The sequence below is a fragment of the Coenobita brevimanus genome, chromosome 55, assembly GCF_032717465.1.
Source record: "Coenobita brevimanus isolate Jiangsu-jjx chromosome 55, ASM3271746v2, whole genome shotgun sequence".
NCBI lineage: Eukaryota > Metazoa > Arthropoda > Malacostraca > Decapoda > Coenobitidae > Coenobita > Coenobita brevimanus.
The window spans coordinates 9,266,498-9,338,586 of record NC_137008.1 but is presented as its reverse complement, the minus strand read 5'-3'; positions in this window follow the sequence as shown (position 1 = coordinate 9,338,586).

Genomic DNA, 72,089 nt, shown 5'->3' with positions numbered 1-72,089 from the left:
AGGGTAGTGGCTCGGTAGAGCTGATATGGTATAGGTGGAATATTTACGCTGTGGAGGGAAATCATGAGAAAAATCTAGGACTGTGCAAGTAGGACTAGAAAGGTGTAGTACATAGATGGGCAAGCAAATGATGTTGTGTATCCCCGGACGAGCAGACTCATCAACAACAGGTAAACAACGGCCTATATGTGGCCCTACTATAAGTTCTTTACAACTTTCATGTTGTGTCAATATCTTAATGTGGCATGTGCTGAGCAATGATGTAATGTGTATATATTACCGCCTATTTTACAAGCGGTGCATTTGTCATCTATGACTCCAACCAACTCGATTCGAAGCTGGTAACTGAGGAGGAGTCGGTGTCCTAATCACTGGATATTCATTCTATTATTGTTATTACTAGACGGCTTTGTTCAGCTTTGGAGAGACGTTTCAAACAATTTAAATCAGATATACCTCACACTTATTCCTTCATCAGTACAGGTCTGTTCTAAGTTTAATATTGGTTGCAGCAAGAGGAAAATAAATGTGCCACCTGACTGAAGCGGCACTGACACTAGATTAGAGGCCGAGTATTTGCTTCATCAAAGCACTGGCACGTAACACACACACACACACACACACACACACACACACACACACACACACACACACACACACACAGTACACGGTACATACATTGTTACTTTGCCGGAATCGAAAGATTCGACAAGCCTGTCGGTCAGTTAGGTATGTTTGTCTCTGTCTGTCTGTCTGTTTATTTGTTTGCTATCTATAGGTCACAATTTTGCGTCAGTCGTTCGGAAAAAAAATCAGAAGGTAGATATCCATAGACCGTTGAAACCTATTGTTTTTCATCAAAATCGGTCGAAGGCCCTGGGCCGGTTGGGGGGTTGAAACAGCTCAATGACCGTAGGTCCAGAAATCGTCGGGACCCAGAGGCCGGCCCGGCACCATTTTTTCATATTTCGAAAGTCAATATTTTTTCTTAACAAATTGAACAGATACGTCTGGCGTACCTGGCAATGCAATTTTTAGCATCCGAAACCCATTCCGTGCTTCGCAATGAAGCGCAAAACATTTTGCCAAATGGCTGCCTACACGCCGGTGAAAACTAAGCAAACGCAGACAGATCCATCCGGCAAACGCTTTAGTGCCCACATGCCGGTGAAAACTAAGCAGACACAGTCGGACCCACCTGGCAAGTGCTCTGCCTATGACATTTTCCTTCCATTAAGCCCTGAGGCAAGAACTCATGTTACGGTAATATCGATGGTGTTAACTCCATTCCGAGAAGTTATATTTTTGGACACTTCAAACGACTGTATTCTGCTTGGGGGAGACTTTCGAAATTGTGAACCAGGTATAGTCTTCAGTAATTCTCTGATGGCGATAGTTGCCCCTTATGCATGACATAACTGTTAAAAAACTATGAAGAATAAACCAATAAATGACGACCCAAAATCCTGCGTCATTGGATATCACTGGGAGGATATGATTGCCATCCGAAATGTTAATTATCAACTAAGCCCAGCACCAGCATCGATTCCGTTTCAAGTCTTTGAAATAATCAGCCCAAAGCAGTAAAACACTACCTACTGATATGTGGACTATAATCTGGGTTCCATATATTCTCAGATCAAACAAAGCCAGACTGAGGGTAACAATCTAACAACTTATTTGTGTGACTGTTTGTTCAGAGGAGGCATCATTTGGGGGCCCTGTTGACTTGGGAGGAGAGAAGCAAATCACACTTGTGTGGGAACAAAACTCATCCTGACTTGCGCCCCGTGAGGAGGATTCAGGAGCCTTGCGAGGCGCCATCTCCCACCTGGGGGCGGCCGCTTCCAACATCGTTATTTTTTTTTTTACAGAAAAGATTCTCTAGAGGTCATTCCCTGTTTCTTGCACTAGCTGGAGATACTGTAAACAATCCCGGTCTCAAAACATGATACATTTTCCGGTTTGCTCCCTAAGCAATAGAAGCTTCAGTTGAACGTGTGGATCTGTTTGATCAAACTTTTGCAGATAATGGATCCACACCACATGCACTTCCTTACAAATGCCAGACAAAGCCATAGCATATGGATATGTGACAGGTACAACACCTTCACAAACACTCCTCCTATAGCACCAAACATAATTACTCCACCCACTTCAACAATCACCCTATATACACAATTGTCAGCACAACTCAGTCCCAGCACACAAACACTACACCAAGAACACAGACCCACATTAGATCAGACATGGGGTAATTTTAATCCGTAATCGTAATCAATTACAGACCATTACAGATTTTCATGTTGCCTAATCATAATCGTAATCGACCACATTCATATTATGCGCTAAGTAACTGGAGTCGAATGCATTCTAAAAGTAATCGTAATCATGACTGATGTTGCGATTATAATGAAACTTCGTAAGGTAAATACATGACAAAACACAGTTGAATTATTTCAACATACTTTTCATACTCATAAAACTACATCTGAAAAATGAGTGTTCTTATTAGCATAAAGTTAACCACTAAATCTACTGATCTTTTCTTTCGTGTACCCTGCCCTCTTAAACAGCATGATACCAGGCTTACCTATTCCGCCGTTGCAGAACGCCAGGCTAAAGAGCGAACACGAGCTTAGTTCGTTTTTGTTCTTGAGATTACTAGAGAAGAAATAAAATGAAATAAACCGTCACCGCATTCAAAGCATTATTACTACAGAAACCGATATACAGTTTATATCGTCATCGCCTTTGTACACCCTCCACCTCGGTTCTGTTTCATCCTACACATAGCTTCGTTTCCTGTGTCTATTCCTTTACTCCTCTGCACTTTTAATTTTCGGAGGATAATTGAATCATTCCTTCACTGAACTTAAACCACTTAACCTACAACACCTATTTCCACACGATAAACATAACATAAGACTTAAATTGTACGTTAATGTGAATTAATGGGCGTCCAAGACCACACATAACCTGTGTTAACGATGAATAACCTTATGTCCTTTTAACACAAGGTCAAAGTTTTAGTGCGTATGTCACGTAACAGCTTAATACAGAATAAAATAATTGGCAAGTATACCGAAGTATTGTATGTAATTGATTTGGTGGTGCTTCATACAGAGGTGTATGTTAATATAAACATGATTAATACCTGACGGATTAATACTATAAACATGATTAATACCTGACGGATTAATACCTGACGGATCATTTCATCATTATCTCGGATTATGTTGGTAAACAAAGGGTGGGTGTGGGAGACGAGAGGGTAAGAGAGGCTTGTGGTGGACAAACCCAGACAGAAGGGTGGTAGAGGTGAGAGGGAGAATGGATGTGAAAAGACATCATATCTTTAAACAGATGTTGTTTACTATACTATACTTATTTGTGACATTATAATATAGGATGTAAGTATTTAAACATTAACACATAATACACTGTAGGTCTTCTTTCACTTTCGTGTCTTTCTCATAGCCATACAATGATACTGTGGGTAACAGTGCACTATTACACAATAAATACCTTCATATAATTACCCGTACTGGTTCTGATTTTCAATAAAAACAACACTGATACCTTGTAACATCACCAGCTTTGGCCGTTCCACGTCTATTCAACGTTTACACTGGGGTTGGGGTAGAGGCGGTGGGTGTGGGGTGTTCGATCGCCCGGTCGTCACTGGCCACGACTGCTGCTACTAGGGGAAGGAGAAATGAGTACTTCTGGGAGTCTATCTATAGCCCGACGCCCTAATCCCGCAAAGGGTGGCCGCAGACAAAACGCCTCCAAGTCACTCTGTCACCCACCATTTGACTCCCCTCCCCCCAACTCACCCCCCCCTCCCTCATATACCTCTCAACTCCATCCCTCCACCTCATCCTCGGTCTACCCCTCCCTCTCCCTCCCTCCACCTCACCTACATACACCCTCTTAGTCAGTCTTTCATTCTCCATTCTCTCCACATGTCCAAACCACCTCAGTGTATTTCTCCTAATCTTTTGAATGGATGAATAAATGGGAGTACAAGGACGAAATTCCAGGGACAGGAGGAGATGGCATAGAACTAGTGCCATTTTTACATCAGGATCTGAACTCTATTTTCTTCCAAGAGAATGTTTCAGTGGGAAAAAAAGGCAGTAATGAGCTGGTGTGTGTGTGTGTGTGTGTGTGTGTGTGTGTGTGTGTGTGTGTGTGTGTGTGTGTGTGTGTGTGTGTGTGTGTGTGTGTGTGTGTGTGTGTGTGTGTGTGTGTGTGTGTGTGTGTGTGTGTGTGTGTGTGTGTGTGTGTGTGTGTGTGTGTGTGTGTGTGTGTGTATAAGGAAGCAACGAGAGAAGTTTGGCTGGAAATTAAAAGCCAAAAGAATGAGCGAACTGTGGAGCGTATGTGGATCTTGGGTAGGTGTAACAGCTGGCTGCGGAATAAAGGGAAGGGAAGGAGGAGGCACCACAGATTCTTTCCGTCCCTGGAAGTTTTATATTAGAGTTTTCCGTTTACATTAAAACTTTAAAAAGAAGTTAATGGAGCGTCTCAGTCAGGATACGAGCTGGAGGAAAAACACTGACATTTTGAGCAGAGTGGAAGCAGTCTGCTCTATGACAGAAATTTTTATTTCAAAGTTGGTGTAGTGATGTCAGGAGCACTTCTCATGACACTGTCTAGGTTAAATTAACAAATTTGTTAAGTGTTGATATATATATATATATATATATATATATATATATATATATATATATATATATATATATATATATATATATATATATAGTTGAAACTCTCTATCTATGTATGTATTTATCTATATATCTATATCTATTTATCTATCTATCCATCCCTATATATATATATATATCTATATATATATATATATATATATATATATATATAGACCTAGGCTGCTTCCCCCAAGGAAAGGGAGGTAGCCGAGACAGGACGACATACTCCCCATTTATTCATCCATTCAAACACATTCATTTGCATCTTAGCCCCAAAGGGGAGATGGGGCAGATCCTCACTGTACCACACCGCACACGGGTCAACTGCGCAGTGCAATCAGTGACATCCACAGCAGGGCCCGACAGCAGAGCTGGTTTACCCCTGCCACGTCATAATAGACCCATCCCCTTACCCGCACCTGACCTGATTAGCTGATCAGACCAAATCCGGGACAATATCCCCTCAGAGCTGCGTCATCATTTATTCATTCACAGTTTCTCTCCATTTATTTCTGTCATGCATAGCCATTCTTCCTTGCCCAACAGGCATCCCTCTTACATCCAGCGCTCTCTTCACACTGTCCATCCATCCTATTCGTGGTCTCCCTCTCAGCATTACACCTCTCACATCAGATCTACTTATCTTTTTCTCCACTCGCTTATTATCCATTCTCTCCATATGCCCAAACCATCGCAACATCCTCTTCTCAACTCTATCAGCCATCTCCTGAAACACTCCAGTTCTCCTTCGCACTTCACCATTTCTTACTCGATCCATACGCGTCACTCCACACATACTCCTCAGATACCTCATCTCCATTACATTCAAACTTTTCCTCTCTGCTACACCCATATTCCATGTTTCAGCCCCATATAATGCAGTCGGTACCACAACACCCTCATACAGCATTCTCTTTACATCCATTCCAAGCGAACAACATCTAAACACCTTTTTCATTCCTCCCAGCACCTTTCCTACTTCATTCATTCTGAACTTCACTTCTGCATCTATTCTTCCATCCACAGCAACATGTGACCCTAAATATTTAACCCGTCACGTTCCGACCACTTTCGCACCTCCGACACCGCCCAGTCCCGACCATTTTTGGAAAAAATTTTTTTGGGCTAAAACCTCCGCTTTTGGTGAGAAACATCGAAAATTCATAGAGAAATCGCACACCTGAGGTTTAAAATACTCGATACAGGTAGGAGTACCTCCTTACCTTACAGGGTTTTCTATCAGGCTGGGTGCAAAGAAAACGAGTTCTATGGGAGGATAACTATTCCACACCACTCCTAAATGGAATTTATTCACTTATTTGGTACGAATTTATATATATATCATATGAGAGTATATTGGTTATCAAACAGTAATATAGGCATTATAAGCATTGTTTCACTCACTAACTCATCACCATTCCTAACCTTCTTTTGCCACATTACCTGATCATCATTTCTGACTGTTTCTTCCTCTAATGCTATGTAAACTTTGTCCTCCACATTGTCATCGATTGGGGAATCACTCTGGCCCTGAATGTCTTTATTGCCCAGGTCACTGGTAACAAGTGAATTGCCAAGAGAATGGCATGCGGGAGGGGGGGAGGTTATGTGGTGTAAGGCACTGTCCCTGCTTGACATCTTGTAGAGGAATAGAGGAAGGTGTCCCATGTATATGTACGAATAATCATGCGAAAATTGAAAATTGTGCAAATTAGCGACCTTGCAATTGCAAAACGTACCAGTACGTTGACGGGACTGGCAAATGCAAAATGTTGCAACGTACCCATACATCGACGGGACGTCTCGGGTTAAAACACTCTACCTCCTCAAGCAACTCACCTTTCAAAACTATATTCATCCCCCTACCATCTACCAACCTTGTACACATCATCACTTTACTCTTATTCTCATTTTCTTTCAATTTCCTCCTTTCACACACCCTTCCAAACTCCTCTACCAACTATCTCAATTTCTCCTCTGAATCAGCCACCAGTGCAATATCATCTGCAAACAGTAGCTGCTTCAGATTCCACTCTCCACCATCAACATTCACCAGACTCAGACCTCCACCTAAAACTCTTGCATTCACCTCCCTTACAACACCATCCAAATAAATATTAAACAACCAAGGCTACATCACACATCCCTGTCGCAGTCCCACTCTAACAGGAAACCAATCACTCACAGCATTTCCCACTCTTACACACACTCTACTATTTACATAAAATCTCTTCACCCCTTTTAGTAACCTACCATCAAGTCCAAACAATCTTAAAACAGTCCACAAAGCCTCCCTATCAATTCTATCATATACTTTCACTAAATCCATGAATGCCCAAAGCACATCTTTGCCTTTCACTATATACTTTTCACACACTTGTCTCACAGCAAACACCTGATCCACGCATCCTCTCCCTCTCCTAAGCCACACTGCTCATCACCAATCACTCCCTCTGTACCCTCGCTAACTCTCATAATTAACACTCTACCATACACCTTACCTACAACACTCAAGAGACTTATACCCCTAAAGCTAGTACATTCATACTTATCGCCCATGCCTTTATACAACGGGACCACACAAGCACTTGCCCAGTCAATTGGCACCATACCTCTCACAAAGCACACAGTCAACAATCTTACTAACCAGTCAACAATAGTCACTCCACCACCCTTCAGGCATTCCACAGCACACCCATCCATACCTGCAGCTTGCCCTGTTTTCATCTCCTTTACTGCCTTCTCCACTTCCTCCTTCGTGATCAAAGAATCATTCAACTCTCCCAACACATTTATTCCTTGCACCCTTCCATCTGCCACAATCTCAACTACTCTTTCCTCCTCTACATTTAACAATCTTTCAAAATACTCTACCCATCTCTTCCTTACTGCATCCATCTCAATTAACATCCTTCCATCCTCTGCTTTTACTCGCTCTTCCTTCCCAGACTCTCCCTTTCGCACCCTTTTCACCTCCTTCCAGAACATTTTCTTATTCTGTTGAATATTCTCAGTCAGCGCCTACCCCACCTTTCATCTGCTGCCACTTTAGCATCACACACAGCCCTTCTTGCCCTATTCCTCTTTCCCTTATACCTCTCATATGAAACCTCATCCTTCCTCTGCAGCCACACTTCTTATGCTTTTCTCTTCTCAGCCACAGCCATACTTACTTCCTTGCACCACCATTCACTTCCTTTTCTTACACCACCACTCACACGTCTCACACCACACACCTCTTCTTCATGCCCCGCCACAGCACTCTTAAACAACTGCCATTCTTCCTCCACACTGCCATTTTCCTCATCTTTCACTGCGTTCCACTCATTTTTCAATTTCTCCTGATGCTCTATCATTTTCTCTCTTTTATCCAACTCACTTTCAAAACTTTCCTGCCACACCTAACCCTCCTAGCTCTCACCCATCTCTTACCTACTCTTAACTTTCCCTCCACCTGGTAGTGGTCAGACATACCTCCACCCTCCCTTCTCAGAACTCTCACATCCAACAATCTTCCTATTACATTCATGGACACAACCACATACTCCATCAAAGCTCTATCAACAACACTTCCACCCTCCTGTCTCACCCATGTATACTTATAAATATCTTTCTTCTCAAACAGCGTATTTCCACCATCTCTCGTTCAACGCACATCCCTATCATTCGTTCCCCATTTTCATTTCTTCCAGGCACACCATACATACCAACTACACCTTCAAGTGCTACATTTCCCACTCTAGCATTCAGATCTCCCATCATTACCACATTCGCATTCGCGCCAAAACTCTGCAGACACTCATCAACATCATTCCAGAAAGATTCCCTCTCTTCCTCATCCCTTTCACTACCTGGCCCATATGCACTCACAAACATCCACAACTCATGTTCAAATTTGGCTTTCACCAACATCAGTCTCGAAGACACCTCCTTCCATTAAGTCACACACTGCTGCACTTCCGGACTCACTAACAAGGCCACACCTTCTCTTGCCCTTCCTCTATCAACACCTGACAATCTTCCATTCACATTTCCAAACATAGACTCACCCTTCCCTTTCATCTTTGTTTCACTGAAAGCTAACACATCCAACTTTCTTCTCACAAACATACTCCCAATCTCCTCACTTTTAGCCTCAATCGTACTACATCCACGCACATTCATAGACCCAATCTTCAGGGTACGGGGATAACTCAATCCCCCATCCCTTTCTCTGGCCTGTCTCTTTTTAGGAACTAAAAAACAGAGGAGGGGGTCCCTAGTCCCCTCACCCCGCCCCTTTTAGTCGCCTTTTACAAAACGCAGGGAATACGGTGGCAGTATTCTTCGTAACACAACCTGGCCGCAGAGTAGTAGTACCACTCCATAGTGCGGCCAGATCTCTCTCTCTCTCTCTCTCTCTCTCTCTCTCTCTCTTTCTATAAATATATAAAAAAATATATATATATATATATATATATATATATATATATATAGATATAGATATATATATATATATATATATAAATAAAACCTCATCATCATTCGGACATCCTTTCCCTTCCTAAGGCAGGGTGAGGAGTAGCAACGTCCAGACAGCCCAAATTTGCCCAATCCAATGGGCCACACTTCACTTCACTTCACTCATTGTTCAAGCCTCGGAATCCTGGCCCTATCTGATACGCCAAAGACATTCACCACGTTCTGTAGCCTCACATAAACGTATCCAAGAGATTCAGTTTGGACTCTGTCACGTTAAAAAGGGGTGTCAACTCCCTGATTTTGCACTTCTTGCAACTTTCATCTAGGCAGCACAGTCTCTTGTCAGTTCCCTAGCCTCACCAACCTACATACCTCTCTTCCCCACACACTCATCCACCATATCCCTCCACCTTCTCCTTGCCCTACTTTGCTTCCTTCCTCCTTCAGATTCGCTCACATACCATATACCTTTCTCACCACTCTATTGCTATCCATTCTCTCCACATGACCGTACCATATCAGTACACTCTTCGATTCTGGTGTCCACATACTTCCTCAAATCCGCATCTTATACAAATCACATTATTTCTTTCCCATCCACTCTCTCTACTCCACGTACATTCCTCAGTAGTCCCATCTCCACTGCTCTCACTCTTGACTTTTCATTTTCATCCCACACCATATATGTTAAAATTTGCATTAACAATCCTTCACGTAAGCCTCGTGCATCTGTAACACTCAAGTCTCTGTTTCTTATTGATGCCTTCATAGCACCAGCTACTCTCCTTCCTTGTGTCACTCTACTTTCCATTTCTTTTGCACATTTTCCTCTCTTTTCTGTCATTGTACACAGGTATTTGAACTCTCCCACCGATTTCAGTCTCTCTGTTTACTGTAACATCACACTGGTAGTCACCTTCTCTCTTGATTACCATCACTTTACTCTTTACTACATTTACTTTCAAGGCACGACTCTCACAGCCATTAGCAAACCTCCGCACTGGGCTACCAAGTTTTTGTCCGGTATCTGCAAATAGCACTGCATCATCAGCATACAACAAATTTGAGATATTCCATCAATCCCCATTCGTAACCAACACCATCTCTCTCTCCATTACTCGTATTTTTACTCCTCTCATCACCCCATCCATATTTGTATTGAACAACGATGGGGACATCACACACACACTCACACACACACACACACACACACACACACACACACACACACACACACATATACACACACACACACACACACACACACACACACACACACACACACACACATACACACACACACACACACACACATATATATATATATATATATATATATATATATATATATATATATATATATATATATATATATAAAGCAACCTGCATTCATAATATAGCTTTTGAAACAACCAACAAAACTTAACATTACTGAAAAGTGTGTTGAGTTCCAATGCTGTGTGCGTCATAGTCCCATTTACATATCCTGGTTGCAGTTGTTCTTAGATCTTTAGTGGAAAAGTTTCTAGAGAAGAGAAAGAAGTTGTATGCGGCTTTCATGGATTTGGAGAAAGCATATGACAGGGTGGATAGACAAGGATTGTGGAAAGTGTTAAGAATATATGGAGTAGATGGGAAGTTGTTGAATGCTGTGAAGAGTATGTACGATGGTGCGAAGGCTGCAGTGCGTGTGGATGGTGAACTAAGTGAATTTTTCTCTTTGAAAGTTGGTTTGAAACAGGGATGTGTCATGTCTCCATGGTTGTTCAATCTGTACATGGATGGGGTAATAAAAGAGGTACAAGGTAGGGTAGTGGATGTTGGAGTGGCCCTGGTGAGAGAGGATAGTGTTTGGAAACTCCCTGTACTGTTGTTTGCAGATGATACTGTGTTGTTGAGTGAAGACGAAGGGGAGCTGCAAGGCTTGGTGGATGAGTTTGAGAGAGTGTGTAAGAAACGGAACCTAAAGGTGAATGTAGGGAAGAGTAGTGTGATGGTCTTTGATAAAGGTGAAGTTAGTGAATGTACAGCGAGGTTGGATGGTGAGGAATTGGAAAATGTGAGTACGTTTAAGTATTTGGGTAGTGTGATGAGTAAGGATGGAGGTTTGGAGGGTGAAGTGCTTGAAAGGGTACAGCAGGGAAGAAAGGTTGCTGGTTCTTTGAAAGCAGTGATAAGAAACAGGGAAGAGAGCATGGAAGTGAAAAAGTTACTACATGGCCGTATTGTGATACCAACTCTAACGTACGGAAGTGAAGCTTGGACATTGTTGGAAGGACACAAGTCAAGAGTAAGAGGAGTGGAAATGAGTTATTTAAGAGGAGCCTGTGGAGTCACGTGGAGAGACAGGCTGACGAATGAGGATATAAAGGAGCGTTGTGGTGTGGATGTGGATGTGATAGGAAGCGTTATGAGGAACACATTGAGGTGGTTTGGCCATGTGGAGAGGATGGAGGGTGAAAGACTGACGAAGAGAGTGTATGTGAGTGAGGTGGAGGGGGGAAGAGGGAGGGGGAGGCCAAGGATGAGATGGAGGGATGGAGTGGAGAGGTATATGAGAGGTATATTTGCCACATTACCTGATCATCATTTCTGACTGTTTCTTCCTCTAATGCTATGTAAACTTTGTCCTCCACATTGTCATCGATTGGGGAATCACTCTGGCCCTGAATGTCTTTATTGCCCAGGTCACTGGTAACAAGTGAATTGCCAAGAGAATGGCATGCGGGAGGGGGGGAGGTTATGTGGTGTAAGGCACTGTCCCTGATTGACATCTTGTAGAGGAATAGAGGAAAGTGTCCCATGTATATGTGCGAATAATCATGCGAAAATTGAAAATTGTGCAAATTAGCGACCTTCCAATTGCAAAACGTACCAGTACATTGACGGGACTGGCAAATGCAAAATGTTGCAACGTACCTATACATCGACGGGACGTCTCGGGTTAAAACACTCTACCTTCTCAAGCAACTCACCTTTCAAAACTATATTCATCCCCCTACCATCTACCAACCTTGTACACTTCATCACTTTACTCTTATTCTCATTTACTTTCAATTTCCTCCTTTCACACACCCTTCCAAACTCCTCTACCAACTGTCTCAATCTCTCCTCTGAATCAGCCACCAGTGCAATATCATCTGCAAACAGTAGCTGCTTCAGATTCCACTCTCCACCATCAACATTCACCAGACTCAGACCTCCACCTAAAACTCTTGCATTCACCTCCCTTACAACACCATCCAAATAAATATTAAACAACCAAGGCTACATCACACATCCCTGTCGCAGTCCCACTCTAACAGGAAACCAATCACTCACAGCATTTCCCACTCTTACACACACTCTACTATTTACATAAAATCTCTTCACCCCTTTTAGTAACCTACCATCAAGTCCAAACAATCTTAAAACAGTCCACAAATCCTCCCTATCAATTCTATCATATGCTTTCTCTAAATCCATGAATGCCCAAAGCACATCTTTGCCTTTCGCTATATACTTTTCACACACTTGTCTCACAGCAAACACCTGATCCACGCATCCTCTCCCTCTCCTAAGCCACACTGCTCATCACCAATCACTCCCTCTGTACCCTCGCTAACTCTCATAATTAACACTCTACCATACACCTTACCTACAACACTCAAGAGACTTACACCCCTAAAGCTAGTACATTCATACTTATCGCCCTTCCCTTTATACGACGGGACCACACAAGCACTTTCCCAGTCAATTGGCACCATACCTCTCACAAAGCACACATTCAACAATCTTACTAACCAGTCAACAATAGTCACTCCACCACCCTTCAGGCATTCCACAGCACACCCATCCATACCTGCAGCTTGCCCTGTTTTCATCTCCTTTACTGCCTTCTCCACTTCCTCCGTGATCAAAGAATCATTCAACTCTCCCAACACATTTATTCCTTGCGCCCTTCCATCTGCCACAATCTCAACCACTCTTTCCTCCTCTACATTTAACAATCTTTCAAAATACTCTACCCATCTCTTCCTTACTGCATCCATCTCAATTAACATCCTTCCATCCTCTCCTTCTACTCGCTTTTCCTTCCCAGACTCTCCCTTTCGCACCCTTTTCACCTCCTTCCAGAACATTTTCTTATTCTGTTGAAAATTCTCAGTCAGCGCCTACCCCACCTTTCATCTGCTGCCACTTTAGCATCACACACAGCCCTTCTTGCCCTATTCCTCTATCCCTTATACCTCTCATATGAAACCTCATCCTTCCTCTTCAGCCACACTTCGTATGCTTTTCTCTTCTCAGCCACAGCCATACTTACTTCCTTGCACCACCATTCACTTCCTTTTCTTACACCACCACCCACACGTCTCACACCACACACCTCTTCTGCATGCCCCGCCACAGCACTCTTAAACAACTGCCATTTTCCTGATCTTTCACTACGTTCCACTCATCTTTCAATTTCTCCTGATGCTCTATCATTTTCTCTCTTTTATCCAACTCACTTTCAAAACTTTCCTGCCACACCTAACCCTCCAAGCTCTCACCCCATCTCTTACCTACTCTTAACTTTCCCTCCAGCAGGTAGTGGTCAGACATACCTCCACCCTCCCTTCTCAGAACTCTCACATCCAACAATCTTCCTATTACATTCATGGACACAACCACATACTCCATCAAAGCTCTATCAACAACACTTCCACCCTCCTGTCTCACCCATATATACTTATAAATATCTTTCTTCTCAAACAGCGTATTTCCACCATCTCTCGTTCAACGCACATACCTATCATTCGTTCCCCATTTTCATTTCTTCCAGGCACACCATACATACCAACTACACCTTCAAGTGCTACATTTCCCACTCTAGCATTCAGATCTCCCATCATTACCACATTCGCATTCGCGCCAAAACTCTGCAGACACTCAACATCATTCCAGAAAGATTCTCTCTCTTCCTCATCCCTTTCACTACCTGGCCCATATGCACTCACAAACATCCACAACTCATGTTCAAATTTGGCTTTCACCCACATCAGTCTCGATGACACCTTCCATTCAGTCACACACTGCTGCACTTCCGGACTCACTAACAAGGCCACACCTTCTCTTGCCCTTCCTCTATCAACACCTGACAATCTTCCATTCACATTTCCAAACATACACTCACCCTTCCCTTTCATCTTTATTTCAATCAAAGCTAACACATCCAACTTTCCTCTCACAAACATACTCCCAATCTCCTCACTTTTAGCCTCAATCGTACTACATCCACGCACATTCATAGACCCAATCTTCAGGGTACGGGGATAACTCAATCCCCCATCCCTTTCTCTGGCCTGTCTCTTTTTAGGAACTAAAAAACAGAGGAGGGGGTCCCCAGTCCCCTCACCCCGCCCCTTTTAGTCGCCTTTTACGAAACGCAGGGAATACGGTGGCAGTATTCTTCGTAACACAACCTGGCCGCAGAGTAGTAGTACCACTCCATAGTGCGGCCAGATCTCTCTCTCTCTCTCTCTCTCTCTCTCTCTCTCTCTCTATAAATAAATAAATATATATATATATATATATAAAACATCATCATCATTCGGACATCCTTTCCCTTCCTAGGGCAGGGTGAGGAGTAGCAACGTCCAGACAGCCCAAATTTGCCCAATCCAATGGGCCACACTTCACTTCACTCATTGTTCAAGCCTCGGAATCCTGGCCCTATCTGATACGCCAAAGACATTCATCACGTTCTGTAGCCTCACATAAACGTATCCAAGAGATTCAGTTTGGACGCTGTCACGTTAAAAAGGGGTGTCAACTCCCTGATCTTGCACTTCTTGCAACTTCCATCTAGGCAGCTCAGTCTCTTGTCAGTTCCCTAGCCTCACCAACCTACATACCTCTCTTCCCCACACACTCATCCACCATATCCCTCCACCTTCTCCTTGCCCTACTTTGCTTCCTTCCTCCTTCAGATTCGCTCACATACCATATACCTTTCTCACCACTCTATTGCTATCCATTCTCTCCACATGACCGTAGCATTTCAGTACACTCTTCGATTCTGGTGTCCACATACTTCCTCAAATTCGCATCTTATACTAATCACATTATTTCTTTCCTATCCACTCTTTCTACTCCACGTACATTCCTCAGCAGTCCCATCTCCACTGCTCTCACTCTTGACTTTTCATTTTCATCTAACACCATATATGTTAAAATTTGCACTAACACACCTTCACGTAAGCCTCGTGCAAATGTAACACTCAAGTCTCTGTTTCTTATTGATGCCTTCATAGCACCAGCTACTCTCCTTCCTTGTGTCACTCTACTTTCCATTTCTTTTGCACATTTTCCTCTCTTTTCTGTCATTGTACACAGGTATTTGAACTCTCCCACCGATTACAGTCTCTCTATTTACTGTAACATCACACTGGGAGTCACCTTCTCTCTTGATTACCATCACTTTACTCTTTACTACATTTACTTTCAAGGCACGACTCTCACAGACATTAGCAAACCTCCGCACTGGGCTACCAACTTCTTGTCCGGTAACTGCAAATAGCACTGCATCATCAGCATACAACAAATTTGAGATATTCCATCAATTCCCATTCGTAACCAACACCATCTCTCTCTCCATTACTCGTATTTTTACTTCTCTCATCACCCCATCCATATTTGTATTGAACAACGATGGGGACATCACACACACACTCACACACACACACACACACACACACACACACACACACATATACACACACACACATACACACACACACACACACACACACACACACACACACACACATATATAAATATATATATATATATATATATATATATATATATATATATATATATATATATATATATATATAATGTAAAGCAACCTGCATTCATAATATAGCTTTTGAAGCAACCAACAAAACTTAACATTACTGAAAAGTGTGTTGAGTTCCAATGCTGTGTGCGTCGTGGTCCCATTTACATATCCTGGTTGCAGTTGTTCTTAGATCTTTAGTGGAAATGTTTCTAGAGAAGGGAAAGAAGTTGTATGCGGCTTTCATGGATTTGGAGAAAGCATATGACAGGGTGGATAGACAAGGATTGTGGAAAGTGTTAAGAATATATGGAGTAGATGGGAAGTTGTTGAATGCTGTGAAGAGTATGTACGATGGTGCGAATGCTGCAGTGCGTGTGGATGGTGAACTAAGTGAATTTTTCTCTTTGAAAGTTAGTTTGAAACAGGGATGTGTCATGTCTCCATGGTTGTTCAATCTGTACATGGATGGGGTAATAAAAGAGGTACAAGGTAGGGTAGTGGATGTTGGAGTGGCCCTGGTGAGAGAGGATAGTGTTTGGAAACTCCCTGTACTGTTGTTTTGCAGATGATACTGTGTTGTTGAGTGAAGACGAAGGGGAGCTGCAAGGCTTGGTGGATGAGTTTGAGAGAGTTGTAAGAAACGGAACCTAAAGGTGAATGTAGGGAAGAGTAAAGTGATGGTCTTTGATAAAGGTGAAGTTAGTGAATGTACAGCGAGGTTGGATGGTGAGGAATTGGAAAATGTGAGTACGTTTAAGTATTTGGGTAGTGTGATGAGTAAGGATGGAGGTTTGGAGGGTGAAGTGCTTGAAAGGGTACAGCAGGGAAGAAAGGTTGCTGGTTCTTTGAAAGCAGTGATAAGAAACAGGGAAGTGAGCATGGAAGTGAAAAAGTTACTACATGACAGTATTGTGATACCAACTCTAACGTACGGAAGTGAAGCTTGGACATTGTTGGAAGGACACAAGTCAAGAGTGAGAGGAGTGGAAATGAGTTATTTAAGAGGAGCCTGTGGAGTCACGTGGAGAGACAGGCTGACGAATGAGGATATAAAGGAGCGTTGTGGTGTGGATGTGGATGTGATAGGAAGCATTATGAGGAACACATTGAGGTGGTTTGGCCATGTGGAGAGGATGGAGGGTGAAAGACTGACGAAGAGAGTGTATGTGAGTGAGGTGGAGGGGGGAAGAGGGAGGGGGAGGCCAAGGATGAGATGGAGGGATGGAGTGGAGAGGTAATTGAGAGGTATATTTGCCACATTACCTGATCATCATTTCTGACGGTTTCTTCCTCTAATGCTATGTAAACTTTGTCCTCCACATTGTCATCGATTGGGGAATCACTCTGGCCCTGAATGTCTTTATTGCCCAGGTCACTGGTAACAAGTGAATTGCCAAGAGAATGGCATGCGGGAGGGGCGGAGGTTATGTGGTGTAAGGCACTGTCCCTGCTTGACATCTTGTAGAGGAATAGAGGAAGGTGTCCCATGTATATGTACGAATAATCATGCGAAAATTGAAAATTGTGCAAATTAGCGACCTTGCAATTGCAAAACGTGCCAGTACGTTGACGGGACTGGCAAATGCAAAATGTTGCAACGTACCCATACATCGACGGGACGTCTCGGGTTAAAACACTCTACCTCCTCAAGCAACTCACCTTTCAAAACTATATTCATCCCCCTATCATCTACCAACCTTGTACACTTCATCACTTTACTCTTATTCTCATTTACTTTCAATTTCCTCCTTTCACACCCTTCCAAACTCCTCTACCAACTGTCTCAATCTCTCCTTTGAATCAGCCACCAGTGGAATGTCATCTGCAAACAGTAGCTGCTTCAGATTCCACTCTCCACCATCAACATTCACCAGACTCAGACCTCCACCTAAAACTCTTGCATTCACCTCCCTTACAACACCATCCAAATAAATATTAAACAATCAAGGCTACATCACACATCCCTGTCGCAGTCCCACTCTAACAGGAAACCAATCACTCACAGCATTTCCCACTCTTACACACACTCTACTATTTACATAAAATCTCTTCACCCCTTTTAGTAACCTACCATCAAGTCCAAACAATCTTAAAACAGTCCACAAAGCCTCCCTATCAATTCTATCATATGCTTTCTCTAAATCCATGAATGCCCAGAGCACATCTTTGCCTTTCGCTATATACTTTTCACACACTTGTCTCACAGCAAACACCTGATCCACGCATCCTCTCCCTCTCCTAAGCCACACTGCTCATCACCAATCACTCCCTCTGTACCCTAGCTAACTCTCATAATTAACACTACCATACACCTTACCTACAACACTCAAAAGACTTATACCCCTAAAGCTAGTACATTCATACTTATCGCCCTTGCCTTTATACAACGGGACCACACAAGCACTTGCCCAGTCAATTGGCACCATACCTATCACAAAGCACACATTCAACAATCTTACTAACCAGTCAACAATAGTCACTCCACCACCCTTCAGGCATTCCACAGTTCACCCATCCATACCTGCAGCTTGCCCTGTTTTCATCTCCTTTACTGCCTTCTCCACTTCCTCCTTCGTGATCAAAGAAACATTCAACTCTCCCAACACATTTATTCCTTGCACCCTTCCATCTGCCACAATCTCAACCACTCTTTCCTCCACTACATTTAACAATCTTTCAAAATACTCTACCCATCTCTTCCTTACTGCATCCATCTCAATTAAGATCCTTCCATCCTCTGCTTCTACTCGCTTTTCCTTCCCAGACTCTCCATTTCGCACCCTTTTCACCTCCTTCCAGAACATTTTCTTATTCTGTTGAAAATTCTCAGTCAGCGCCTACCCCACCTTTCATCTGCTGCCACTTTAGCATTACACACAGCCCTTCTTGCCCTATTCCTCTTTCCCTTATACCTCTCATATGACACCTCATCCTTCCTCTGCAGCCACACTTCGTATGCTTTTCTCTTCTCAGCCACAGCCATACTTACTTCCTTGCACCACCATTCACTTCCTTTTCTTACACCACCACCCACATGTCTCACACCACACACCTCTTCTGCATGCCCCGCCACAGCACTCTTAAACAACTGCCATTCTTCCTCCACACTGCCATTTTCCTGATCTTTCACTGCGTTCCACTCATCTTTCAATTTCTCCTGATGCTCTATCATTTTCTCTCTTTTATCCAACTCACTTTCAAAGTTTTCCTGCCACACCTAACCCTCCTAGCTCACACCCATCTCTTACCTACTCTTAACTTTCCCTCCACCAGGTAGTGGTCAGACATACCTCCACCCTCCCTTCTCAGAACTCTCACATCCAACAATCTTCCTATTACATTCATGGACACAACCACATACTCCATCAAAGCTCTATCAACAACACTTCCACCCTCCTGTCTCACCCATGTATACTTATAAATATCTTTTTTTCTCAAACAGCATATTTCCACCATCTCTCGTTGGACGCACGTACCTATCATTCGTTCCCCATTTTCATTTCTTCCAGGCACACCATACATACCAACTACACCTTCAAGTGCTACATTTCCCACTCTAGCATTCAGATCTCCCATCATTACCACATTCGCATTCGCGCCAAAACTCTGCAGACACTCATCAACATCATTCCAGAAAGATTCCCTCTCTTCCTCATCCCTTTCACTACCTGGCCCATATGCACTCACAAACATCCACAACTCATGTTCAAATTTGGCTTTCACCCACATCAGTCTCGATGACACCTCCTTCCATTCAGTCACACACTGCTGCACTTCCGGACTCACTAACAAGGCCACACCTTCTCTTGCCCTTCCTCTATCAACACCTGACAATCTTCCATTCACATTTCCAAACATAGACTCACCCTTCCCTTTCATCTTTGTTTCACTCAAAGCTAACACATCCAACTTTCTTCTCACAAACATACTCCCAATCTCCTCACTTTTAGCCTCAATCATACTACATCCACGCACATTCATAGACCCAATCTTCAGGGTACGGGGATAACTCAATCCCCCATCCCTTTCTCTGGCCTGTCTCTTTTTAGGAACTAAAAAACAGAGGAGGGGGTCCCTAGTCCCCTCACCCCGCCCCTTTTAGTCGCCTTTTACGAAACGCAGGGAATACGGTGGCAGTATTCTTCGTAACACAACCTGGCCGCAGAGTAGTAGTACCACTTCATAGTGCGGCCAGATCTCTCTCTCTCTCTCTCTCTCTCTCTCTCTATAAATATATATCTATCTATATATATATATATATATATATAAAACATCATCATTCGGACATCCTTTCCCTTCCGAGGGCAGGGTGAGGAGTAGCAACGTCCAGACAGCCCAAATTTGCCCAATCCAATGGGCCACACTTCACTTCACTTCACTCATTGTTCAAGCCTCGGAATCCTGGCCCTATCTGATACGCCAAAGACATTCACCACGTTCTGTAGCCTCACATAAACGTATCCAAGAGATTCAGTTTGGACGCTGTCACGTTAAAAAGGCGTGTCAACTCCCTGATCTTGCACTTCTTGCCACTTTCATCTAGGCAGCTCAGTCTCTTGTCAGTTCCCTAGCCTCACCAACCTACATACCTCTCTTCCCCACACACTCATCCACCATATCCCTCCACCTTCTCCTTGCCCTACTTTGCTTCCTTCCTCCTTCAGATTCGCTCACATACCATATACCTTTCTCACCACTCTATTGCTATCCATTCTCTCCACATGACCGTACCATATCAGTACACTCTTCGATTCTGGTGTCCACATACTTCCTCAAATCCGCATCTTATACTAATCACATTATTTCTTTCCTATCCACCCTCTCTACTCCACGTACATTCCCCAGCAGTCCCATCTCCACTGCTCTCACTCTTGACTTTTCATTTTCATCTAACACCATATATGTTAAAATTTGCACTAACACTCCTCCACGTAAGCCTCGTGCAACTGTAACACTCAAGTCTCTGTTTCTTATTGATGCCTTCATAGCACCAGCTACTCTCCTTCCTTGTATCACTCTACTTTCCATTTCTTTTCCACATTTTTCTCTCTTTTCTGTCATTGTACACAGGTATTTGAACTCTCCCACCGATTACAGTCTCTCTGTTTACTGTAATATCACACTGGGAGTCACCTTCTCTCTTGATTACCATCACTTTACTCTTTACTACATTTACTTTCAAGGCACGACTCTCACAGACATTAGCAAACCTCCGCACTGGGCTACCAAGTTCTTGTCCGGTATCTGCAAATAGCACTGCATCATCAGCATACAACAAATTTGAGATATTCCATCAATCCCCATTCGTAACCAACACCATCTCTCTCTCCATTACTCGTATTTTTACTTCTCTCATCACCCCATCCATATTTGTATTGAACAACGATGGGGACATCACACACACACACACACACACACATATACACACACACACACACATACACACACACATACAGTATATATGTATATATATATATATATATATATATATATATATATATATATATATATATATATATATATATGGAGTAGATGGGAAGTTGTTGAATGCTGTGAAGAGTATGTACGATGGTGCGAAGGCTGCAGTGCGTGTGGATGGTGAACTAAGTGAATTTTTCTCTTTGAAAGTTGGTTTGAAACAGGGATGTGTCATGTCTCCATGGTTGTTCAATCTGTACATGGATGGGGTAATAAAAGAGGTACAAGGTAGGATAGTGGATGTTGGAGTGGCCCTGGTGAGAGAGGATAGTGTTTGGAAACTCCCTGTACTGTTGTTTGCAGATGATACTGTGTTGTTGAGTGAAGACGAAGGGGAGCTGCAAGGCTTGGTGGATGAGTTTGAGAGAGTGTGTAAGAAACGGAACCTAAAGGTGAATGTAGGGAAGAGTAAAGTGATGGTCTTTGATAAAGGTGAAGTTAGTGAATGTACAGCGAGGTTGGATGGTGAGGAATTGGAAAATGTGAGTACGTTTAAGTATTTGGGTAGTGTGATGAGTAAGGATGGAGGTTTGGAGGGTGAAGTGCTTGAAAGGGTACAGCAGGGAAGAAAGGTTGCTGGTTCTTTGAAAGCAGTGATAAGAAACAGGGAAGTGAGCATGGAAGTGAAAAAGTTACTACATGGCCGTATTGTGATACCAACTCTAACGTACGGAAGTGAAGCTTGGACATTGTTGGAAGGACACAAGTCAAGAGTGAGAGGAGTGGAAATGAGTTATTTAAGAGGAGCCTGTGGAGTCACGTGGAGAGACAGGCTGACGAATGAGGATATAAAGGAGCGTTGTGGTGTGGATGTGGATGTGATAGGAAGCGTTATGAGGAACACATTGAGGTGGTTTGGCCATGTGGAGAGGATGGAGGGTGAAAGACTGACGAAGAGAGTGTATGTGAGTGAGGTGGAGGGGGGAAGAGGGAGGGGGAGGCCAAGGATGAGATGGAGGGATGGAGTGGAGAGGTATATGAGAGGTATATTTGCCACATTACCTGATCATCATTTCTGACTGTTTCTTCCTCTAATGCTATGTAAACTTTGTCCTCCAAATTGTCATCGATTGGGGAATCACTCTGGCCCTGAATGTCTTTATTGCCCAGGTCACTGGTAACAAGTGAATTGCCAAGAGAATGGCATGCAGGAGGGGGGGAGGTTATGTGGTGTAAGGCACTGTCCCTGCTTGACATCTTGTAGAGGAATAGAGGAAGGTGTCCCATGTATATGTACGAATAATCATGCGAAAATTGAAAATTGTGCAAATTAGCGACCTTGCAATTCCAAAACGTACCAGTACGTTGACGGGACTGGAAAATGCAAAATGGTGCAACGTACCCATACATCGACGGGACGTCTCGGGTTAAAACACTCTACCTCCTCAAGCAACTCACCTTTCAAAACTATATTCATCCCCCTACCATCTACCAACCTTGTACACTTCATCACTTTACTCTTATTCTCATTTACTTTCAATTTCCTCCTTTCACATACCCTTCCAAACTCCTCTACCAACTGTCTCAATCTCTCCTCTGAATCAGCCACCAGTGCAATATCATCTGCAAACAGTAGCTGCTTCAGATTCCACTCTCCACCATCAACATTCACCAGACTCAGACCTCCACCTAAAACTCTTGCATTTACCTCCCTTACAACACCATCCAAATGAATATTAAACAACCAAGGCTACATCACACATCCCTGTCGCAGTCCCACTCTAACAGGAAACCAATCACTCACAGCATTTCCAACTCTTACACACACTCTACTATTTACATAAAATCTCTTCACCCCTTTTAGTAACCTACCATCAAGTCCAAACAATCTTAAAACAGTCCACAAAGACTCCCTATCAATTCTATCATATGCTTTCTCTAAATCCATGAATGCCCAAAGCACATCTTTGCCTTTCGCTATATACTTTTCACACACTTGTCTCACAGGAAACACCTGATCCACGCATCCTCTCCCTCTCCTAAGCCACACTGCTCATCACCAATCACTCCATCTGTACCCTCGCTAACTCTCATAATTAACACTCTACCATACACCTTACCTACAACACTCAAGAGACTTATACCCCTAATGCTAGTACATTCATACTTATCGCCCTTGCCTTTATACAACGGGACCACACAAGCACTTGCCCAGTCAATTGGCACCATACCTCTCACAAAGCACACATTCAACAATCTTACTAACCAGTCAACAATAGTCACTCCACCACCCTTCAGGCATTCCACAGCACACCCATCCATACCTGCAGCTTGCCCTGTTTTCATCTCCTTTACTGCCTTCTTCACTTCCTCCTTCGTGATCAAAGAATCATTCAACTCTCCCAACACATTTATTCCTTGCACCCTTCCATCTGCCACAATCTCAACCATTTTTTCCTCCTCTACATTTAACAATCTTTCAAAATACTCTACCCATCTCTTCCTTACTGCATCCATCTCAATTAACATCCTTCCATCCTCTGCTTTTACTCGCTCTTCCTTCCCAGACTCTCCCTTTTGCACCCATTTCACCTCCTTCCAGAACATTTTCTTATTCTGTTGAATATTCTCAGTCAGCGCCTACCCCAACTTTCATCTGCTGCCACTTTAGCATCACACACAGCCCTTCTTGCCCTATTCCTCTTTCCCTTATACCTCTCATATGAAACCTCATCCTTCCTCTGCAGCCACACTTCGTATGCTTTTCTCTTCTCAGCCACAGCCATACTTACTTCCTTGCACCACCATTCACTTCCTTTTCTTACACCACCACCCACACGTCTCACACCACACACCTCTTCTGCATGCCCCACCACAGCACTCTTAACCCGTCACGTCCCGAGGTTTTCCGCACCTCCGACATCCCCCAGTCCCGAGGTATTTTCGATTTTTTTTTTTTTGGCTAAAACCTTCGCTTTTGGTGAGAAACATCGAAAAATCATAGAGAAATCGCTCACCTGAGGTTTAAAGTGCCCAATCCAGGTAGGAGTTCCTCCTTACCTGAGTGGGTTTTCTAACATGCTGGCACCAAAGAAAACGAGTTCTATGGGAGGGTAACTATTTTATCCACTCATAAACGGTATTTATTTATTTACTTGGTACGATTGTATATGTAGTATGACAGTATTTTGGTTTTCAAGCAGTAATAAAGGCATTATAAGCATTGTTTCACTCACTAACTAATCACCATACCTGACCTATTTTTGCCACACTACCTGATCATTATTTCTGGCTGTTTCTTCTTCTAATGCTATGTAAACATTGTCCTCCACATTGTCATCGATTGGGGAATCACTCTGGCCCTGAATAACTTTACTAGCCAGGTCATTGGTAACAGGTCCTTTGCCAAGACAATGGCGTGAGGGGGGGAGGGGGGAGGTTATGCAGTGTAAGGCATTGTCCCTGCTTGGTATCTTGTACAGGAATAGAGGAAGGTGTCCCGTGTATACATACGAAAAATCACGTGCGAAAATTGAAAATTGTGCAAATTAGGTACCTTGCAATTGCACGACGTACTAGTACGTCGCCGGGACTGGCAAATGCAAATCGTGGTGACGTACCCATACGTCGTCGGGACGGGGCGGGTTAAACAACTGCCATTCTTCCTCCACACTGCCATTTTCCTGATCTTTCACAGCGTTCCACTCATCTTTCAATTTCTCCTGATGCTCTATCATTTTCTCTCTTTTATCCAACTCACTTTCAAAACTTTCCTGCCACACCTAACCCTCCTAGCTCTCACCTATCTCTTACCTACTCTTAACTTTCCCTCCACCAGGTAGTGGTCAGACATACCACCACCCTCCCTTCACAAAACTCTCACATTCAACAATCTTCCTATTACATTCATGGACACAACCACATACTCCATTCAAAGCTCTATCAACAACACTTCCACCCTCCTGTCTCACCCATGTATACTTATAAATATCTTTCTTCTCAAACAGCGTATTTCCACCATCTCTCGTTCACCGCACATCCCTATCATTCGTTCCCCATTTTCATTTCTTCCAGGCACACCATACATACCAACTACACCTTCAAGTGCTACATTTCCCACTCTAGCATTCAGATCTCCCATCATTACCACATTCGCATTCGCGCCAAAACTCTGCAGACACTCATCAACATCATTCCAGAAAGATTCCCTCTCTTCCTCATCCCTTTCACTACCTGGCCCATATGCACTCACAAACATCCACAACTCATGTTCAGATTTGGCTTTCACCCACATCAGTCTCGATGACACCTCCTTCCATTCAGTCACACACTGCTGCACTTCCGGACTCACTAACAAGGCCACACCTTCTCTTGCCCTTCCTCTATCAACACCTGACAATCTTCCATTCACATTTCCAAACATAGACTCACCCATCCCTTTCATCTTTGTTTCACTCAAAGCTAACACATCCAACTTTCTTCTCACAAACATACTCCCAATCTCCTCACTTTTAGCCTCAATCGTACTACATCCACGCACATTCATAGACCCAATCTTCAGGGTACGGGGATAACTCAATCCCCCCTCCCTTTCTCTGGCCTGTCTGTTTTTAGGAACGAAAAAACAGAGGAGGGGATCCCTAGTCCCCTCACCCCGCCCCTTATAGTCGCCTTTTACGAAACGCAGGGAATACGGTGGCAGTATTCTTCGTAACACAACCTGGCCGCAGAGTAGTAGTACCACTCCATAGTGCGGCCAGATCTCTCTCTCTCTCTCTCTCTGTCTATAAATATATATATATATATATATATATATATATATATATATATATATATATATATATATATATATATATATAAGATCATCATCATTCGGACATCCTTTCCCTTCCTAGGGCAGGGTGAGGAGTAGCAACGTCCAGACAGCCCAAATTTGCCCAATCCAATGGGCCACACTTCACTTCACTTCACTCATTGTTCAAGCCTCGGAATCCTGGCCCTATCTGATACGCCAAAGACATTCACCACGTTCTGTAGCCTCACATAAACGTATCCAAGAGATTCAGTTTGGACGCTGTCACGTTAAAAAGGGGTGTCAACTCCCTGATCTTGCACTTCTTGCCACTTTCATCTAGGCAGCTCAGTCTCTTGTCAGTTCCCTAGCCTCACCAACCTACATACCTCTCTTCCCCACACACTCATCCACCATATCCCTCCACCTTCTCCTTGCCCTACTTTGCTTCCTTCCTCCTTCAGATTCGCTCACATACCATATACCTTTCTCACCACTCTATTGCTATCCATTCTCTCCACATGACCGTAGCATTTCAGTACTCTTCGATTCTGGTGTCCACATACTTCCTCAAATCCGCATCTTATACTAATCACATTATTTCTTTCCTATCCACTCTCTCTACTCCACGTACATTCCCCAGCAGACCCATCTCCACTGCTCTCACTCTTGACTTTTCATTTTCATCCCACACCATATATGTTAAAATTTGCACTAACACTCCTCCACGTAAGCCTCGTGCAACTGTAACGCTCAAGTCTCTGTTTCTTATTGATGCCTTCATAGCACCAGCTACTCTCCTTCCTTGTGTCACTCTACTTTCCATTTCTTTTCCACATTTTCCTCTCTTTTCTGTCATTGTACACAGGTATTTGAACTCTCCCACCGATTACAGTCTCTCTGTTTACTGTAACATCACACTGGGAGTCACCTTCTCTCTTGATTACCATCACTTTACTCTTTACTACATTTACTTTCAAGGCACGACTCTCACAGACATTAGCAAACCTCCGCACTGGGCTACCAAGTTCTTGTCCGGTATCTGCAAATAGCACTGCATCATCAGCATACAACAAATTTGAGAAATTCCATCAATCCCCATTCGTAACCAACACCATCTCTCTCTCCATTACTCGTATTTTTACTTCTCTCATCACCCCATCCATATTTGTATTGAACAACGATGGGGACATCACACACACACTCACACACACTCACACACACACACACACACACACATACACACACACACATATACACACACACACATACACACACACACACACACACATATATATATATATATATATATATATATATATGTAAAGCAACCTGCATTCATAATATAGCTTTTGATGCAATCAAAAAAACTTAACATTACTGAAAAGTGTGTTGAGTTCCAATGCTGTGTGCGTCATAGTCCCATTTACATATCCTGGTTGCAGTTGTTCTTAGATCTTTAGTGGAAAAGTTTCTAGAGAAGGGAAACAAGTTGTATGCGGCTTTCATGGATTTGGAGAAAGCATATGACAGGGTGGATAGACAAGGATTGTGGAAAGTGTTAAAAATATATGGAGTAGATGGGAAGTTGTTGAATGCTGTGAAGAGTATGTACGATGGTGCGAAGGCTGCAGTGCGTGTGGATGGTGAACTAAGTGAATTTTTCTCTTTGAAAGTTGGTTTGAAACAGGGATGTGTCATGTCTCCATGGTTGTTCAATCTTTACATGGATGGGGTAATAAAAGAGGTACAAGGTAGGGTACTGGATGTTGGAGTGGCCCAGGTGAGAGAGGATAGTGTTTTGAAACTCCCTGTACTGTTGTTTGCAGATGATACTGTGTTGTTGAGTGAAGACGAAGGGGAGCTGCAAGGCTTGGTGGATGAGTTTGAGAGTGTGTGTAAGAAACGGAACCTAAACGTGAATGTAGGGAAGAGTAAAGTGATGGTCTTTGATAGAGGTGAAGTTAGTGAATGTACAGCGAGGTTGGATGGTGAGGAATTGGAAAATGTGAGTACGTTTAAGTATTTGGGTAGTGTGATGAGTAAGGATGGAGGTTTGGAGGGTGAAGTGCTTGAAAGGGTACAGCAGGGAAGAAAGGTTGCTGGTTCTTTGAAAGCAGTGATAAGAAACAGGGAAGTGAGCATGGAAGTGAAAAAGTTACTACATGACAGTATTGTGATACCAACTCTAACGTACGGAAGTGAAGCTTGGACATTGTTGGAAGGACACAAGTCAAGAGTGAGAGCAGTGGAAATGAGTTATTTAAGAGGAGCCTGTGGAGTCACGTGGAGAGACAGGCTGACGAATGAGGATATAAAGGAGCGTTGTGGTGTGGATGTGGATGTGATAGGAAGCGTTATGAGGAACACATTGAGGTGGTATGGCCATGTGGAGAGGATGGAGGGTGAAAGACTGACGAAGAGAGTGTATGTGAGTGAGGTGGAGGGGGGAAGAGGGAGGGGGAGGCCAAGGATGAGATGGAGGGATGGAGTGGAGAGGTATATGAGAGGTATATTTGCCACATTACCTGATCATCATTTCTGACTGTTTCTTCCTCTAATGCTATGTAAACTTTGTCCTCCACATTGTCATCGATTGGGGAATCACTCTGGCCCTGAATGTCTTTTTTGCCCAGGTCACTGGTAACAAGTGAATTGCCAAGAGAATGGCATGCGGGAGGGGGGGAGGTTATGTGGTGTAAGGCACTGTCCCTGCTTGACATCTTGTAGAGGAATAGAGGAAGGTGTCCCATGTATATGTACGAATAATCATGCGAAAATTGAAAATTGTGCAAATTAGCGACCTTGCAATTGCAAAACGTACCAGTACGTTGACGGGACTGGCAAATGCAAAATGTTGCAACGTACCCATACATCGACGGGAGGTCTCGGGTTAAAACACTCTACCTCCTCAAGCAACTCACCTTTCAAAACTATATTCATCCCCCTACCATCTACCAACCTTGTACACTTCATCACTTTACTCTTATTCTCATTTACTTTCAATTTACTCCTTTCACACACCCTTCCAAACTCCTCTACCAACTGTCTCAATCTCTCCTCTGAATCAGCCACCAGTGCAATATCATCTGCAAACAGTAGCTGCTTCAGATTCCACTCTCCACCATCAACATTCACCAGACTCAGACCTCCACCTAAAACTCTTGCATTCACCTCCCTTACAACACCATCCAAATGAATATTAAACAACCAAGGCTACATCACACATCCCTGTCGCAGTCCCACTCTAACAGGAAACCAATCACTCACAGCATTTCCCACTCTTACACACACTCTACTATTTACATAAAATCTCTTCACCCCTTTTAGTAACCTACCATCAAGTCCAAACAATCTTAAAACAGTCCACAAAGCCTCCCTATTTTCTCTAAATCCATCAATGCCCAAAGCACATCTTTGCCTTTCGCTATATACTTTTCACACACTTGTCTCACAGCAAACACCTGATCCACGCATCCTCTCCCTCTCCTAAGCCACACTGCTCATCACCAATCACTCCCTCTGTACTCTCTCTTACTCTCATAATTAACACTCTACCATACACCTTACCTACAACACTCAAGAGACTTATACCCCTAAAGCTAGTACATTCATACTTATCGCCCTTGCCTTTATACAACGGGACCAAACTAGCACTTTCCCAGTCAATTGGCACCCTACCTCTCACAAAGCACACATTCAACAATCTTACTAACCAGTCAACAATAGTCACTCCACCACCCTTCAGGCATTCCACAGCACACCCATCCATACCTGCAGCTTGCCCTGTTTTCATCTCCTTTACTGCCTTCTCCACTTCCTCCTTTGTGATCAATGAATCATTCAACTCTCCCAACACATTTATTCCTTGCACCCTTCCATCTGCCACAGTCTCAACCACTCTTTCCTCCTCTACATTTAACAATCTTTCAAAATACTCTACCCATCTCTTCCTTACTGCATCCATCTCAATTAACATCCTTCCATCCTCTGCTTTTACTCGCTCTTCCTTCCCAGATTCTCCTTTCGCACCCTTTTCACCTCCTTCCAGAACATTTTCTTATTCTGTTGAAAATTCTCAGTCAGCGCCTACCCCAACTTTCATCTGCTGCCACTTTAGCATCACACACAGCCCTTCTTGCCCTATTCCTCTTTCCCTTATACCTCTCATATGACACCTCATCCTTCCTCTGCAGCCACACTTCGTATGCTTTTCTCTTCTCAGCCACAGCCATACTTACTTCCTTGCACCACCATTCACTTCATTTTCTTACACCACCACCCACACGTCTCACACCACACACCTCTTCTGCATGCCCCGCCACAGCACTCTTAAACAACTGCCATTCTTCCTCCACACTGCCATTTTCCTGATCTTTCACTGCGTTCCACTCATCTTTCAATTTCTCCTGATGCTCTATCATTTTCTCTCTTTTATCCAACTCACTTTCAAAATTTTCCTGCCACACCTAACCCTCCTAGCTCTCACCCATCTCTTACCTACTCTTAACTTTCCCTCCACCAGGTAGTGGTCAGACATACCTCCACCCTCCCTTCTCAGAACTCTCACATCAAACAATCTTCCTATTACATTCATGGACACAACCACATACTCCATCAAAGCTCTATCAACAACACTTCCACCCTCCTGTCTCACCCATGTATACTTATAAATATCTTTCTTCTCAAAGAGCGTATTTCCACCATCTCTCGTTCAACGCACATCCCTATCATTCGTACCCCATTTTCATTTCTTCCAGGCACACCATACATACCAACTACACCTTCAAGTGCTACATTTCCCACTCTAGCATTCAGATCTCCCATCATTACCACATTCGCATTCGCGCCAAAACTCTGCAGACACTCATCAACATCATTCCAGAAAGATTCCCTCTCTTCCTCATCCCTTTCACTACCTGGCCCATATGCACTCACAAACATCCACAACTCATGTTCAAATTTGGCTTTCACCCACATCAGTCTCGATGACACCTCCTTCCATTCAGTCACACACTGCTGCACTTCCGGACTCACTAACAAGGCCACACCTTCTCTTGCCCTTCCTCTATCAACACCTGACAATCTTCCATTCACATTTCCAAACATAGACTCACCCTTCCCTTTCATCTTTGTTTCACTCAAAGCTAACACATCCAACTTTCTTCTCACAAACATACTCCCAATCTCCTCACTTTTAGCCTCAATCGTACTACATCCATGCACATTCATAGACCCAATCTTCAGGGTACGGGGATAACTCAATCCCCCATCCCTTTCTCTGGCCTGTCTCTTTTTAGGAACTAAAAAACAGAGGAGGGGATCCCTAGTCCCCTCACCCCGCCCCTTTTAGTCGCCTTTTACGAAACGCAGGGAATACGGTGGCAGTATTCTTCGTAACACAACCTGGCCGCAGAGTAGTAGTACCACTCCATAGTACGGCCAGATCTCTCTCTCTCTCTATAAATATATATATATATAAAACATCATCATCATTCGGACATCCTTTCCCTTCCTAAGGCAGGGTGAGGAGTAGCAACGTCCAGACAGCCCAAATTTGCCCAATCCAATGGGCCACACTTCACTTCACTCATTGTTCAAGCCTCGGAATCCTGGCCCTATCTGATACGCCAAAGACATTCACCACGTTCTGTAGCCTCACATAAACGTATCCATGAGATTCAGTTTGGACGCTGTCACGTTAAAAAGGGGTGTCAACTCCCTGATCTTGCACTTCTTGCAACTTTCATCTAGGCAGCTCAGTCTATTGTCAGTTCCCTAGCCTCACCAACCTACATACCTCTCTTCCCCACACACTCATCCACCATATCCCTCCACCTTCTCCTTGCCCTACTTTCCTTCCTTCCTCCTTCAGATTCGCTCACATACCATATACCTTTCTCACCACTCTATTGCTATCCATTCTCTCCACATCACCGTACCATATAAGTACACTCTTCGATTCTGGTGTCCACATACTTCCTCAAATCCGCATCTTATACTAATCACATTATTTCTTTCCTATCCACTCTCTCTACTCCACGTACATTCCTCAGCAGTCCCATCTCCACTGCTCTCACTCTTGACTTTTCATTTTCATCCCACACCATATATGTTAAAATTTGCACTAACACTCCTTCATGTAAGCCTCGTGCAACTGTAACACTCAAGTCTCTGTTTCTTATTGATGCCTTCATAGCACCAGCTACTCTCCTTCCTTGTGTCACTCTACCTTCCATTTCTTTTGCACATTTTCCTCTCTTTTCTGTCATTGTACACAGGTATTTGAACTCTCCCACCGATTTCAGTCTCTCTGTTTACTGTAACATCACACTGGGAGTCACCTTCTCTCTTGATTACCATCAATTTACTCTTTACTACATTTACTTTCAAGGCACGACTCTCACAGACATTAGCAAACCTCCGCACTGGGCTACCAAGTTCTTGTCCGGTATCTGCAAATAGCACTGCATCATCAGCATACAACAAATTTGAAATATTCCATCAATCCCCATTCGTAACCAACACCATCTCTCTCTCCATTACTCGTATTTTTACTTCTCTCATCACCCCATCCATATTTGTATTGAACAACGATGGGGACATCACACACACACACACACACACACACACACACACACACATATACACACACACACACACACACACACACACACACACACACACACACATATATATATATATATATATATATATATATATATATATATATATATATGTAAAGCAACCTGCATTCATAATATAGCTTTTGAAGCAACCAACAAAACTTAACATTACTGAAAAGTGTGTTGAGTTCCAATGCTGTGTGCGTCATAGTCCCATTTACATATCCTGGTTGCAGTTGTTCTTAGATCTTTAGTGGAAAAGTTTCTAGAGAAAGGAAAGAAGTTGTATGCGGCTTTCATGGATTTGGAGAAAGCATATGACAGGGTGGATAGACAAGGATTGTGGAAAGTGTTAAGAATATATGGAGTAGATGGGAAGTTGTTGAATGCTGTGAAGAGTATGTACGATGGTGCGAAGGCTGCAGTGCGTGTGGATGGTGAACTAAGTGAATTTTTCTCTTTGAAAGTTGGTTTGAAATAGGGATTTGTCATGTCTCCATGGTTGTTCAATCTTTACATGGATGGGGTAATAAAAGAGGTACAAGGTAGGGTAGTGGATGTTGGAGTGGCCCTGGTGAGAGAGGATAGTGTTTTGAAACTCCCTGTACTGTTGTTCGCAGATGATACTGTGTTGTTGAGTGAAGACGAAGGGGAGCTGCAAGGCTTGGTGGATGAGTTTGAGAGAGTGTGTAAGAAACGGAACCTAAAGATGAATGTAGGGAAGAGTAAAGTGATGGTCTTTGAGAGAGGTGAAGTTAGTGAATGTACAGCGAGGTTGGATGGTGAGGAATTGGAAAATGTGAGTACGTTTAAGTATTTGGGTAGTGTGATGAGTAAGGATGGAGGTTTGGAGGGTGAAGTGCTTGAAAGGGTACAGCAGGGAAGAAAGGTTGCTGGTTCTTTGAAAGCAGTGATAAGAAACAGGGAAGTGAGCATGGAAGTGAAAAAGTTACTACATGACAGTATTGTGATACCAACTCTAATGTACGGAAGTGAAGCTTGGACATTGTTGGAAGGACACAAGTCAAGAGTGAGAGCAGTGGAAATGAGTTATTTAAGAGGAGCCTGTGGAGTCACGTGGAGAGACAGGCTGACGAATGAGGATATAAAGGAGCGTTGTGGTGTGGATGTGGATGTGATAGGAAGCGTTATGAGGAACACATTGAGGTGGTTTGGCCATGTGGAGAGGATGGAGGGTGAAAGACTGACGAAGAGAGTGTATGTGAGTGAGGTGGAGGGGGGAAGAGGGAGGGGGAGGCCAAGGATGAGATGGAGGGATGGAGTGGAGAGGTATATGAGAGAGGGGGGTGTGAGTTTGGAGCAGGGAAGTGAAATGGCGGGGGACAGGGCGACTTGGAGGCAATTTGTTTGTGGCCACCCCAAACGGGATTGAGGCGTCTGGCAATAGATAGATAGATAGATAGAAATGGAAAAAAATATCACCACCAGTGGATGTATATCTTAAAAAAAAAAAAAAAAAATCTAGTACGAACAGATTATCTATGGATAAATGAATGTTTCTGTATCGGCGGAATACTTATTACTACTGATAATTGTGTTCCAAGACAGTAGTTGCCTACAGTGAATGGAACAGGCAAATCATGGAAGAAAACGGAGAACATTAACCCTTTAACCGCGGGCTTGTTTTGCTTTTTCTTGCGGCTCCCGCGGGCATATTCGCGCTCGGATAGACTCTCTAAAAATATTTGCCAAAAATCAGTTATTAGTCCCAGAATATTAACCCGCCCCATCCCATCGACGTATGGGTACGTTGCAACATTTTGCATTTGCCAGTCCCGGCGACGTACTTGTACGTCGTGCAATTGCAAGGTCCCTAATTTGCACAATTTTCAATTTTTGCGCTTGATTTTTGTACGTATACACGAGACACCTTCGTCTATTCCTCTACAAGATGCCAAGCAGGGACAATGCCTTACACTGCATAACATCCCCCTCCCCCCCTCACGCCATTGTCTCGGCAATTCACCTGTTACCAGTGACCTGGCTAGTAAAGATATTCAGGGCCAGAGTGATTCCCCAATCGATGACAATGTGGAGGACAAAGTTTACATAGCATTAGAAGAAGAAACAGTCAGAAATAATGATCAGGTAATGTGGCAAAAGAAGGTCAGGTATGGTGATGAGTTAGTGAGTGAAACAATGCTTATAATGCCTAATTTACTGCTTGAAAACCAATATACTCTCATACTACATTTAAATTCGTACCAAGTAAATAAATTGATACCGTTTATGAGTTGTGTGAAATAGTTACCCTCCCATAGAACTCGTTTTCTTTGGTGCCAGCCTGTTAGAAAACCCAATCAGGTAAGGAGGTACTCCTACCTGAATCGAGTATTTTAAACCTCAGGTGAGCGATTTCTCTATCAATTTTCGATGTTTCTCACCAAAAGCGGAGGTTTTAGCCAAAAAAAAAAAAATCGAAAATACCTCGGGATTGGGGGGTGTCAGAAGTGCGAAATAGCTCGGGACGTGACGGGTTAAAATCATATATGCTTATGGCACATACCTTCAGTTTTCTCCTGGGATGTTTGTTGAGCCTTCATCGAGTACCGTAGGACTTGTGGAGACCTCTGAAGTTGGGTAACAAAGTCTCCACTTTACACTTCCCGACAACCCGTAATATGATTACCACAGTCTGATATTATCACTAGAAACACTATTCTATGATTCTCAAATAGTTTGGAATCCATACTCCAAAAAAAAAAAAAAAACTGTGTAAGCAATGAAAATTACGAGGGCGTATGACCTTCCCACTTGCGCTAGTTCGCCGCTGGTGTTCTGTCATTTATTATTCATAAAAACACTCGTAGTTATATTTCTCTTACTATATAACATTTATATATATCGACAGTCTTTGCCCATAAGTTTCCTTCAGTAATAGTAGTTTATTGCCATTGTAGGGATTCAATTTCTTTCAGTAAAATACGTAGCATTCACTTCCTCGTCCTGTATACTAGCATTGAGAGTGAATGTCACTTTCACCTTCACTCTCATAACTCATAGTATTCATACATGCTAGAGTGAAACTTTTACTTTCATTACTCCTAGGGTATATACTCGTATTCTTATAATACTACTCATTTACATTTCTATTTACGTTCTCTATTTTATTTACGTTATTTACATTTCTATTTTATATATACTGTTATGCACTGTCACTTGAAGTAACTTATAAAACTACTGTATTTTCCACTGTTCACATATATTTACATTCATTCCTTTCACTTGCCGTTTACACATTATTTACACATTATTTACAATTCCACTTGCACTGTTTTACTCAATAAAAAGATCGTAGTCACTCTTTATCAACTGTCAGCCCTTTTCATCTTTCCACACGAGGTTTAGTAGGGGGTAAAGGTCACAGGTCCCTTTGCATGGAGCTAAAAAAGGGGCGGATGTTAGCAGGAGCGAATCAGACATACCCTCACTTTGAAAGACGACAGTGAACTGATAGTGGTGGCCTCCTGCCGCCTGGCTAGGGTGAGTGCAATACTACCAACTTTAGCCTTGTGAGACCTGCTAATATATAGCAATGAAATGATTGGCAGCAAACCAAGACAATACATAATAAATTAGGTAGTTCCAGGTGAATGTAAATATCATTTAGGCTTCTCCCTTCCCTCATTATATGTATATTTATTACGAAAATAGATTATACGGCATATTTCAAAGGGAAATAAACAACGAAAATTAGCGAATGAGTGCACGTGAGGTGTTGTCAGGTGATAATTAGCCAATTCCAGGTGTATGGCACTATCACTTACCTCATTTCTTGTTTGTATATATTATTTGGTATAAGAATAGGGCATAGGGCTTATTTCAATGGATGAAATAAGTGGAAAATTCCAGGGAAGATTTACTTAGCGTAGAATACAGTGTGGTGGCCTGCAATAATTAGGTAGTTCCATGTGAATGTAAATATCACTTGGACTTCTCCCTTCCTTTCTTGTATATATTTTTATTACGAAAATAGATTATACGGCATATTTCAAGGGGAAATAAACAGCGAAAATTAGCGAACGAGTGCACGTGAGGTGTTGTCAGGTGATAATTAGCCAATTCTAGGTGTATGGCACTCTCACTTACCTTATTTCTTTCTAGTATATATTATTTGGTATAAGAATAGGGCATAGGGCTTATTTCAATGGATGAAATCAGTGAAAAATTCTAGTGAAGATTTACTTAGCGTAGCACGACTGGGCAGGCGAGAGGATAGGGTAATGGAAGGGAGGTAGGGAGGGGAGTCAAGAACGGGGAGGAAATGGCTAAATTGTCAACAATCGATGGGAGTACAGATGAGATTAGGAGCGCTGACTAGTGTTGGACATTGGCAGTACTGATAGATGATACAAGCCACCACTTTAAAGCCCAGGCGAATTCAAAATAACACAGAATCACAAAAGTAACGCCCCGCGGTATGATCCCTTGCTCCCAAGCATCACGAAAGTGACGTCCCCAGGTTAAGGGGTTAATAGAATATGTCCTTGATTGTCAGGACAATTATGCGAATGAATATATTTACATGTGAAGGAACCTCACAGACATATGGGACTAAAAATTTTCAAATGTTTTTCTTTATCCGGTAATTTAAAGTCGGGGATTTAAAAGTGCATTCAATAAACTATAGTCACCATTCATTTTCCAAAATCACAAAAACGAGATAGAATGCAGCACTAATCGGTTGCTCTCACAGAAGACGTTACTCTGTATTTTTGTTCAGCTGATAATAGCACAATTCCCGAAAAACGGAGTCAAGGGCCTTGGCCGACTGAGAAACACTGAATTTTCCTTCTGTCAGTATGTCTGTTCACTTCCACTGTACATGCTGCAGTTATTGCCTGGTTTTGATGAATGTCGCGTCATATGAATCCTATCCCGCTGACACTGTCCCTTCATCGCAGTATTTGACATGTTTAGGACAACCGCAAGGTCACAGTGAAAAAAAGAAAAAATGAAGACCTTACAAAAAATAGTCATAATAATCTCAGGTACAACAGTAAAACGAGAAATATGGTATAAATAGAAAGGACATTCATAATGCTGAAATTTATGACATCGCAGTTTTTTAAACAACAGACCTAAAATGAGCAATTCCAGTAGATAAATAAATAATGCAAGCCTGTGTCAGTACCTCATTAGTCGATGGGGTTAGGCATGGAGGTAGGTATGTAAGTATGTAGGTCAGAAAGTTAGGGAGGTAGATGGGCAGGTAGGTATGCAAGTAGTTAGGTAGTCAAGGATGTAGATAGGGGAGTAGTGGGGAGGAAAGGTTACTGGAAGGGTATGTAGGGAAGGATGTAGGCAAAAGCAGTAAGAGGTGCAAGGTAATCCTTTATTTGCGCCGCTAAAGGATTAACTTGCACCTAGGTACTTCCTAGTGGAAAGTATCTCATATCTAAAGGTGTGATTGTAAATCCTGTGATCAGCGCAGGACAAAGAATCTGCTGCACACAGCAAAGACCATACGGGACTCCATTTTCGGGACTTTAGAGTGGCAACGTGCTCATATAAAAGCATTCATTGCAGTATACCATCCGAGTTTTCAATGGAACATTTATAGCTGCAACTGAAGGGTAGAGGGTATGTAGGACAGTCAGTTGATGGAAGTCAGTTGATGGTTTTTCTAAAGTTGTACAGGACATTATTCACAATAGAAGACGTACTATGTATTATAGCAACTGACAATCGATTTATTCAAATGGAGAGTGACCCTGTTCCTCTAAGGGTTGAAACAATCAGAGAATAATCCACACAGTAATGAAATACTTTTCCGTTAACCTGACCGTAACAAAATGGAACACATTATTTTGTTCTCAATCATTCACTACGACTTATATCCATGGTGTTATTACTTCAATGTTAACGTCAGATACGATACTATCAAACAGAATGTCTTTACGTTTCATTTTGGTTTCTCCGCCTGTACCATCTTTCCTCCCTCATCATCCTTGATGTCCGTTTTTTTTTTTGTTTTTTTTTTTTTGTCTCATTGTGCGAGATATATGGGCTTAACTCATACGATATCGTGGCCTAGTCCGTGGTATAGGACTCGTTTAAGCATACAAGTAATTCCCACAGCTTTATCCTTTCCCACACTCTCTTTCATCTGAGCTCACTTCTTTCTACTCACACTATGTATCAGCTTAAGTCCCTCCTCCATTGCAATAACTTCTCATAAGACCTTATAGCACCTTATACCCTGCTTTCTTTTCCGTCATGCTATCAGCTCCTCAACAATCATAGGCTACGGTAACCTTGCCACATTCCCTAAGATATGGGTATTATTTAATGAAGACGTACAGTAAGTCCGCGCTGTTATCAAAACAAACGTCACCAGAAACCGATTCAAAATCTTTTACATTTAAGATAAATTTAATTCCTTCATGCGTCACCATCTCAGGGGTATCTTTGGTTAGACAAAATTAACTGACAATAAGCAAATTATAAAAAGTCACCATGTAGTGGTGGGAAAAGCCTATGTACAACAGTTTTTCTTTACTTTCACAGTTTTCCTTATAATTAGTAATGATTACAACAGCTCTCGCGTTGCGAGCGGGTGTTATGCTTTGACCGCTGTGTGTGTGTGTGTGTGTGTGTGTGTGTGTGTGTGTGTGTGAACCAAATAATAACCAGAACAGTTTTATATCGATTTTAACCAAATTTAGTGGAGCTGTGGAAGAACAGTCAATAGGTCAGCCTGTTGTTTCCGAGAACAATTGGCTTAAGGTTAAGGTCACAACACCGGGTCAAAGATTCGCCTATTAAGATCATCTTCAATGGTTTAATTTTGAAATACCAAACTTCGAGGAAAGGGTTAAAGAATATAAATAATAATAATAAATAAAAGGGACTGAAAATAATTCCACATTGATCAAACCGTGTGTATGTGTGTGAACGAAATTTATAATACAGTTTTGATCAGTTTTATATTTCTTTATCATTCCTGTTGGAAGGGTTCAGAGTTGCCGAAGAGATGGTCTACTGTTTTGAGGACAAAACGTTACATCAAAGTTAAAGATCACATGGCAAGGTAGCCTTAAACAGAATTTATCCGATTTACACCACATTTTTTGCATTAGCGTTCAAGTAAGCCAATGATGAAGTGCTTCCATTTTTATAACAATCAGGCAACGATTAAAGCCACAGGGGAAAGTCAATAATAAAGGTCACAGGGCAAGGTCAACGCTAACAGTTTCGACGTGACATGGACTAAACTTGTGGAAGAGTTAGGGGTCAGGCATGAATGAAGTAATTCGGTTTTGAGAAAAAGTCGTCTTCGGATAAAGTCAGGGGGCAAATTCAAATGTTGGATTCATTTTAATATTTGGCAAATGTTGGCTTGTTCGTTATTTGTGTAGGTAGCCGAGTGAAACAAACTAATTCCCAACCCTAGTCACTAAGTGTTTAATATAGCTTAGGCTCTTGTTGAACAACGTATTTAGCAAGTTAAAGTAATATAAAAGAACTAAAGAGATGATGACGTATATTCGACCCAAATGAGTCATAGTCAGAGTCACGAGTAACAGGACGCTTTGAGATGGAGTGTTTGTGAAGGATGGACGAATGGGAAACACTAAACACTGCCACGTGCCCAAGACTTTACAGTAGGTAATGTATTTGGGTACACTCTTAGAAGATTATTTGCCAGACTACAAGACTGAATTATAGAAGCGTTAACTGTGCGGAAAGTAAATAATTTTATGATAAGCCAAATTTCTTGTTTTCCCGCCTTTGGAAATGCACAGGACCCTGGAAACAGGGAGGATGACAGGAATAATATGCACCCAGAACAGCTGCAAAGTGCAAAAATATTTTTACTAATTTACACAGCAATATGTTTGACTTTTCTTTCATGAGTAGCAGTCCCGAAATGGTGGCAGCGTTGATTTTTTTTTTTCTTTTCTTTCTCTCGGGCCATGAGACCTGGGAGGTGGCAGTTTTAAATGTTATGGAATAGTAGACAACTTTTCATGACGTTCCACCCTTTCATGGTGGATAATTGTACATTCATGAGTACAAGAGTGTGCCACTAATCTGAATAATTTGTAGAGGAATCTGAATGGTGAAGTGCATATAGAATTATTCAACGCTATCCACCTTAATCCCAGTCCGGTTCAAGTAACCTTTGCCCGCAACACAAACTCTCTCATTCCTATATGTCAGAGGCGTTAAAAACTAAAAGGATCGTGCGCAATCCTTTTACTGATGCCACTGATTTTATCAGAACGTTTTCACAAAGCCCTGAGTTTTGCTGTAAATTTTAAGATAAACACAATTTTGTGTTGGTTTTCAACTGAGGTTCTCACTACCAGCATACCACACCGCACCTACCTACTCTGCCACATTTTGATTCTCTCTCTCTCTCTCTCTCTCTCTCTCTCTCTCTCTCTCTCTCTCTCTCTCTCTCTCTCTCTCTCTCTCTCATCCATAAACTTACAGTCCAGTTTCTTTGTCATGTACGGTAGTAACACTCAGACCCAACACATCCTCGTTTGAGAAAATACAGTAGACGGAAACAGTATACAAGTAAAACAAACCTCTCTTTTGTCAAGATAATTCACATTTACTTTAAAACTCCTGGCATTGTTGACCTCCACTGCCTGTTAACTACATTTATTTATCAGTACTTCACTTTAAATTAATCATACATACAAAGACATACATACATACATATATATAGATATATATATGTATATATATATATATATATATATATATATATATATATATATATATATATATATATATATATATATATATATATATATATATATATATATATATATATATACATATATATATATATATATATATATATATATATATATATATATATATATATATATATATATATATATGTGTGTGTGTGTGTGTGTGTGTGTGTGTACTTGAGAGAGAGAGAGAGAGAGAGAGAGAGAGAGAGAGAGAGAGAATTATCGCAAAAACATATAACGTGCTGTTTAGTAAGAGGACATGCGAGAAGTTGAATATACGTGAATTGTACACTGGAAAAGATGTGTAAGTAAAAAAAAAATACGTGGTCTGGAACGAAAATGAAGGGGTCAAATAAATCGGAACTGGATGTGCGTGTGGACTGCACTTTGCATACACCTCAGTTGTATTTTGTTGCCTGACGAACACTTGGCGTGAGTTCATGACCGTATATTTAATCGCGAAACCAAGTGAATATGTTTTCCAATTGTTATCAGGAATACTTGTCATTTCAGTTTTGACTTGGGAAGTACATTTCTAAATTTGTAGTCCCCGGCGGCTCCATTACGCTACATGGTAGAAAAATGAAAAAGCATAGCCTGTGTTGGACTGAGGGCCAGTCGGACTGCATTCATGCCATCATGTCGTCAGGGATTAGTGCTGTGAAGCTGCGAACAGAAAAGGTGAAAAAGTATGGAACAGAACTCAGCAAAGAGCAAAGAGGGGAAGATTAATTGCAAATAGTTACCAGCGGTGGAAATTTGTGAGGATATATATATATAAATATATATATATATATATATATATATATATATATATATATATATATATATATATATATATATATATATATATATATGTGTGTGTGTGTGTGTGTGTGTGTGTGTGTGTGTGTGTGTGTTTGTGTGTGTGTGTGTGCCTAAGATGCTTCCCCTTTAACGGGGGGTAGCAAAGACAGGACGACACACTCACCGAAATACTCATCCACACGCACACATTTACCCGTATCTTAGCCTAAGGGGAGAAGGGACCGCTCTTCACCTCACCACACCACACTAGGGTCACCTGTGCTGTGAAATCGAACGACATCCACAGCAGGGCACGACGGCAAAGCTGGTTTACCACCGCCACATCATAATGGACCCATCCTCTTCCTCGCACCTGACACGATCAGCTGATCAGACCATGTGCGGGACAAAATCCTGTCAGGGCCACGTCACCGTTTCAGTTTCTCTGCATTCATCCCTATCGCTTACAGCCAATCTTCATTGTTCTATAGATATCCCTCTCTCATTTAACACTCTCGTCACACTGTCCGTCCATCTATTCGTGGTCTTCCTCTCACCCTTACACCTCTCACATCTGATCCAGTTATCTTTTCCACCAATCGCTCCTAATCCATTCTCTCCAGATGCCCAAGTTACTGGAACACTCTCTGCTCAACTCGATCAGCCAATTCTTGCATAACTCCAGTTCTCCTTCATATATATATATATATATATATATATATATATATATATATATATATATATATATATATATATATATATATACTGTTTATTCATTCATTCATTCATCATCCAATCCAGTGTTGCCCCATGAGAAGCATGGGATCCCGGGGCCAGGCAAATTGGTCCAAACCTTTAAAATGAGGGTGAACAGCCTCACTCATCCTGGAGTGGCATTACATTAGCAATAAACCTCAATCACCCCTTGGATATAAACCTGCACCGGGTCAATCCGATTGGAGCTCCTTAATTACCTACTAAACCACAAGGTGCCAAAATTTGGTCAGATGGTCACCACCCAGAGAAGTAAATGGTTTCCTGATGAACAGTAAACCGTTTGGCTTGTCACTCAGTGTACAGTCACCCCTAGACAGAAGGAAGAGGAGAGATCGAAGGAAAGAAAAACGGAAGGGGAAGGAAAGAAATAAGGAAGGAAGGGGAAAGGGCAGGCACCCGAGCAGCGCTACATCGAGTGAGTGGATGGTAAGGGCCCCCACCTACCACAAATTATATAGAGTCATTATATATATATATATATATATATATATATATATATATATATATATATATATATATATTTATATTTATACATAATCCAGGGGCAGGATCCCTCTGCTACCTGGCGCATCCACGGGTGGCGGATAGGGGAAGGCCTTGTAGATATACAAGGTACCGTCTTAGACGTCGCGGACCATGGGACCCCCTGTAGATATATAGGGCTCCACCGAATATAATGAATGTGGCAAAAAAAAAAAATGCATCTCACCAGAAACTCTGTGGCAGGGAGGTGAGATTATTTGCCACAATCCTCCCAACCAAACATGAGTTCTATTGCAAATGATTTGATAGGCGTTCCGGTTGGATCATCGTCTACTGAAGGTCCAACCGCACTGCCTCCTGTGCTTACGGGCAGTGTGCCACCAAAAGTGAGTAGGCACTGTGTTGGAAAATTAGACTCTTGGATGTTAAAGAAAATGAAATCGATGAAGATCTATGCATACAATGTAAGAAGCCTCGCAGAAGATTACAAACTTGATAACCTGATGACTGAACTGGAAAACAGTTGGGATATTGTAGGTTTGAGTGAGATCCGCAGAAAAGAAGAAAAAGTAATTCAGCTCGAAGGCTGTAAAAACCTATTTTAATACAGAGGAAAGGAAAATGAAAGAGTTAGTGGTGTAGGATTTCTATTTAACAAAAATCTTGCAGACAACATTGTTTAATTCATCACTGTATCTGACAGTGCAGCATTTGTTGTCATTAGACTATGCAAAAAAAATACCATGAAAGTCATACAAGTATATGCACCAACTTCTCAAAGCCCAGATGAAGAAATAGAAACATTCTATGATGACATCTCCCAGATTATGGATGAAGAAAAGACAATACTATACTCATGGGAGACTTCAATGCAAAAGTTGGGAAGTCGAAAAATGGAGAATCTTGTATGGGAAAATTAGGAGTGATAGAAAGAAATGAAAGAGGAGAAATGCTGGTAAATTTTGCTGAAATGTTTAACATGAGAATAATGAACATATTCTTCCACAAAAGAACAGGGAGAAAGTGGACCTGGAGAAGCCCAAATGGAGAAACAAAGAATGAAATCGACTTTATTATAGCAGATAAGAATAACACGATCACAAATGTCACAGTTATCAACAAAGTAAATATAGGTAGTGATAATAGAATGGTGGGTTGCACAGCCAGATTCAATTTCAGAAATGAAAGAAAGGAGATGATTAAAGATAAAAAGATATGCCCAATAATAGTAAACGAAAACAAAACAGCCTCTGAGTTGGAAATAAGGAACAGATTTTAGGCTTTAAGTAATGCTGAATGTAACATTGATAAGCTGAATGACAGACTAACAAAAATGCTCAGAGAATCAGCAGAGGTAGTAGGGAAACCTAATACAACCAAAGCCAAGAAGTATTCAGAAAAGACACTCGAACTTATGAAAAAACGAATGGAAATGAAAGTAAAGACAAAGAAAGACGAAATAGAACCAGCACAATTAAATAAGCTTATCAACAAAAGACAAAGGGAAGAAAAAAGAAAGAGAAACATGGATCAGATCAAAGAAACCATCAAATATGGAAAAAGTCTGAAACAGGTCCGAAGTAAAATGGCACTAGGAAAGCAACAAATGACATTACTGAAAGAAAATAACGGTGAAATCATTAAATGCAGAGATAAGATGGTGAAGAGAGTTGAAGAATTTTAGAAAGAACTGTATGCATCAAAGACAGTAGTACCAATAGCTAACTTTTCAGTTGACACAAGTGAAATACCTGAGGTAACACCAGACAAAGTAAATATTTGTCTTAAAAATATGAAAAGAGGGAAGGCTCCGGGAGAAGATGGAATAGCAACAGATTTACTGTTGGATGTCGGAGTAGAAGTACAAAATAGGCTTGCTCACTTATTTACCCACTGTATCAAACAGAAGAAAATTCCCAAAACATGGTGTAATGCAATAGTTATTTTACTCTATGAAAAAGGTGACTCTAAAGATCTTAGTAACTATCGACACATTTACTTATTATCAGTCATTTACAAACTCTTCACTAAAGTCCTTACGAACAGAATAACAACAATTATGGAGGAAAACCAACCTCGTGAACAGGCAGGATTCCGAAGCGGGTATTCGACCATTGATCATCTGCATACAATGAACCAGCTAATTGAGAAAACTATAGAATATAATAAACCACTTTGCTTAGGTTTTGTTGATTACGAAAAGGCTTTCGACTCAGTGGAGCACATAGCAATTATAAATTCATTGTGAGAACAAGGAGTGAATGAGAATATTGTAAACCTGCTCGAAAACATATATAAAGAGGGAACTGCTACAGTTAAATTACGTAAGGACTCAGAAAAAATTAAGATTGAGAAGGGCGTGCGTCAGGGAGATACAATTTCACCAAAATTATTTACAGCATGCCTAGAAAGTATTTTCAGAAAACTAGACTGGGAAAACAAAGGAGTGAACATAGATGGAGAAAAGCTAAACCATTTAAGATTTGCGGGTGATATTGTCCTAATCTCAGAAACAGCGGAGGCATTGCAAGAAATGTTGAAGGACCTGAACAGAGAAAGTCTGAAAGTAGGACTGAAGATGAACCGAAGTAAAACTAAAGTAATGATTAATCCACAAACACCAAAGAGCGTCATCAGAATAAGCGATGAAATTCTTGAAGAAGTTAAGGAGTACAACTACTTGGGACAAATACTGAAATTAAAGAAAGATCATGATAGCGATATAAAAAGACGGATTACAATTGGATGGAAAGCTTTCGGTAAACATAGAGACATTATGAAAAGTAGCTTCCCAGTTTGTATGAAACGAAAAGTATATAACGAATGTATAATTCCAGCTATGACGTATGGTTGTGAGACCTAGAATCTGACAAAATCAATGGAAAAAAAATTAATCCGTTCTCAGAGAGCAATGGAAAGGTCAGTGTTGGGAAGTTCTTTAAGAGACAGGAAATGATCAACTTGGGTGAGAGAGCAAACTATAGTCAAAGATATTATAGATGTTATAAAAGAACAGAAATGGAGGTGGGCAGGCCATATAGGAAGAATAAGGGATAACCGATGGAGTAAGAGGCTGACGGACTGGACACCAAGAGAATGTAAGAGTATCAGAAAAATGCCAGACAGGAGATGGAGAGATGAGATAGAGAAATTTGCAGGGGAAACGTGGCAAAGATTGGCTCAGTCAAGGAATTCGTGGAAAAGGTTGGGGGAGGCCTTTGTTCAGCAGTGGACTAGTTATGGCTGATGATAATGATGATGACACACACACACACACACACACACACACACACACACATATATATATATATATATATATATATATATATATATATATATATATATATATATATATATACTGCTTCTTTTGACATTATGCCAAACACCTTGCTAATAACTTTTCTTCTTCCTCTTTTCGTCCTGTTTTCTCTTTGATAGGTTTGACGCTGTTTCTTCTAATGGAAATGCACATCTTTTTGCCTTGATTTTTCTTCTCTAGTTCTGATTATCTATCTTAAGCCAGACGCCACAATCCCGTAAGGGGTGGCCGTTTCTCTTTGAGTTAGTTGACACGTAGGGAATACGTATGGGGTGGTTATATGGTTATCCCTCAGTGTTGTAAATTGTTTCCTGACTTACAGGAAACCATTGGGCTTGACACTCAATGTAAAGCCACCTGAATAAGAGAAGAGAAATAATAAGTGACAGGAAAAAGATTGGAGAAATAGGAAGAGAGGAAGGCAGATACAGGAAAAAAAGGAAAATTCTTTCGCCTATTTTTTGGACTTGTACATTTCGTACATGCTGGAAGCTGCTCTCGTTCAGTCCCTTTCAAAGAATACTGGCAGTTTTTAGCCGTAGCCTAATTCCTTTAACATCTCGTATTTCTAATGTATTGAATTGTATTCGTAGTTAAACATAATATAACGTGTTTCTATAATAATCTTCTTTACAATTGCCAGTATGAGTTTTCACCGGAAACACTGCATTTAGCAATTTTAGCCTTCCTTTAAGACTCCTGGCCATCTTCCTTTTGGTACTTTCGCGAAATCTTCGCCCAAGCACTTGATATCTCGGAGACCTTCAACCGATTCTGGCATAAATCTTTAATTTCCAAAAAACTCTAATGGTTTCCCTCCTCTATCTGTGCCTTCACCTTTAGCTTCCGCTTGGGTCTTTTTATACTTGCTACTGAAGACGGTAATTGATCCTTAGGATTCTGCCGTTTCATCACCTTCTTCCTTTTCATTAATGAGCTTCTGAGCTAGCTCCTTCCACTCCCAAGCTGCTGAATCCACCCTTCACCTTTCCACCTACTTACAGTGCTCATCACAACAGTTACTTCATAAATCACAGGATGAGGCTACGACACACCCAAATTCTGATTTGGCTCATTAACGTAGAAAAAAACTTATTATTTTAAATGCATCGAAAGCTCGGTTTCTACATCTTTCGACACACTGGCATCTTAAACAATAGTATCCCTTAATTTTCAACAAGACCGACCCTATTTTGCATTATCTGTCATTATTCATGGGGTTTCATTCTGTCAGGACGTATCATGAATATTTCACATTACTTCTCTTGCAAAGTCCCTACTTTCATGAAATTTGTAATGCTAGGTCGATTCCATGCCTTCTTTACCCATGCACAGCTGTTGACTTTGTAAAGGATTATATTGGCTCCACGTAGACTACAGATCTCGTGAGTGTGGAGCTTCCCCACATATAGCTTTTCTAAATAGGTTGGAGACAAAGGCTTTTTGCATCAGTTCCTCTTCTCATACAGTCTTCTTCCCCCCCCCTCCTTCCTCCCTGTCTGTCTGTCTGTCGTCTGTCTGTCTGTCTGTCTGTCTCTCTCTCTCTCTCTCTCTCTCTCTCTCTCTCTCTCTCTCTCTCTCTCTCTCTCTCTCTCTCTCTCTCTCTCTCTCTCTCCTGATTACTCATTAGTCATTTTATTTATACACTATTCCCCTCCACTTTTTCTCCCATTCTTCCTCACTGTTTACGATCATCTTTTTATATTTTTCCTCTCTTCTGACACTCCTCTGGCTAGCAGGCTATTACCTCCTTAGACGATGCTCTGTCTCCTCTCACACTGCCTGCCCCGTTCTTCATACCGCCCTATTTATCTCCCTTGCTTCTTGGAAATATTTCCTCCCGAGCACCACACTACCTCCCCACACCCACACTGCCTTCTCATCTCCAAACTATTCACCAGCGCCTCACTGCCTCCCTAACACCAAACCAATCCAGCTTCAAACTGCCTCCCCAGCTCCGAACTACCTTGCCAACTCCACACTGCCTTCCCAGCAACAAACTAACTATCCAGCTCCACACTGCTTTCCCAGCTGCAAACTAACTACCCATCTCTGCACTACCTCCCTAACACCAAAGTAACATCCCCGCTCCTCACTGTCTCCCCACCTTCAGTCTATCCTCTTGCCCTGAAACTGCCCAGTTTATCTGCCACTTCCTCCATCCCATGACATTTTCTTTGCACCCCCACACTGCTCCCCACTCCCACATTGTTTCCCACCCCAACCAGGTTTCTTACCCCCGACCATGGATCCCCTTACCCTTGCCTCCTCCCAACTCCCACATGCCTCCACACTCCAATCATCACATTAGCTTCCCACCTCTCATTTAGGTCCTGGAGGAGTGGTTGCTCGCCTGCTGCTGACGAGTTTGCTCGGTCAGACAGACCAGGGTTGCTCGGCAACGGCAGCAACCCCTCATTGACTCCCTATCGTCACAATTCCGCCCCAACCCCCCATACTGCCTCCTCTCCCCCATGCTCCCTCCCCACTCCCACATTGTTCTCCATCCATACACTGCTTCTCTACCTCTCGTCGCCTTCCCATCCAGGCATCTCATCTACACCCCGACATTAAGTTCCAGTTTCTCATTGCCTCCCCTACCGAACACTGCTTCCACATCCCCACACTTTTCTCACATCCCAACACAGTCACCGCATCTCAACACAGTTTCCACACTCTCGCACTGCCTCAACACTTACTTATTTCCTTCAGACCTGCAAGAAAACTGTCTCAGCGTGCACACAGACTCCCCACTCCCACATTGCTTCCTGACCTCTAGCCCCCCACTTACTACCTTCCCACCCTTTACTACCTCCCCACCTCCACATTACCTCCCCATTCTCAAACTACCCCTACCCCATCCCGACACCTCCTCCCCACCTCTACACTACCTCCCAACCCCCTCCACAGTGACAGCTATTGATGCTGAGAGACAGTGAAAACTGTGTGCTCAGCCCGATGGTCACATATTACAACACTGTGTGCTACATTTTTCCTCACTGTCACAGCTCAGAAACAACCAGTGCTACTCTGTCACTGAACAAATCATTTGGCTGTTTAATCGTCGTTCGTATAGTTTTTAAAGGCTCCAATAGGCTTCCATGCGTCGGTCTTGGTCACCTAATAGTGGCACTCCACACTGCTCAGTCTCTGACAGCGTCCCTATTTAGTCGCTTATCCCTGAGGTCACACTCCGTAACCTCATACCAGGTCTTTTTCGGTCTACCTCTCACAACCCTACCTCCGACGTACACATTTCTCACTTTGTCATCCTCCATCCTCTCCACACGCCCAAACCACCTCAATCTGTCCCTCCTCATCACAACACCATTACACTTGTCCCATCCTTCCTCTCAACTCTTCAACCGTAAACCTAGTTCCCCCAATCCTCGCATTCAAGGACGCACTACACATCAATCTAATCATCGTCATTTTTGTACGTTTGAACCTACGAATATCCTCTTCCTTTACTACCCAAGTCTCACATCCATTCAACATTACACTCCTAACACATGCCTCATATAAAGATCCATTAGCTATGAAGAGAGAGACCTATCAGTGTCAGGCGAGGCAACAGCTCCCTGAACTTTCTCCAACCACTCCTTACCCCAACCCCACCTCCAGCACATAACATGTCCCCCAAATAACAAAACTCATCCACACACTCAAGAGACTCACCAGCAAGATGAATTCTTATGCCTGACAGTCTCTGTATGCTCTCCCTGACGCACTGCACACCTGAAATCAGTATTATCTCACACTCTACCTTTAAATACCACTACATTTCTTATTCATCCATTAATCACAAATACTGCACAAGATGGAGTTACATCTCACACTGTTGTGGGAAACTGCACATGGCCACTCTCTCAGCTTTGAGAGTACCACCACCAGCCCTAGAATGCATCACATTTGTTTTGTCCACATTTACCCTCAAATCCTTGTATTCCATTTCGTCTCTCCACTTCCTAAATTTTTTCTCTGCCTCCCGTTCATTCTGTTTCATCAGCATCTAGTTATCTGCATTATATCTACTATGGGAGTTCATATTTGAAGTCACGTGAGAGAGCTTCAAGCAGCATGATAAACATTAAGTGGCTTAAGACTGACCCCTGATAGACGCCAACATTCACGGAAAACTCGTCATTCAAATCTCCATTCACTTTCAAGTGGGTGCGAACACCTACATACATAGAAGGCCCATAACTACTTTAACCAGCCACTCCTTTCTCATTGCCTGCATCGCCACTTCGCTAGGGACTGTCAGAGTCGTTCTCCGAATAAAAATAAAACAAAGTACAGAGCCCTCTTCTTTCCTACATACTTTTCTTGAAGCTGGCAGATAGTGAATATGGCATCGGTTGTTCCTTAGCCTGGCATAAACCCAAACAGCATCTTTTCAGTAGGCTATTCATTCTATCCCTGATCGTATCCATATGCAAGCATATAAAACGGAACTACTGTATTTATTTAATCATTCTCATGAAAAACTAATACATTCCATGCCATATATATATCCATATCTGAGTAGTACATATGCATGAATGGGTATGTAAATATGTAGAGTTTCTGTAAACGGATGTATTTGTTTATAGATGTGTGCCTACATCAATAATATAGATATATGATCAATGTATGTATGAAGTAGTATGTGTTTCTCTTTAATGTACACATGTATAAGTCCTTTTCTGTGTGCGTGTGCATACAGGTGGTGCTGCCGCGACCTAGAAGTGGTGTGGACCTAGGGGTGGGTGGGCTGGCGGCGCAGCGGTGCTCACTTCGGGTTGGAGGAGGGGCTGGGGGGTTTTGGTGGTGTTGGTGCTGTTCTTGTTTTGTTCTTTCCCATTTAATTGGAATCCAGTTCAACAGAAGCAAGGATGGGAGCATTGCTGGTGGTGCCAGCGCCTCCTTCCCCAGTCCTCCTTCCACCCTTTCTTTGTGAATGGTGCTGTGCTGCCAGTTTGCTTTCTCAGCCAAACACACTGCTCACGGAGTATGGTGCATTCATGCAGAGCCGGGAGTACACGTCTATCTATCTATCTATAGCCCGATGCCCTAATCCTGCAAAGGGTGACAGCAGACAAAACGCCTCCAAATCGCTGTCACCCAGCATTTGACTACCCTCCCCCCAGCTCACTCCCCCCTCCCTCACATACCTTTCAATTCCATCCCTCCACCTCATCCTCGGTCTTCCCCTCCCTCTCCCTCCCTCCACCTCACCTACATACACCCTCTTAGTCAGTCTTTCATTCTCCATTCTGTCCACATGTCCAAACCACCTCAGAGTATTTCTCTTAATCTTCTCAACCACATCCACATCCCCCCCACAACTTTTCTTCACTTCCTCATTCGTCAACCAGTCCCTCCATATCACTCCACATGCTCCTCATAGGTAACTCATGTCCACTGCTCTCACTCTTGACTTGTTCCCCTCTAGCAAAGTCCACGCCTCGCTTGCATACGTCATGGTAGGGATCACAATACTATCAAGCAATGACTTCTTAACTTTCATACTCACCTCCCCATTTCTCATCACTGCTTTCAGTGAAGCAACACGTGCACGTACACATATGTACCTGAGTACTTGTGTGTATGTATGTATATAATTATCTTAACCCATTCACTTATCTTCTGCAAGTTAGTGCGATAAGAAATTACGTAAGTACGTGTTCAATTATGTCCATACAAAATATGTATACATAAAAGCCCTCATGCACTGTAAGACTCATACTGACTGATAACCAAAGAGTGCATCTCCATCTGCAGTGAATTTTAGATATTGTATGGATACGTTTATTCTTTGTCTTAATTTTGTATAAGAATATGTACTGACAGTAATGTATTAAGTATCTGTCTGAAAATACGAAATGTTCAGCTAACAAAGTACCACAATCCTTTTGAGATAATGTATCCATATACTGATGTGTGTAGTATTATTCATCTCAGGAAATGTATTTGTATCTAAATCTAAATCTAAACCCCCCAAACGTCCTTCCCATCCCGACACATCCTCCCCACCCTCCAAAATCCTCCCATCGTTCACTGTGCATCCCAGCCTTTAAACTGCCGTATGACAATATATGAAACCAGGTGATAGCCTAATAAATTTTTTACGCTAGTTGTTCTTGGAGAAAGTTTTGATATAACCTTACCGCACTGACAAAGTCCGGTACACAACGCACGCATGATCATGATGCAATACCCCGCCCTTCTCCATCACCTACTAATTCCAGACAGCCCCACCCACTCTTCTCCTGCTTATCTTAATGACAATATTTGTTTGCCCTCCATTGAACCCCCATCTTAGGCCTCTTAAAGTAGTTTCCTTTTCATCCACAGAACATAAACAGTGTCCGTCTTCACAGTGTATGCTCGTTCTGCCTTGAATCATATCCCAAAACTTTCCAGTCCTTGATAATAATTCTTTTCAACTCGTAAATTCATTTTGTCTTCTTTGGTGATCATTCATTTTTTCAACCACCACTCTCAGTCAATTACATTATGATTTGCTTTTCACAAGACACCAGAGACTAATTACTGCTGAGTCATACTCACCTAATAAGTGCTAGTAGCTTACTTTGACCTTATCTGTTTAAAATTTTGATCAATTACATTAATATCTAGAAAGAAATAGCAAAAGTACAGCAAGGCCGAACTTTTCCTACTCGCATGGGGAATGACGTGAATTAATTTTCGTTGACCTAAAGCAGTCAAGTGACATGAGACGATCTGATATTTTGAGGTCATATGGTCAGAGAAGTGGTCTTTTGTCTCAAAGGACTTGGGTTTGATCCCTGGCTAGGGCAAGGAACGATAGGTTTACTCGAATTTCGTTAATGCAGTCACTGATGATCATATGCTTGAACCATTAACATATATTAACATCCCGATGGTATCTTTACACTAGTACCAAACGAGAAAATCTTGGCTTGTTCAGTACAGACAGTTGATGATGATCCGAGGTGGAAATGCTGTATGTGAAGGTGTGTGGCACGCGGGAGAATGATTGAGCCTTGAAGAACGACTGTCAGATTTATTGCAAGAAGTCAGACACGCGGAGAAAAATATCTAAAATAGACTGAACCGAACTGTTTGGTGCAGAACTTGCAGTTGAACAACTTAATGATTACGATGAATGTAAGCTGACCTGAGTGCATGATAGTGAACATGAAGCTCTCAGAATGAGCATCTGTATTATAAAGCTGCTGTGCCCCCTTTCTCCCTCTCTCTTTGTGTAAGCTGGCAAGTCATCCTGTTGTTGAAGCTTGATGGGGAAGGAGGAAGATTAGTAGGTGGGGAGATGAGTGAAGAGGCGAGTAGAACAGAATGCATAGGGTAGTTGAGTGAGCAAGGTTGGTGGGTGAGCAAGGTGGGTGGGTGTGTTGGTTGGGCAGGTGGGTGAGCTGGATGGGTGGATGGGAAGGCTGGGCTGAGTGACTAGACGTGTAGGCAGGGTGGGTGGATGGGAAGGCTGGGCTAGGTGGCCAGACGTGTAGGCGGGGTGAGTGGAGTGGGCTAGATGCATGTGTGGTGTCAGTGGATGAGGTTGGTGTGGGAGGGTTAGAAGGGTAGAGAGTTGGTGAAGGAGGCGGGCAGGGAGGGTGGGCAGGGTGTGTTGCCCCTCCCTCTCTCACTCTCCCGTAACTCTTCGGGTAGAAGCGACCCAGAGGTGTGTGTGCTGGTGTCTCCATTTCATCTGCTCGCGACTGTACATCTAGCCGATCTCCGTGCATTTTATCATATGCCGCCTCCACGTTTGGCTCCTAGACTGGCCATCTTCTGCAATGCTTGTGTTGGAGTTTGTTTTTGTCTGTCTACGTTGGCCTAATGCCCCCAAGTGGGTGATGGCCATAAAGCCATAACAGAAGAAGTGTCAAGTTATTTCTGTACTTGGAACAGTAATAATTTATTTTTGTGAGGTTATTTATGTAGTTCATATCAGTAATAAAACAACATAAATATCAAGCAATCTGATGATGTAATATATAAAATGTAACGCTATAAAGACGTGTTAGAGGGCCTCATAAGTTCACAAGAATACAAATTAGAGTGTTTGTAGCGTCCCCTCTTCAGCGCTTTATTTTCCATATTATACCTTAACGGTCCCATGAATTATATTTATACCAATTTAATGTTTACATAGATTCGTGTGTGTGTGTGTGTGTGTGTGTGTGTGCATATTCTGATTTTACTAAATCTTTAATAAGATCCATATATGTTAGTCACGGTACTGAAGAACTGTCGATTTCATGACTGCCAGGAATAAGCGTGATGATACTTTCTCCTATTGAGCCTGCTATGATTGTAATTGAATGTGTGTGTAGACAGAAGGGTAGAGAGACAGAGTTTTATTAACACAGCAATACACATTACATTACAATATCAACTCAAATATATATATATATATATATATATATATATATATATATATATATATATATATATATATATATATATATATATATATATTTCTCATCACTGCTTTCAGTGAAGCAACACGTGCACGTACACATATGTACCTGAGTACTTGTGTGTATGTATGTATATAATTATCTTAACCCATTCACTTATCTTATGCAAGTTAGTGCCATAAGAAATTACGTAAGTACGTGTTCAAGTATATATATATATATATATATATATATATATATATATATATATATATATATATATATATATATATATATATATATTTATTTATTTATTTATTTATTTGAGTTGATATTGTAATGTAATGTGTATTGCTGTGTTAATAAAACTCTGTCTCTCTACTCTTCTGTCTACACACACATTCAATTACAATCATAGCAGGCTCAATAGGAGAAAGTATCATCACGCTTATTCCTGGCAGTCATGAAATCGACAGTTGTTCAGTACCGTGACTAACATATATGGATCTTATTAAAGATTTAGTAAAATCAGAATATGCACACACACACACACACAGACACGAATCTATGTAAACATTAAATTGGTATAAATATAATTCATGGGACCGTTAAGGTATAATATGGAAAATAAAGCGCTGAAGAGGGAACGCTACAAACTCTCTAATTTGTATTCTTGTGAACTTATGAGGCCCTCTAACACGTCTTCATAGCGTTACATTTTATATATTACATCATCAGATTGCTTGATATTTATGTTGTTTTATTACTGATATGAACTACATAAATAACCTCACAAAAATAAATTATTACTGTTCCAAGTACAGAAATAACTTGACACTTCTTCTGTTATGGCTTTATGGCCATCACCCACTTGGGGGCATTAGGCCAACATAGACAGACAAAAACAAACTCCAACACGAGCATTGCAGAAGATGGCCAGTCTAGGGGCCAAACGTGGAGGCGGCATATGATAAAATGCACGGAGATCGGCTAGATGTACAGTCGCGAGCAGATGAAATGGAGACACCAGCACACACACCTCTGGGTCACTTCTACCCGAAGAGTTACGGGAGAGTGAGAGAGGGAGGGGGGTGTATGGAGGGGCTGGTGGTGGGAGAAAGATCAAGAGAGGGAAGGGAAGGGACGGGAGGAGAGGAGGGGCGGCAATAACCATGGCTGTCAAGGTCTTACTTTATCTTGATTATGGATTAATGTTTGATTTTGGGAAAGCTTAATTAATCATGATGTCAATCACATCACTGATAATGGGTTTTAATTTAAAACTGTTTTCACTTGAAGCGAGAGAGTAGTTTGTTGTGTCATAGATGAAGTTGGCACCTTTGCAGCTGAACTGTGGCTTCATAAGATTCTATACAACAGCCAAAGCGTTAACCTAATGGTTCATATTGGCTAAACCGAGATGAAGAGGAGTTCATCAGCACTATGGGTATCACACAAGGCTGCTGCTCACGATGGAGAGACGATTGCCAAATTATAATAGGCTTTTCTGTCTCAAAAGTATCCCTCCCCAGGTGCGAGTTCCATTCGAGGGGTTCATTGGTGAGAGGTGAAACTGGAAGGGGTTCAAGAGGGAGGGGGTAACACCTGTTTGAGCGGTGTGGTGGAAAATATTGGGGAATGAGGAGAATGGTAATGTAGTCATAAACCAAAGGTGAAGAAAATATGTGCACGTCGGGTTAACACTTGTCTGTGATGGTTCTGGTGCCCAACAATTAATGGATGAACATTTTAATAGGTTGATTGTGCTCGTCATTCAGGATGTCAGCATAAATATTTTCTTGCTATATGTCATCAGACTCTAGCCATGATTATACACATTTTTTATCTTGGGAATGCTAGGGATCAAAAGCATATGAAACCGAATTAGATGGATTTCACATTTACAAAGCTATGTATTGATTTTTAGTTAAGTCATCATACGTCAGTATTTGTTCGATATTACAACTGTACTGATTACAATTTCTTTAATGAATGGGCTATTTTCAGTGCTTAATGTGTTTTAGCAATAATTATTAATAATATAAAATACGAGAACCAAAGGTATTCATGTTTTTTATGATAAAAGAAAATTGTGAGGAACGGAGTGAGACAAACCCTCTTGCAGAATATAAGCTCATTTCTGGTGAAGTGAGGGTTCCATTCATGTGAACCGCAGTTCCCTTTATACACACACACACACACACACACACACACACACACACACACACCAGGAATGTTGCCAGAATGGGAATAATGACTAACAAACTCATCAATATCAAAATGTGATGCCTGGCAACCACCTTCATTCTCAGACAGCCAAGACTGTTTCTCCCTCCCCTTCCACTCACCAAAAGCTCTCCGCCTCCCCCCCTCCCTCCCCAGCCTACCATCTCCTTTCTTCCTCTCTCACTCCCTGTCCCTCTTCAACTCGGCGTAGCCATTGTGAAACTTTAGGTTAACGATTTAGCTCTTGCCTTGATTCTTATGAAGCCACAGTTGAGCTGCGAAGCTAGCCATATCTTCATGTGTAATATAATATATTGCTCTCTCGCTTAAATGGAAAACAACTTAAAGTTACAAACCCATTACCTTATCAGTGATATGTATGACATCATGATTAATTAAGCTCGGCCAAAGTCAATCCTACATCCTTAAGATAAAGTAAAACCTGGACAGCCATGGTTACGCCTCTCGTACCCTCCCCTGCCCTTTCTCCCTCCACCAGCCCCTCCATTCCCTCCCCCCCTCCCTTCTTCCTCTCTCACTCCCCTCCCCCCCACACCTAGTAACTAGTCGGGTAGAAGCGACCCAGAGGTGTGTGTGCTGGTGTCTCCATTTCATCTGCTCGCGACTGTACCTCCTCCACCCTGACAATCAAAACAGGTCGAATCTCCTCACCCTGGTCAGCCGTTAGAGAAGATCATATAGGGTGGAGTAGGTCGAAACTCCGAGCTGGTACGACTGGGTGTGGGCTTCGAGTGTCAAGAAGTGACGGTAGGTGGATACGTCTAGCCGATCCTCGTGGTCGGTGATATGAGGGCGAGATGTGCTGCCCCCCTCTGCCAGATGAGTGGAGGACTCATCAACCTCCTCCATGGCCGAGGAGCCGGTCGAAGCATCCTCGGCCATGGAGACAGACGCAGAAGAGTCCCACCCCTCCTCGGTCTCTGACGGCAGGTGGTGAATATCAGCTGTGGTCTTAGATGTGTCCAATTCCGGAGATGGGTCGGTGATTGGTTTGGCAGTTGTCCGGTTAAGGGGACCCTCCAGCCACAGCCACTTCCGTGGTGTTGCGCGGGGGGTGGCAGGCTGCCACAGCTGGGCCTGACGTCCCCCTCGGTGAGGGGCAGAATGGACATCGCGAGCATTGCACTCAGCGATGACAAGACGAGGCAGCCCGTTCTCCTCAAAGATCTTGGGGAGAAGACCCCTTGTCACCCACACAAAGCCTTTGCCATGGCGATGCACATCTCCACGATGGTGCTTATCTCTCCAAGATTCCCAGGGTCCCTGGCCTGCCGTCCCTGGGCCGTGAGACGTCGCCGTGCATAGGTAGAACCATGCACGGCCATACCACCCGGTCCAGTAACATCCCGAGCCTCAGGACCCTTGGGAGTTCCAAAGAGACAAAACTCCAACTCACCGTCCCCGAGGGAGCGCTGGAAATGCCGAGGGTTTGGTGCAATGACTGCCTGGCGGTGCGCGAAAACATCAGCACCAGTATCCTGGTGTTGAACCAAACCACAGTCCCCCTGACCTTCTGGGGCTCCAGAGACTGAAGTTCGTTCTTTGCCTCCCACAAGAGGTCGCAGGCAGTAGCAGGAGATTCGTCCTTCATCGTGGCTCCTCCGGTTCCGGAATATTTAGTCTGGTTGTAACATGATAAGGAAGGTTCTGGGAAGCTACTACCGACGAAAATACGATTCCCAGTTCGAATGGGAATGGGAATCAGTTCCATATCTATGCCCCATAAACGACCTAGTAGCACAACGTCCAAGGGATATCTTTATCAATGAATTATAACAAAATATTGAAGCAAAATGTTTAGAGAATGTAGCTTAGGAAGAGGTGCTACGAAAACACAAAATCAAATAGGTTAATATACGACCCTCACTGCACCGACCCGTCCAGAAGATACACACGCCCTTGGGGGATAATGGCTGGGATGGTGGCTGAGTTGGGAGAATTTGTTACACCTACGGGAACGCACACAGGAAAGTGACAAGAGGAGCATATTGATCGAGTGGTGGGTTAAGGGACGGTGTGAATTATGGAAAAACGATGGAAACTTAAGAAAAAGTAATAATGATGATGGAAACTGGGAGAAAGAATGAATAAGAGAGAGAGAGAGAGAGAGAGAGAGAGAGACAGACAGACAGACAGACAGACAGAGAGACAGAGAGACAGACAGACAGACAGACAGACAGACAGACAGACACACACACACACACACACACACACACACACACACACACACACAGAGTCGAAGGGGAGGGTATAGCAACACAGGTAAGTGTCGTTTGAAGGACTCAAGTAGTTGAAACAGACATTTATAACGAGCAAAGCGATGGCTATTCTATGTTCAGCTTTGAAATGAACAGCCCGACACAACCTGGCCCAGCCCGACACGACACGGCTTGACCGCAAGGGTTTTCAGAGGCTAATAACTTTCGTACTTTGTAAGACAGAAAAGAGATTCTTTCAGCAGGTAGCAGATATATTCAATACATTTAGTTTCTAGCTATACTGTGTATTTACTCGTGAGACCAACGAAACTCCTTGGGATCCCAGCTTTCCAAGGGAATGTACCGAGGGCTTCAATTGACAGGCTCCTCTATGAAATCGAATTATAAGAGATTCCCTGTTGTAACACGGTTTCCTTGCATGAATTCTTACAATTAAATATCGAATATTACGCTCATAATTCTACATGAACGTTATTTCCATGTTTAAGGGGTGAAATCAGTAAGGGAAAATCTCCCCATGTCTAAGTTTTAGCATTCGATCAATACCCAAGCGTTTACCGGCGCAGTTCGTTGACACGACAAACTGGGAGCAGAGACTTGAGCATAATGAGTGTGATAAATCCTACGGCGCCTGCTATACGCATATCCAGAGAGAACACTTGAGACAGAGAAACGTGAGGAGGTAAAATTTTTTAGCTCAATTATTCTTTTCTTATTGTTCAACTACCTCATGAAAAATGTTAAAAGTTTACACTAAGAAGAAATTATGATGATAAGCGTGTCAGCAAACACTTGCTCACTCTTCACGCGCCCATAAAGCGCACTTTAATAGTTTACAAAAATGAATAACTACAGTGATATCATATCATTAGCACCATAAGACTGTCTCTTGCCTTGTTCTCTGGGACACACACCCATCCACCTACTCACCAACCGACCTCCCGAGCATAGTCACCCATTTATCTCCCCTGTCAACCTATACCTGCTCACCCTGGCAACGCACCCTGCCCACCCTCCCTGCCCGCCTCCTTCACCAACTCTCTACCCTTCTAACCCTTCCACACCAACCTCATCCACTGACACCACACATGCATCCAGCCCACTCCACTCACCCTGCCTACACGTCTAGCCACCTAGCCCAGCCTTCCCATCCACCCACCCTGCCTACACGTCTAGTCACCCAGCCCAGCCTTCCCATCCACCCACCCAGCTCACCCACCTGCCCAACCAACACACCCACCCACCTTGCTCACCCACCAACCTTGCTCTTTCAACTACCCTATGGATTCTGTTCTACTCGCCTCTTCACTGATCTCCCCACCTACTAATCTTCCTCCTTCCCCATCAAGCTTCAACAACAGGATGACTTGCCAGCTTACACAAAGAGAGAGGGAGAAAGGGGGCACAGCAGCTTTATAATATGGATGCTCATTCTGAGAGCTTCATGTTCACTATCATGCACTCAGGTCAGCTTACATTCATCGTAATCATTAAATTGTTCAACTGCAAGTTCTGCAACAAGCAGTTCAGTTCAGGCTCTTTTAGATATTTTTCTCCGCGTGTCTGACTTCTTGCAATAAATCTGACAGTCGTTCTTCAAGGCTCAATCATTCTCCCGCGTGCCACACACCTTCACATACAGCATTTCCACCTCGGATCATCATCAACTGTCTGTACTGAACAAGCCAAGATTTTCTCGTTTGGTACTAGTGTAAAGATACCATCGGGATGTTAATATATGTTAATGGTTCAAGCATATGATCATCAGTGACTGCATTAACGAAATTCGAGTAAACCTATCGTTCCTTGCCCTAGCCAAGGACCAAACCCAAGTCCTTGGAGACAAAAGACCACTTCTCTGACCATATGACTTCAAAATATCAGATCGTCTCATGTCACTTGACTGCTTTAGGTCAATGAAAATTAATTCACGTCATTCCCCATGCGAGTAGGAAAAGTTCGGCCTTGCTGTACTTTTGCTATTTCTTTCTAGACATTAATGTAATTGATCAAAATGTTAAACAAATAAGGTCAAAGTAAGCTACAAGCACTTATTAGGTGAGTATGACTCAGCAGTAATTAGTCGCTGGTGTCATATAAAAAGCAAATCATAATGTAATTGACTGAGAGTGGTGGTTGAAAAAATTAATGATCACCAAAGAAGACAAAATGAATTTACGAGTTGAAAAGAATTATTATCAAGGACTGGAAAGTTTTGGGATGTGATTCAAGGCAGAACGAGCATACACTGTGAAGACGGACACTGTTTATGTTCTGTGGATGAAAAGGAAACTACTTTAAGAGGCCTAAGATGGGGGTTCAATGGAGGGCAAACAAATATTGTCATTAAGATAAGCAGGAGAAGAGTGGGTGGGGCTGTCTGGGATTAGCAGGTGATGGAGAAGGGCGGGGTATTGCATCATGATCATGCGTGCGTTGTGTACCGGACTTTGTCAGTGCGGTAAGGTTATATCAAAACTTTCTCCAAGAACAACTAGCGTAAAAAATTTATTAGGCTATCACCTGGTTTCATATATTGTCATACGACAGTTTAAAGGCTGGGATGCACAGTGAACGATGGGAGGATTTTGGGGGGTGGGGAGGTTGAGTAGGGGTAGGGAGGTTGTGTCGGGATGGGGAGGACGTTTGGGGGGTTTAGATTTAGATACAAATACATTTTCTGAGATGAATAATACTACACACGTCAGTATATGGATACATTATCTCAAAAGGACTGTGGTACTTTGTTAGCTGTTTTCGCGAACATTTCGTATTATCAGACAGATACTTAATACATTACTGTCAGTACATATTCTTATACATAATTAAGACAAAGAATAAACGTATCCATACAATATCTAAAATTCACTGTAGATGGAGATGCACTCTTTGGTTATCAGTCAGTATGAGTCTTACAGTGCATGAGGGGTTTTATGTATACATATTTTGTATGCACATACTTGAACACGTACTTACGTAATTTCTTATGGCACTAACTTGCATAAGATAAGTGAATGGGTTAAGATAATTATATACATACATACACACAAGTACTCAGGTACATATGTGTACGTGCACGTGTTGCTTCACTGAAAGCAGTGATGAGAAATGGGGAGGTGAGTATGAAAGTTAAGAAGTCATTGCTTGATAGTATTGTGATCCCTACCATGACGTATGCAAGCGAGGCGTGGACTTTGCTAGAGGGGAACAAGTCAAGAGTGAGAGCAGTGGACATGAGTTACCTATGAGGAGCATGTGGAGTGATATGGAGGGACTGGTTGACGAATGAGGAAGTGAAGAAAAGTTGTGGGGGGATGTGGATGTGGTTGAGAAGATTAGGAGAAATACTCTGTGGTGGTTTGGACATGTGGACAGAATGGAGAATGAAAGACTGACTAAGAGGGTGTATGTAGGTGAGGTGGAGGGAGGGAGAGGGAGGGGAAGACCGAGGATGTGGTGGAGGGATGAAGTTGAGAGGTATGTGAGGGAGGGGGGAGGGTAGTCAAATGCTGGGTGACAGAGCGATTTGGAGGCGTTTTGTCTGCTGTCACCCTTTGCAGGATTAGGGCATCGGGCAATAGATTGATAGATAGACGTGTACTCCCGGCTCTGCATGAATGCACCATACTCCGTGAGCAGTGTGCTTGGCTGAGAAAGCAAACTGGCAGCACAGCACCATTCACAGAGAAAGGGTGGAAGGAGGACAGCGGAAGGAGGCGCTGGCACCACCACCAGTGCTCCCATCCTTGCTTCTGTTGAACTGGATTCCATTTAAATGGGAAAGAACAAAACAAGAACAGCACCAGCACCACCAAAACCCCCCAGCCCCTCCTCCACCCCGAAGTGAGCACCGCTGCGCCGCCAGCCCACCCACCCCTAGATCCACACCACTCCTAGGTCGCGGCAGCACCACCTGTATGCACACGCACACAGAAAAGTACTTATACATGTACATTAAAAAGAAACACATACTACTTCATACATACATTGATCATATATCTATATTACTGATGTAGGCACACATCTATAAACAAATACATCCGTTTACAGAAACTCTACATATTTACATACCCATTCATGCATATACACTACTCAGATATGGATATATATGGCATGGAATGAATTAGTTTTACAGGAGAATGATTAACTAAATACAGTAGTTGCATATGGATACGATCAGGGATAGAATGAATAACCTACTGAAGAGATGCTGTTTGGGTTTATGCCAGGCTAAGGAACAACCGATGCCATATTCACTATCTGCCAGCTTCAAGAAAAGTATGTAGGAAAGAAGAGGGCTCTGTACTTTGTTTTATTTTTATTCGGAGAACGACTCTGACAGTCCCTAGCGAGGTGGCGATGCAGGCAATGAGAAAGGAGTGGCTGGTTAGAGTAGTTATGGGCCTTCTATGTATGTAGGTGTTCGCATCCACGTGAGAGTGAATGGAGATTTGAATGATGAGTTTTCCGTGAATGTTGGCGTCTATCAGGGGTCAGTCTTAAGCCACTTATTGTTTGTCATGCTGCTTGAAGCTCTCTCACGTGACTTCAAATATGAACTTCCATAGTATATAATGTAGATAACTAGATGCTGATCAAACAGAATGAACGGGAGGCAGAGAAAAAATTTAGGAAGTGGAGAGACGGAATGGAACACAAGGATTTGAGGGTAAATGTGAACAAAACAAAAGTGATGCATTCTAGGGCTGGTGGTGGTACTCTCAAAGCTGAGAGAGTGGCCATGTGCGGTTTGCCACAACAGTGTGAGATGTAACTCCATCTTGTGCAGTATTTGTGATTAATGGATGCATAAGAAATGTAGTGGTATTTAAAGGTAGAGTGTGAGATAATACTGATTTCAGGTGTGCAGTGCGTCAGGGAGAGCATACAGAGACTGTCAGGCATAAGAATTCATCTTGCTGGTGAGTCTCTTGAGTGTGTGGATGAGTTTTGTTATTTGGGGGACATGTTATGTGCTGGAGGTGGGGTTGGGGTAAGGAGTGGTTGGAGAAAGTTCAGGGAGCTGTTGCCTCTCCTGACACTGATAGGTCTCTCTCTTCATAGCTAATGGATCTTTATATGAGGCATGTGTTAGGAGTGTAATGCTGAATGGATGTGAGACTTGGGTAGTAAAGGAAGAGGATATTCGTAGGTTCAAACGTACAAAAATGACGATGATTAGATTGATGTGTAGTGCGTCCTTGAATGCGAGGATTGGGGGAACTAGGTTTACGGTTGAAGAGTTGAGAGGAAGGATGGGACAAGTGTAATGGTGTTGTGATGAGGAGGGACAGATTGAGGTGGTTTGGGCGTGTGGAGAGGATGGAGGATGACAAAGTGAGAAATGTGTACGTCGGAGGTAGGGTTGTGAGAGGTAGACCGAAAAAGACCTGGTATGAGGTTACGGAGTGTGACCTCAGGGATAAGCGACTAAATAGGGACGCTGTCAGAGACTGAGCAGTGTGGAGTGCCACTATTAGGTGACCAAGACCGACGCATGGAAGCCTATTGGAGCCTTTAAAAACTATACGAACGACGATTAAACAGCCAAATTATTTGTTCAGTGAGAGAGTAGCTCTGGTTGTTTCTGAACTGTGATAGTGAGGAAAAATGTATCACATAGTGTTGTAATATGTGACCATCGGGCTGAGCACACAGTTTTCACTGTCTCTCAGCATCAATGGCTGTCACTGTGGAGGGGGTTGGGAGGTAGTGTAGAGGTGGGAAGGAGGTGTCGGGATGGGGTGGGGGTAGTTTGAGAATGGGGAGGTAATGTGGAGGTGGGGAGGTAGTATAGGGTGGGAAGGTAGTAAGTGGGGGGCTAGAGGTCAGGAAGCAATGTGGGAGTGGGGAGTCTGTGTGCACGCTGAGACAGTTTTCTTGCAGGTCTGAAGGAAATAAGTAAGTGTTGAGGCAGTGCGAGAGTGTGGAAACTGTGTTGAGATGCGGTGACTGTGTTGGGATGTGAGAAAAGTGTGGGGATGTGGAAGCAGTGTTCGGTAGGGGAGGCAATGAGAAACTGGAACTTAATGTCGGGGTGTAGATGAGATGCTTGGATGGGAAGGCGACGAGAGGTAGAGAAGCAGTGTATGGATGGAGAACAATGTGGGAGTGGGGAGGGAGCATGAGGGAGAGGAGGCAGTATGGGGGGTTGGGGCGGAATTGTGACGATAGGGAGTCAATGAGGGGTTGCTGCCGTTGCCGAGCAACCCTGGTCTGTCTGACCGAGCAAACCCGTCAGCTGCAGGCGAGCAACCACTCCCCCAGGACCTAAATGAGAGGTGGGAAGCTAATGTGATGATTGGAGTGTGGGGGCATCGTGGGGGTTGGGAGGAGGCAAGGGTAAGGGGATCCATGGTCGGGGGTAAGAAACCTGGTTGGGGTAGGAAACAATGTGGGAGTGGGGAGCAGTGTGAGGGTGCAATGAAAATGTCACGGGATGGAGGAAGTGGCAGATAAACTGGGCAGTTTCAGGGCAAGAGGATAGACTGAAGGTGGGGAGACAGTGAGGAGCGGGGATGTTACTTTGGTGTTAGGGAGGTAGTGTAGAGATGGGTAGTTAGTTTGCAGCTGGGAAAGCAGTGTGGAGCTGGGTAGTTAGTTTGTTGCTGGAAAGGCAGTGTGGAGTTGGTAAGGTAGTTCGGAGCTGGGGAGGCAGTTTGAAGCTGGATTGGTTTGGTGTTAGGGAGGCAGTGAGGCGCTGGTGAATAGTTTGGAGATGAGAAGGCAGTGTGGGTGTGGGGAGGTAGTGTGGTGCTCGGGAGGAAATATTTCCAAGAAGCAAGGGAGATAAATAGGGCGGTATGAAGAACGGGGCAGGCAGTGTGAGAGGAGACAGAGCATCGTCTAAGGAGGTAATAGCCTGCTAGCCAGAGGAGTGTCAGAAGAGAGGAAAAATATAAAAAGATGATCGTAAACAGTGAGGAAGAATGGGAGAAAAAGTGAAGGGGAATAGTGTATAAATAAAATGACTAATGAGTAATCAGGGGAGAGAGAGAGAGAGAGAGAGAGAGAGAGAGACAGACAGACAGACAGACAGACAGACAGACGACAGACAGACAGACAGAGAGGAAGGGGGCGGGGAAGAAGTCAGTATGAGAAGAGGAACTGATGCAAAAAGCCTTTGTCTCCAACCTATTTAGAAAAGCTATATGCGGGGAAGCTCCATACTCACGAGATCTGTAGTCTACGTGGAGCCAATAAAATCCTTTACAAAGTCAACAGCTGTGCATGGGTAAAGAAGGCATGGAATCGACCTAGCATTACAAATTTCATGAAAGTAGGGACTTTGCAAGAGAAGTAATGTGAAATATTCATGATACGTCCTGACAGAATGAAACCCCATGAATAATGACAGATAATGCAAAATAGGTTCGATCTTGTTGAAAATTAAGGGATACTGTTGTTTAAGATGTTAGTGTGTCGAAAGATGTAGAAACCGAGTTTTCGATGCATTATAAATAATAAGTTTTTTTCTCCGTTAATGAGCCAAATCAGAATTTGGGTGTGTCGTAGCCTCATCCTGTGATTTATGAAGTAACTGTTGTGATGGGCACTGTAAGTAGGTGGAAAGGTGAAGGGTGGATTCAGCAGCTTGGGAGTGGAAGGAGCTAGCTCATAAGCTCATTAATGAAAAGGAAGAAGGTGATGAAACGGCAGAATCCTAAGGATCAATTACCGTCTTCAGTAGCAAGTATAAAAAGACCCAAGCGGAAGCTAAAGGTGAAGGCACAGATAGAGGAGGGAAACCATTAGAGTTTTTTGGAAATTAAAGATTTATGCCAGAATCGGTTGAAGGTCTCCGAGATATCAAGTGCTTGGGCGAAGATTTCGCGAAAGTACCAAAAGGAAGATGGCCAGGAGTCTTAAAGGAAGGCTAAAATTCCTAAATGCAGTGTTTCCGGTAAAAACCCATACTGGCAATTGTAAAGAAGATTATGATAGAAACACGTTATATTATGTTTAACTACGAATACAATTCAATACATTAGAAATACGAGATGTTAGAGGAATTAGGCTACGGCTAAAAACTGCCAGTATTCTTTGAAAGGGACTGAACGAGAGCAAGCTTCCAGCAAGTACGAAATGTACAAGTCCAAAAAAATAGGCGAAAGAATTTTCCTTTTTTTTTTCTGTATCTGCCTTCCTCTCTTCCTATTTCTCCAATCTTTTTCCTGTCACTTATTATTTCTCTTCTCTTTTTCAGGTGGCTTTACATTGAGTGTCAAGCCCAATGGTTTCCTGTAAGTCAGGAAACAATTTACAACACTGAGGGATAACCATATAACCATCCCATACGTATTCCCTACGTGTCAACTAATTCAAAGAGAAACGGCCACCTCTTACGGGATTGTGGCATCTGGCTTAAGATAGATAATCAGAACTAGAGAAGAAAAATCAAGGCAAAAAGATGTGCATTTCCATTAGAAGAAACAGCGTCAAACCTATCAAAGAGAAAACAGGACGAAAAGAGGAAGAAGAAAAGTTATTAGCAAGGTGTTTGGCATAATGTCAAAAGAAGCAGTATATATATATATATATATATATATATATATATATATATATATATATATATATATATATATATATATATATATATATATATATATATATGTGTGTGTGTGTGTGTGTGTGTGTCATCATCATCAGCAGCAGCAGCCATAACTAATCCACTGCTGAACAAAGGCCTCCCCCAACCTTTTCCACGAATTCCTTGACTGAGCCAATCTTTGCCACGTTTCCCCTGCAAATTTCTCTATCTCATCTCTCCATCTCCTGTCTGGCATTTTTCTGATACTCTTACATTCTCTTGGTGTCCAGTCCGTCAGCCTCTTACTCCATCGGTTATCCCTTATTCTTCCTATATGGCCAGCCCACCTCCATTTCTGTTCTTTTATAACATCTATAATATCTTTGACTTTAGTTTGCTCTCTCACCCAAGTTGATCATTTCCTGTCTCTTAAAGAACTTCCCAACACTGACCTTTCCATTGCTCTCTGAGAACGGATTAATTTTTTTTCCATTGATTTTGTCAGATTCTAGGTCTCACAACCATACGTCATAGCTGGAATTATACATTCGTTATATACTTTTCGTTTCATACAAACTGGGAAGCTACTTTTCATAATGTCTCTATGTTTACCGAAAGCTTTCCATCCAATTGTAATCCGTCTTTTTATATCGGTATCATGATCTTTCTTTAATTTCAGTATTTGTCCCAAGTAGTTGTACTCCTTAACTTCTTCAAGAATTTCATCGCTTATTCTGATGACGCTCTTTGGTGTTTGTGGATTAAACATTACTTTAGTTTTGCTTCGGTTCATCTTCAGTCCTACTTTCAGACTTTCTCTGTTCAGGTCATTCAACATTTCTTGCAATGCCTCCGCTGTTTCTGAGATTAGGACAATATCATCCGCAAATCTTAAATGGTTTAGCTTTTCTCCATCTATGTTCACTCCTTTGTTTTCCCAGTCTAGTTTTCTGAAAATACTTTCTAGGCATGCTGTAAATAATTTTGGTGAAATTGTATCTCCCTGATGCACGCCCTTCTCAATCTTAATTTTTTCTGAGTCCTTACGTAATTTAACTGTAGCAGTTCCCTCTTTATATATGTTTTCGAGCAGGTTTACAATATTCTCATTCACTCCTTGTTCTCACAATGAATTTATAATTGCTATGTGCTCCACTGAGTCGAAAGCCTTTTCGTAATCAACAAAACTAAGCAAAGTGGTTTATTATATTCTATAGTTTTCTCAATTAGCTGGTTCATTGTATGCAGATGATCAATGGTCGAATACCCGCTTCGGAATCCTGCCTGTTCACGAGGTTGGTTTTCCTCCATAATTGTTGTTATTCTGTTCGTAAGGACTTTAGTGAAGAGTTTGTAAATGACTGATAATAAGTAAATGTGTCGATAGTTACTAAGATCTTTAGAGTCACCTTTTTCATAGAGTAAAATAACTATTGCATTACACCATGTTTTGGGAATTTTCTTCTGTTTGATACAGTGGGTAAATAAGTGAGCAAGCCTATTTTGTACTTCTACTCCGACATCCAACAGTAAATCTGTTGCTATTCCATCTTCTCCCGGAGCCTTCCCTCTTTTCATATTTTTAAGACAAATATTTACTTTGGTGTTACCTCAGGTATTTCACTTGTGTCAACTGAAAAGTTAGCTATTGGTACTACTGTCTTTGATGCATACAGTTCTTTGTAAAATTCTTCAACTCTCTTCACCATCTTATCTCTGCATTTAATGATTTCACCGTTATTTTCTTTCAGTAATGTCATTTGTTGCTTTCCTAGTGCCATTTTACTTCGGACCTGTTTCAGACTTTTTCCATATTTGATGGTTTCTTTGATCTGATCCATGTTTCTCTTTCTTTTTTCTTCCCTTTGTCTTTTGTTGATAAGCTTATTTAATTGTGCTGGTTCTATTTCGTCTTTCTTTGTCTTTACTTTCATTTCCATTCGTTTTTTCATAAGTTCGAGTGTCTTTTCTGAATACTTCTTGGCTTTGGCTGTATTAGGTTTCCCTACTACCTCTGCTGATTCTCTGAGCATTTTTGTTAGTCTGTCATTCAGCTTATCAATGTTACATTCAGCATTACTTAAAGCCTAAAATCTGTTCCTTATTTCCAACTCAGAGGCTGTTTTGTTTTCGTTTACTATTATTGGGCATATCTTTTTATCTTTAATCATCTCCTTTCTTTCATTTCTGAAATTGAATCTGGCTGTGCAACCCACCATTCTATTATCACTACCTATATTTACTTTGTTGATAACTGTGACATTTGTGATCGTGTTATTCTTATCTGCTATAATGAAGTCGATTTCATTCTTTGTTTCTCCATTTGGGCTTCTCCAGGTCCACTTTCTCCCTGTTCTTTTGTGGAAGAATATGTTCATTATTCTCATGTTAAACATTTCAGCAAAATTTACCAGCATTTCTCCTCTTTCATTTCTTTCTATCACTCCTAATTTTCCCATACAAGATTCTCCATTTTTCGACTTCCCAACTTTTGCATTGAAGTCTCCCATGAGTATAGTATTGTCTTTTCTTCATCCATAATCTGGGAGATGTCATCATAGAATGTTTCTATTTCTTCATCTGGGCTTTGAGAAGTTGGTGCATATACTTGTATGACTTTCATGGTATATTTTTTGCATAGTCTAATGACAACAAATGCTGCACTGTCAGATACAGTGATGAATTAAACAATGTTGTCTGCAAGATTTTTGTTAAATAGAAATCCTACACCACTAACTCTTTCATTTTCCTTTCCTCTGTATTAAAATAAGTTTTTACAGCCTTCGAGCTGAATTACTTTTTCTTCTTTTCTGCGGATCTCACTCAAACCTACAATATCCCAACTGTTTTCCAGTTCAGTCATCAGGTTATCAAGTTTGTAATCTTCTGCGAGGCTTCTTACATTGTATGCATAGATCTTCATCGATTTCATTTTCTTTAACATCCAAGAGTCTAATTTTCCAACACAGTGCCTACTCACTTTTGGTGGCACACTGCCCGTAAGCACAGGAGGCAGTGCGGTTGGACCTTTAGTAGACGATGATCCAACCGGAACGCCTATCAAATCATTTGCAATAGAACTCATGTTTGGTTGGGAGGATTGTGGGAAAAAATCTCACCTCCCTGCCACATAGTTTCTGGTGAGATGCAATTTTTTTTTTTTTTGCCACATTCGTTATATTCGGTGGAGCCCTATATATCTATAGGGGGTCCCATAGTTCGCGCCGTCTAAGACGGTACATCGTATATCTACAAGGCCTTCCCCTATCCGCCACCCGTGGATGCGCCAGGTAGCAGAGGGATCCTGCCCCTGGATTATGTATATATATATATATGCGTGCGTTGTGTACCGGACTTTGTCAGTGCGGTAAGGTTATATCAAAACTTTCTCCAAGAACAACTAGCGTAAAAAATTTATTAGGCTATCACCTGGTTTCATATATTGTCATACAACAGTTTAAAGGCTGGGAGGCACAGTGAACGATGGGAGGATTTTGGGGGGTGGGGAGGTTGAGTAGGGGTGGGGAGGTTGTGTCGGGATGGGGAGGACGTTTGGGGGGTTTAGATTTAGATACAAATACATTTTCTGAGATGAATAATACTACACACGTCAGTATATGGATACATTATCTCAAAAGGACTGTGGTACTTTGTTAGCTGTTTTCCCGAACATTTCGTATTATCAGACAGATACTTAATACATTACTGTCAGTACATATTCTTATATATAATTAAGACAAAGAATAAACGTATCCATACAATATCTAAAATTCACTG